At 32.7% G+C, this 72,089-nt stretch overlaps 3 protein-coding genes, 1 long non-coding RNA gene and 1 other non-coding gene across 5 annotated transcripts; 1 reads left to right on the plus strand and 4 right to left on the minus strand.

The window, feature by feature from the left end:
* Positions 1-8,442: 8,442 nt before the first annotated feature.
* On the plus strand, positions 8,443-11,398 carry LOC105780245 (ammonium transporter 2). The gene is made up of 4 exons (XM_012604459.2): positions 8,443-9,251; positions 9,333-9,618; positions 9,781-9,884; positions 10,768-11,398. The coding sequence occupies exons 1-4, from the start codon at positions 8,607-8,609 to the stop codon at positions 11,200-11,202; spliced, it is 1,470 nt and encodes a 489-aa protein (XP_012459913.1). The 5' UTR covers positions 8,443-8,606; the 3' UTR covers positions 11,203-11,398.
* A 185-nt stretch (positions 11,399-11,583) lies between these two features.
* LOC105780246 (BAG family molecular chaperone regulator 4) lies at positions 11,584-13,920 on the minus strand. Its single transcript, XM_012604461.2, has 4 exons — positions 13,516-13,920; positions 12,877-13,013; positions 12,641-12,787; positions 11,584-12,044 (listed from the first exon to the last, which is right to left on the minus strand). Exons 1-4 carry the CDS (start codon positions 13,571-13,573, stop codon positions 11,922-11,924), a joined length of 465 nt encoding a protein of 154 aa, XP_012459915.1. The 5' UTR covers positions 13,574-13,920; the 3' UTR covers positions 11,584-11,921.
* Positions 13,921-19,634: 5,714 nt separating this feature from the next.
* On the minus strand, positions 19,635-22,684 carry LOC128040526 (uncharacterized). The gene is made up of 2 exons (XR_008195079.1): positions 20,669-22,684; positions 19,635-19,807 (listed from the first exon to the last, which is right to left on the minus strand). It is a non-coding gene; the product is annotated as an uncharacterized LOC128040526 (long non-coding RNA).
* Positions 22,685-34,895: 12,211 nt separating this feature from the next.
* On the minus strand, positions 34,896-35,002 carry LOC128040881 (small nucleolar RNA R71). Its single transcript, XR_008195687.1, has one exon. It is a non-coding gene; the product is annotated as a small nucleolar RNA R71 (small nucleolar RNA).
* An 18,783-nt stretch (positions 35,003-53,785) lies between these two features.
* LOC105780825 (uncharacterized) lies at positions 53,786-54,736 on the minus strand. Its single transcript, XM_012605346.2, has 2 exons — positions 54,047-54,736; positions 53,786-53,939 (listed from the first exon to the last, which is right to left on the minus strand). The coding sequence occupies exons 1-2, from the start codon at positions 54,476-54,478 to the stop codon at positions 53,865-53,867; spliced, it is 507 nt and encodes a 168-aa protein (XP_012460800.1). The 5' UTR covers positions 54,479-54,736; the 3' UTR covers positions 53,786-53,864.
* Positions 54,737-72,089: the final 17,353 nt, after the last annotated feature.

Below are 72,089 nucleotides of genomic sequence, written 5' to 3' on the forward strand. Positions count from 1 at the left end.
AAGATGTGATAGTCATGTGATTTTAGCGAATATAGTCTTGATCTTTAACACTAACACATCGAGATATATTTGATGCATACGCATCTGGAACCTTTATATCCTTCAACACCATGCGAACACTTTTTCTCTGTCTTGACATTGAGAAAATAGAAAGCGACAACCAATATTTACCATTCGGAAGTGGATTCGGATGAAGATCGGTCAATTCCCACGAACTAAATCAAGTCGACTCGAAGATTGTCTTTTGATTTTCCGTCTACATTCAAAATTGTACAGACAATGTTCTCGCAGACATTTTTCTCAATATGCATAACATCAAGATTGTGTCGTAAAAGGTGGTGCTCCCAATAAGGCAACTCAAAAAAATACTTCTTTTTTTTCCACAAGTCCACCTTATTAGGATCATCCTCTTCATCGGAGTTATCATCAGCTTCATCATTTGATCTTCTATTTCTTTGCGTGTTTGGCGGTTGATTCATCTTCCCATAACTGAAATTCATATCTTCCAACATTAACAAGATTTCAGATCCACTTGTCTGCGAAGGAGCTTCTCTGAAATCTGCAGTACTGTCAAATGCCGAACTCTGAAATCTAAATCTATGATTTTTCGGTAACCACCGACGATGCCCCATGTAAGAGAACTTCTTCCCATTGTATAACCATTTGTGCAGCACAACAAGGGCACGCATAACGACCCTTGGTACTCCAACCGGATAAATTGGCATAAGCGGGGAAGTCATTAATAGTCCACATCAAAGCTGCATGTAAATTAAAGTTCTCCTTTCTCAGCACATCGTATGTCTCGACACCAGCCCATAATTGTTTTAACTCTTCAATAAGTGGCTATAAATAAATGTCGATATCATTCCCGGGCCCTTTCTCTCCAGGGATAATCATAGATAAGATAAGGGAAGATTGCTTCATGCAAATCCACGGAGGCGATTGTAAGGAACAAGCACTCTTGGCCAAGCGTATGCGATACTCATGATCTTGTAAGGATTAAATCCATCAGATGCTAGGCCAAGCCTCACACTCCTGGGATCGCTTGCAAAGCTTGGAAATTTATTGTCAAATGATTTCCAAGCTAAAGAATCTGCCGGATGCCTTAATAATCCATCATCGGTTCGTCCTTCATGGTGTCACGTCATTGACTCTGCTGTCTTCGACGACATGAAAAGGCTTTGAAGCCTTGGTATTAGCGGAAAATACCGTAAAATCTTGACCGGCTTCTTTCTTGGCTGTGCATCATTTTCATCGTCGTTCCCATCTTCTGTGTTTCTATTTATCCAACGAGATTCGCCGCATACATGACAGCACTATTGGTTTCTCCGATCGCCCCAATACAACATGCAATCATTCGAGCAACTATGGATTTTGTTGTACCCAAGACCTAAGTCTTTTATCATTTTCTTCATATTTTTGCATGACTGAGGGATTTTTACAAACGGAAACATTTCTCTCAAAAACTCTAACAGCATTGTCAATGAGTTCCCGGTCCACCCTTCCAAACATTTTAACTGGAAAAGACGAATGGAGAAAGACATTTTTGAAAATTTCGATCCCTCATATAGTTCTTCGTTCATCTCATTAAGTAGCGTGTAGAACTTTGCCGCTTCTCCATTCGGCTCTTCATGATGTACACTGCTTTCAGGTTCGGTAAAAGCATTTCCACCGAGATTACAATCATCAGATGGCACAAAGTCGGGTGGGAACATTGTAAACCATGATTTGTGAATATTAAATGCTTCCCATAACATCCCTTCCATGTCATCCCTCTAACGATGATGGTAAGCAGTACTATCATAAGATACATCCATCCTTGAAAAGGAAGTACTAGGCGGGCATTCTCCATGAAAAAACCATTGTTTATAACCACGAACAAACCCATCAACAATTAGATGCTCGTATACAACTTCACGATAATGCCAGTTTATGTTGACACACTTCTTACACGGGCAAAGAATCATGTTCTCTTGGCTTGCATATTGAAATGCAAAATTTCGAAAAGTTTGTACTCCATTTCGATAATCGTCGCTTACCTTTGACAAATTCATCCAAGACCGGTCCATTTCTTATTTCTTGAAGCCTAATCTTGACAATAAATTGCAAGGGTTTAGGATTTAGGAATAAGTATAATTAAGCTATGTAAGTTATGTATTATGTAAGTTATTTATTATGAAAATTATGTAAGTTGTGTATTATGAAAATTATGCTATGTAAGCTATGTAAGTCATATAAGTTATGTATTATGTAAGTTATGTAAGTTATTTATTATGAAAATTAAGTAAGTTATGTAATTTATGAATAATTAAAAAATGTAAGTTATGTAAGTTGTAAGTTATGTAAGTTATGTATAATATGAATTAACTAAGTTATGTAATTTATGTATAATATTAATGTAAGTTATGTAATTTATGTATATTAATTAAGTTATGTAATTTATGTATAATATTAATGTAAGTTATGTAAGTTATTTATTATGAAAATTAAGTAAGTTATGTAATTTATGAATAATTAAACAAATGTAAGTTATGTAAGTTATGTATAATATTAATTAATTAAGTTATGTAATTTATGTATTGCATTAATGTAAGTTATGTAATTTATGAATAATTAAAAAAAGTAAGTTATGTAAGTTGTAAGTTATGTAAGTTATGTATAATATTATTTAATTAAGTTATGTAATTTATGTATTGCATTAATGTAAGTTATGTAATTTATGAATAATTAAAAAAGTAAGTTGTGTAAGTTGTAACTTATGTAAGTTATGTATAATATTAATTAATTAAGTTATGTAATTTATGTATTGCATTAATGTAAGTTATGTAACTTAGGTATAATATTAATTAATTAAGTCATGTAATTTATGTATAATATTAATGCAAGTTATGTAATTTATGTATAATATTAATTAATTAAGTTATGTAATTTATGTATAATATTAATGTAAGTTATGTAATTTATGTATAATATTAATTAATTAAGTTATGTAATTTATGTATAATATTAATTAATTAAGTTATGTAATTTATGTATAATATTAATGTAAGTTATGTAATTTATGTTTAATATTAATGTAAGTTATGTAAGTTGTAAGTTATGTAAGTTATATATAATATTAATTCATTAAGTTATGTAAGTTAACTATTTTAATACAAAAGTGGTAAAGCGAGTTTAATTAAGTTCAAACTCAAGTAACTCAATTATATCTTCAAACTTATTTCTACAAGTTTACCACTAAGGTCTTTTCATCATTTTCAAACTTATTTATTATTTCTACATGATTAACTGACGCTGATACATTACAACAGAAGAATGAAAATTTACCTTCCACGCCAAAGAATAGACGACTTATGCAGCGAAAGAGGCAGCAAGCTTGCGGGAAGAAATTGACTGCATATGACCAATGAATTTTGTCATATAAACAAATAAGATGTTTCATCCATGAAATGCACTGGATTAAGCATTTCTATATTATTTGACTACATATGACCAATGAATTTTGTCATCTAACTATATATTCAACGTTGTTTTAGTGAGGGAGAGCTGAAGTAGGAGCAGGACCAGATTTTTTTTTATTTTATTTCATTTAAGCTATATACATATTTTAATTATGCTATATTTTTGGTGATCACAACACGAAACCAAATTTCCAATAATTTCGGTCAAGACTTGACTGAAAACGTGGCTTCTACGTCTCTCAAGTCAAATTTAACAACATCATAAATGATAGGCACTAACATTAATTTCAATTAATTAACTACTTCATACTATAGGAATCAATTTATAGTTAAAAAATTTCGGAGAAGAATCTATCAAATACAGGGGAGGTTAGGTCATTTGGCATGAAAATTTTAAATCTAAAGTTTGATATATTTAATTCAATTTATAAATGCTAAACCGATTAATTGATTCGCCCATAATTTATTCAATTACTCAAATATATAAAGTTATTTAAGAATTATATTCTGAATTTTAATAGTTTAAAACAATTGCGTTTATGAATAGCGATTCTTAAATTTAAACATCAAATAATGTAATAAGCTGCAAAGTCAAGTGCAAATTTAGCTAAAATGGTAAATAAAATTGCCTTCTAAACATGAAAAATAATAATTAAACTATACAACTAAAATATAACCAAAAAAATTAAACTATACAAAAAAAATATAACCAACTTAAAGATCCAGCTAGCAATCTGTTTTGTTCTTTTTTATTTTTGCCTTTCAATCAATTAGCCTTTCTGGGTTGGCTGACCCATCATCATGTTTGTATATTGTACATACAGATGTTGGAACCGATATTTCCCAATGGAGGACTTCTGCATCTTGGTTACTAAGAATATTCCAAATTTACCTCACCTATATTAACCCAAATTTAAAGCTGGGCCAATCTGACTTGATAAGTTAACAACTCAAATACATTTAAGCATAACTTCAATTCATTTCAACTGAAATGGATTAAACCTAATACTTATCGGGAGTAAAAAAAAAGTAATTCCGACATGACTGGAAGTTGAAATTATTCAAACAAATCGGATAAATGACAGGATTATCTAAGTTCAAAAGCTTCAGCTTTAAACTCAAATAGATGAAATCCGTAATGATTTCAACTCAAAAAATATTCAACAAATTTGTAATTAACATGCGCAAAAAATTTCAAATGAATAAATATTAGAACCCATCAATAATTTATTCCTTCTGCTAAAAATAATTTCATTCAAATTGCCCATTCCCAATCGATTCATTCCAAATAAACAAAACCCTGAATCCCAAATAAAAAACCCTAAAATTTTATTTTTATGACAGAATCGATTTAATCGAAACCCTGAATCCCAAATAAACAAAACCCTAAAATTTTAATCGGTCATCGACAGAAATGGCTTACACAGGATACAAATCTCGACTTTGCCCAACAATGGTGTAAAGATCTATTCCAAACTTCATTGATTCACGAGATGTCGGCTCCTTTTTTTTCTTGCTATTTTTTATTTTCTTCCCCGTCGAATCGCTGCTGTTACTCTGCTTAAGTTTCTTCAAATTTTGGTAAAGGAGACGAAGGGGAGGGATTAAGTAAATATGTCCTCTTAGGAAACGGCACCGTTTAAGGTAATTTTAAGTCTCGTTTACGGCGTTTTTAAAACAAACGCCTCTATTGTATTCACATTTGCGGCGTTTTAGACAAAAACGCCACTAATATTTTAAAGCACGTAAAGAAACAGCGCCGTTTTAATAAATTATAGTGCCTGTTGTGGCGTTTTCTGAAAAAACGCCACAAAAATTAATTACCTGAATTAAACCGACGCCGTTTTTACAAACACTTATATATCCTTGCGGCGTTTTCAATAAAACGCCAGTAACAGATTCTATTCTTCCACTGAAACGGCACCGTTTTTCCAAATTTTAAATTTTATCCATAAACTGAAACACGTCGTATCAAAACAGTTTGGAAATTTTTTGTGGCGTTTTTTATAAAAACGCCGGTAATGTCTACCTTTAGCGGCGTTTTTGGCAAAAACGCCACTAAGGAATTTAAATTCTTTTACCAAAACGGTGTCGTTTTTGGAAATTTTGTATATATAAAACGCCGCTAAATTTCACATTATTTATTTATTTATTTATTGTATTTTCATTAAAATTTTTAGTAAATAATTATTAAAGTTTTAAGTAATATTTAAAAGTTTTTGATAAAATTATAAATTTTAGTTTTTTTTCCTTTTTATATTTTTTTTATTTTTTCTTATATTTTGGTCCTGCCCAAATTAAATAGTTAATTATATATATTCATATAAAAAATATCAAATTGTTAAGGTTAAATATTTTTAGACAATTTAGTATTAATTAATTGTATCATTTAACAAGTCTCAAATAAACCTTAATACCCTAATTTAACCATTAATCAATATATATACATGCATAAAGTGATCTATATATATATATATATATATATATATATATATATATTATATCTCTTAAATAATATAAACTATACATCTTTGAAATATCTTAAATGATCACTGAACTTCCACCAATTGTAGGATTCTTGACATGTGCTATCGGTGCCCTAGGAACATTGCCAAAAAACCGAAAGGGGCTTGTAGCTTCCAACAATCCAAATCTCGTCGTTCATCAATAAATATTTTTAGAACGATCCTTTCTACCGTAAAGAAGGCTGAACCAGATTTTGTATGGTAGTGACGAAAAATTGGGGAAACAAAACCGCGCGGCCGGGCGGTCAATACTTACCCGGTTGGTATAGCACATACTCAAGGCGATAAAGGATAATATATACTCATAATTTAAATATATTTATTTTATTATTAAGAAAATATTTAATATATAAATTAATAAAACTAATTAATCTGAGCTTAAACCTTAATCTCTAAACCTTAAATCACTAACTCTTAACCCTAAACTCCAAACCCCTACCCCTAAACCCTAAACATTATTTAATATATAAATTAAAAAACACTAATTAATCTAAATCCTAAACCCTAAGTCGACCCTGAATCACTAACCCCTAACCCCTAAACATTATTTAATATATAAATTAAAAAACACTAATTAATCTAAATCCTAAACCCTAACTCGACCCTAAATCACTAACCCCTAACCCCTAAACATTATTTAATATATAAATTAAAAAACACTAATTAATCTAAATCCTAAACCCTAACCCTAAATCCCTAACCCCTAAACATTATTTAATATTATATAATTTAAAATATATTAATTAGTCTAAACCCTAAACTCTAACCTAACACCGAATCCATAAACCCTAAACTTCTAACCTTTAACCTCTAACCCCTAACCCCTAACCCCTAACCAATAAACCTTAAATCACAACCCTTAAATCAAAATCCCTAATTCCATAATCTATAAACCTTAAAATTGTAACTCTTAAACCGGCCCTAAATCCTAAATTAACCATATATATATATACCCTAAACTATAATGATAATTAAATTAAATATTTTAAAATTAATACTATCGTATCTTTTACAATTATATTTGAAATTATTTAATATATAAATTAAAAATCAATCAATTATGTACCCAAAAATTTTAAAATTATTTTAAATAATAGTATTTTAATTTCTCCATTTTTAACAAATATTTTTCTATGTTTTTTTATTTCAAATTATTTCTACGTGTCATTATTTCAAATTTATCCATTTTAACAAATATTCAATTAAAAATAAATTGGATTTTAATTAATATAAATAAACAAATTACATAGCAAATAGATAGATAAAATGTTTTTGCGGCGCTTCCTCAAAAACGCCGCTAAAGGTACGAGCATTAGCAGCGCTTATTCAAAAACGCCGCTAAAGACCTGAGCATTAGCGGCGCTTTTCAGAAAATGCCGCTAAAGACCCCAAAAACTCAGAAAACGGTGCCGTTTGGCTTAGGCTTTTTGCGGCGCTTTCCAAAAAATGCCGCTAATGCTTATTTTTAGCGGCGATTTTTAAAAATCGCAGCTAGTGATCGACCTTTAGCGGTGTTTTTCCAAAAGCGCCGCTGCTGCTTGATTTTTAGTGGCGTTTTTTGTCCAAACGCCGCTAAAGGCGCCGCTAAAAGCCTGTTTTGGTGTAGTGCTAACCTATTTTCTCTAAGAATACTAAATTGAACTTAAGGAGGTTCCTAAAAAATTTTAAATATAATTTAAGTTGAGTTAAAATAAACACTCAAAACGTTTTTCTAAAAGCGGCATGGAAACTAGTGTAACTAATAGATATGATAAAACGGTGATTTAACAATAATTAACCTTTAATAATTTAATTAACATTTTGTAACCAAAGCTATATTTCTTTCCCTTTTCTTAGAAAACACCCAAAACATACAACGGTGAAGCTTCCATCAATCCACCTTATTTATTTCTTAGTACAATTGCAATCCATCGTTACAACATATATTAATATCACTAAATTTTCAAATTGAATATCTACCAAATCCACCTATCATTATAGTAGTATATTTTAAGGTTTAGAAAGTTTAATTTAGTTGGTATTGATATTATTATCAATATAAAGAACGTATTTTATCATTTTATTTAAAAGTTAGGAGATATTATAAAAAAGAAAAAAAAGAACCTATGAAACTGTCATATTTTCCCGTATTTTATTTATAGTATCACATGGCAAATGCGTTGACTGATCAAGCCTAGCAAGTTCGCTAGGGCCAACACATGTGGGTCTAAAGGCGGAGACCTTTCTCCCAAATCAAGGTTTTCCATTTGCACGGAGTCTAACTTCTTCCAGAATAGATACCAACCAGAGCAAGCTAGAAGTATTGATTGAAAAGGATTATTTTTAACTTATTCATTTTGAAATTTCACAATTTGATGCTTAAGAAAAATGATATAGCACTATAGGATAATGTAGCATAATATCAAATCACCGTTCACACGTCAAAATGAAAAAAGGTTGACTAAAGTTTATTTTATGCTTATTAAAATAAGGAAAAAGAAGGTTCCTTACAACGCATCTCACTTTTTTCTACCCAACCTAACATATAAAGTAGACTTAAGAGCGGTTACAAATAGCAAAGATATTGCCAAGGTGTGTATGCGGCTGAGTCAACCCGGCGCAGCACAAGCTACGTTTAGCCATGGATACCAATCAGATAGCCTACACGGCAAATGAGAGAGCCCCAGCAGTGCCCCAATGGCTAAACAAAGGAGACAATGCATGGCAAATGACAGCTTCCACTCTGGTGGGGATTCAGAGCATGCCTGGACTTGTAATCCTCTATGCTAGCATCGTCAAGAAGAAATGGGCCGTCAACTCCGCCTTCATGGCTCTTTACGCCTTCGCTGCTGTCCTCATTTGCTGGGTCCTTGTATGCTACCGCATGGCCTTCGGTGATGAACTTCTCCCTTTCTGGGGCAAGGGTGCACCCGCTCTAGGCCAAAAGTACCTCGTTATCCGAGCCAGGGTCCCTGAGAGTAGGCACAGGGTCACCACCGACCGCTATGAGACCACGGAGCCCTTTTTTCCCATGGCTTCGCTTGTATATTTCCAATTCACTTTCGCTGCTATTACCCTTATCTTGCTAGCTGGTTCAGTCCTCGGCCGCATGAATATTAAGGCCTGGATGGCTTTTGTGCCTCTATGGCTTATATTTTCATACACTGTTGGAGCTTTTAGTCTCTGGGGTGGAGGCTTTCTTTATCACTGGGGTGTCATCGATTACTCCGGTGGATATGTTATTCACCTCTCTTCTGGGATCGCCGGTCTCACAGCCGCATACTGGGTAACATAAATCAAACTATTCGTTCGTATCATCAAATTTCGTGTATAAAATTCTTACAATTTGGTAACATAAATCAAACAGGTTGGACCAAGGCTAAAGAGCGACAGAGAGAGGTTTCCCCCAAACAATGTTTTACTGATGCTTGCAGGTGCAGGGTTGCTGTGGATGGGATGGTCAGGGTTCAATGGAGGAGCCCCATATGCTGCAAATATTGACTCTTCGATAGCGGTACTCAACACAAACGTTTGTGCAGCAACCAGTCTCCTTGTGTGGACATCTCTCGATGTTGTGTTCTTTGGGAAGCCTTCCGTTATCGGAGCTGTTCAGGGAATGATGACGGGACTTGTTTGCATCACTCCAGGAGCAGGTTCGATCGTAATTCTCTATAGTACCAGGAATTTGAGAAAAAAAAGTTTAATTATGTTTCCAGTCTCTATACTTTTTGAACTTTTGAATTTTTCTCTCTCTACTTTAATTTCAAGAATTTAGTCCTTTGTACACATTCAAAGTGTTTATTAATTTGTTGCAGGCTTGGTGCAACCTTGGGCTGCAATAGTAATGGGAATGCTTTCGGGCAGTATACCATGGGTGTCTATGATGATCCTTCACAAAAAATGCAGTTGGCTACAACAGGTAGGTGACCTAATTAAGTTACAAACTCCCTTTCTAAATTTTTTGTTTCATTTGCTTTTGGTTGTGTGTGTCTCCCATTCTAAGGCTTGACTTCTGTTGCCTTTGTTTGAATATTCTCATCACTTTTCCACATTTAATCAGATATTAATTTGAAACCACCCCTACTAGTTAGAAGGTCTAGAAATTTATGATTCGGTAGGTTCTTTATTTAAAGAGGAGCCATTGAATTTAAGACCCCCTCCCCCACCCCCACGGTTCACAGTTGCGGCCAAGGCCCCTCCAAAATGATTTGACGGCTCTTTTATCGTATGTACGGCTTAAAATTAATTTTTTAAATAAATCAATTTAATTTGTACAGCTAAAAAAATGGTTCCATGAATATTCCCTCTAAGTTGATGTTGTAAGAACATTAAACACTTGTTACTTGTCTTGCATTTTTCCCATTGCTTTAAAGTCGTCGTTTATGAATTAGGGAAAAAGAAAAGGCCATCGTTTATCCGAAAGAAACTGATCAGGTTCGCCCCACTTTTGGAAATTTAACAGCAAAGTCGCTTTCACTGGCGAGTTTATGACTTTTTGAGCACTTTATAGTTATGTCTCTAAGCTACATTCTTTAATAGCCAAAGCTCATCAATGTTGACTATTATATACGGACCATATAATGAAAACCCACTCTTAATTATAAAAATCCCGTTGGGTTTTCTGTGAAGTACTGTGATCTTGACCTTTATATGTCTACTTCTTAATTTCCTTATTTAAAGAACAAGTTGGTTTTATTGCACGTCAGAAACTAGAGGTTGCCAAATGCCGATATGATATTTTCCCATATGTAATGAAGTTTTGAAGGTTTAACTGTAATATTATGTTTTTTATCTAACCACAGGTAGATGATACTCTTGGTGTGTTTCACACACACGCGGTGGCAGGCCTGTTGGGCGGCCTCCTTACCGGGCTGTTGGCAGAGCCAGATCTCTGCAGACTCATACTCCCAAGAGAAACAAGGGGTGCAGTTTATGGTGGGAATGGAGGGGTTCAATTCGTGAAGCAGATAGTAGCAGCCTTGTTTGTTATTGCTTGGAATGTAGCGTCCACAACAATAATACTTTTAGTAATAAGGTTGTTTATACCATTAAGAATGCCTGATAACCAACTCGAAATCGGAGATGACGCCGTTCATGGAGAAGAAGCATATGCCCTTTGGGGTGATGGAGAAAAATATGACCCAACAAAGCACGGTTGGCATACGTCTTCGTACTCAGAGGTGACAGCACCCTCACGTTTCGTTGATGGTGCGAGAGGTGTGACCATTAGTTTGTAGCTGCATGCATGTGAACGTAAACAAATTTGCTGTAAATACGATTTTTCCTGGTGTGAGATTGCGTCCCCTAGCTTCAGCCTGGTTTCTTGAATTTTAAGAGCGTGGACCATTGTCTCTGTGGTCTGTCTGAGTTTTGCGCCAACAATGCTGATGTTTTTATAGTTTATAAAATGAATATTTATGTTTCTATTATTAATTATTTGTGTTTATTTTCTTTTTAAGATTTTTTTTTGAATAGTTTTATTCTGTTAATTCGACCTCCATCCCAATTCTTACACCTTTTATGTTAAGAGATCCATACTTCCTAGAGATACATTGATATCTAAGTTGCCTAAGATTTAACTTGTACGTGCAAGCTGTAAGCAAAAGCAAGAGCCAAAGTCCAAAAACCTGGCAGAGCGACAATGCTTTCTACCATTAAGGTATTGCATTACATCTGAATCCATAAGAATCAAGTTGTCTTTCAAGCAGAAGATAATCCCCCTTGGCTTGAAAATTAAATGTAGCCCCAGAACCATTACAAATGAACCCTGGATGATTTATATATTATGTTCCACAAGAATGAGGCAAAGATTAACTAATCAAAATCTGAGATTGCATATGTAGAGTCACAATCAAGCTTCCGATTCCAGAGCAAATATTCACTAATCAAACCGTTCCCAATCCTGTGTCGTGTTTGTTGAAGATGACATAGGTGGAGGAGCAGTTAAGCTTCCCATCTACGAGTCGAATGTCTCCCAATTCGTTGTCACCGACACAGCTTTGTGTTTGTCGCTAAAAGGATTGGAATTTATTGTCTTTAATTTGTCGAGTGTCTCGTGGTACTTCTGGATGCGACGTACCTGATCAAAGGGAGTAATTAGTTGATAAAACAGCATACAACATCATCTACATTAATTCCTTGGCTAGATACAGAAATTGCAATTTTCAAAAGCTTGAAACATTATCCCACTCCACATTTCCTAATCTACAAACTGTATAAAATCCTTTCCTCTTTCAGCAGAAAGAGTACATTGAGAACACGATTTTAGCACAAACCATCCTTCAAGGAGGGGAATCTGTAATGGACTGCTAGTGCTTGTAAGTATCCTACTTACAAGAGGTGCAAACATCGAGACCACACACAGCATTCCCAAACAAGAAGGCCACAAGGAACCCGGGACAGGATATATTCCATTGACTATGCGATTCAAATGAATATTAAACAGCACTAGTCCTATACTTCTCATGTAGCATAGCTCTTGATTGGTATCAAAATGCAAAACTTAAGGACTAACTAGCGATGTCCCTAAAGGACAATAATATATCAATCTCAAAAACTCAGTTTAAATTCAAACCTTCCTAGCCATTGTTTAAGACATATTTATCACAATTGACGCACCATGCAAAAGTTATCCACAATCAGATTTTAGTAAACACCAAAGCCTACAATACAAACCTCAGCCTTCCGCTGTAACCTCGCTTCTCCTTCAGCCCCGATCCCATCCAATTTCAGCAACTCTCTCATAAGTAACTCCGCCGGTACAACAAATTCCTCGTCGGTAACCTTTGTCCCACTGTTCACAGCCACTTCTAATGCAGCAACCTATACAAATAAAGCAATATAACAGAGACAGATAATTCAATTTCAAGATTCAATACCAGTAAATATAAGAAACAAGCAGAGAAACTCACTCTTTCAGAGAGCTTGTCTACTTCTTTTCGGACTCCGGCAACCGCGGCAAAGGCTTTAGATATTTCTTCACTTTCCTTTACCTCTTCAACCTTATTATCTTTGGTATTGGTCATTTTCTCTTTGCTTGCTGGATTGTCTAACACAGTAGATTACAGTTCACAACAGGGAAAATACAGCTTTAAAAAATTTTGTGACCAAAACATAACAATCTACATGTTAAAAATTTGCAATATACAGATCAATTTTATAAAAAGATCAAACCTGATTAACTAATTTTTTTTTAAGTTCACACAAGATTAAGAACCAATTAGGAACATAATAAACGAAATTTCAGAAAATGATTGAAAAATTAGGAATGTAACAGAATAATTACTAGAAGATGCCTTGGGAGTGGAAGAAGCAAGACCCATATGAAAGGCATAAACAGACGACAAAAATCCTAACTACTCTTCATTCTTTATCCACAACAAAAAGCTAAAATTAGCGCCAGCAAGAACAATTAACACACCAATGCATGATGAAACCAATAATATTTCTACCAAAAGAAAAACCCAATAATATCAATTATCCCAAAAAGAAAATCTTTGTGTTTGTTGTATTTGCAGCTGTAAAGAAATAAGAAGGTACAAGGAAATTACCAAAAGAAGAATGGGAGGAGAGCTGGGCTGTGCAATGGGCAGGGTCGCTGTTGATCATGGGCCCACCAGAAGATGCAGCAGCGGTTTCGTGATTGTGGTTGTGATGAGTATGATTGTCGTCTTCTTCTTCTTCTTCTTCTTCTTTGTGGTGGTCTCATAGCTGGACCAGCATGCCACCTGGCCTCACCTCCCAATCGGATTCCTCGCTTTTGGCGTTGGGATTTTTCATTTTTATATAACTGGAGCGATAATATTTGACAATTGATTTACCCAATAAGACGAGAGGAACCAACTCGATGGTAATACAATTAAAAGTTATAATTGAAGACGACGGCGACGACTACTACTAAGAGAGATAATTCGAAAAATAAGCAATAAGGGCGGGCGTGGAACTGAAGGCCTCACCTCAGAATCTTGTTTGATCTGCCCAATACATCCCACGTATCCTTGGAAAATTCCATCTAATATCTATAAAAATCCATTTGACATTTTTTTTAATATTTTAATTTTTTATTCCATTAAGTGCCTAAAATCTCCAAATATTATGGTTTTTAGTCCAGTTATAAATCGACCTTAAAAACAAAAAATGTTTTGCCTACTTAATTAAAACATTAAAATAGTTGGTTGAAAAGCCAACAAAGTGTCGGAGTTCATCTCAACTACCATATAAATAGAACCCAATCCCCTTTCAATTTTTTTTCTTTATATTATCTTTCATATTTTGTTTTTTCATTCCCTTTTATGCAACTAACTAGAGTTCATCTAAGTGAGGTGCATAATATAAAGTTCACGACACATAATTCTTGTTATTCATCCTATTGTCCTGACTCATTTGAAATAAATAAAAGAAAAAAGTCTCTTCAAAAATTGAGAATCTCAATGATGTATTGTCTTTTATTTCTTTTTATTTATTAGCCTATCCAGAAAAATACAAATAAAACCTCAATTCACTTGTTTGAGCTAGAGAGAATGTACAAATATTCTTTGAAAATTGAAATTATAATTAGTTTGTTATCATTCAATGAACATTTTGTATTTCATAAAAATTAAGGGCACGCTTTTTATTTTACTATACATATTGAAAAAAATTTGAAATTAAAAAAATTTTAAATGCAAATAAACAAATACTTCTTTTATTCTCTCACTCTCTTTTCCACAGCATTTAAGTAAACAACTAGATCAAAGTGCTGCACCGCCGTAATCACTCCTTTGACAAATATTCTTGTCTAAGAGTGAGTTTGGATGGATGGCGGGGTGTGGTGCGATGTATTTAGCTTATTTTTTATCTCACGTTACAGTATCTGATCTCACCGCCACCTCTATTTTTACACTAATAGCAGGTAAACACACCGCCTATTCAAACTCACCCTAACTCTTCCTTTTTCTTTTCTCTCGCCTACTAAAATCTCCTTTTTATTTTCTCAAGTTGGACGAAACTGAAAAGCTTTTATTTTTGGTAAAATATCCTTCACGTGATTGTTACATAAAAAAAGAAAAAGGGGCAAACTCTCATTTACATGAATGACCCAGTCAAGGGAAAGTCGGTCCTAATTAATATATGTTTTTCATTTGAACAGATATTGGTGGAGCTGGTTTTTGACTTGCTCTTGGGTGCTCTGCGTTAGAGCCACTTGTTTGCAAAGTATTACAACACCATGAACACCAGATGAAAAATGAACCCTCTTCTTTTTAATTGAAAACATTTTATTAGTTAATGAAATTATTGGGTTTCTATATTTCCATCTTATAGGGGCTGAGGAGGTATTCGATTTCCATTTCACACCACTTCACAACACTACTTTTCCTTTATTATCAACTAATAACTAAAATTTTTCTTTTTAAAATTTAAACAGAAAAAAGAAAAAGACTTTGATGATGAAAATGAAGAGATGAATTTGATGAAGAACAATTACCAAATGAATTTTGATGATGAGAAATGAAAGGATGAATCTTGATTTTTCATATTTTTTTGTTAAAAATATTTAATTATAAATTTTTTTTATATTTTTTATTGTAACACCCCAAAACCCGACCTAAACTCAAAACCTGGCCTAGAAATTTCGGCCGAATCTCGGAGGTCACATTATTGAATTCCAAAATCCTCTTCAATAGTCAATCCCTTTGTATGCTTAACTAAATTTAATAAAACTAAACCTATGCTTTGCAAATAGTGTTTAACTGACGTCAACCAAAATCCATAACCAGTGATGCAGCAGAAAACATGTTGTTTACTTTTTGACAGAAAACCTTATGTCATTTCTTGACAATCGTGTGAGCTTTAGAATAGTTGCAAAAAGACTAATTAAAAACCATGCATGAAGTTTTCAGAAAAATCTGTTCAAAACCCAAAACACAAAATCCAACGAGAAATTTAAAGAACAAAACCTCTGCCACAGTTTATATAATCTTACTTACAAATCAATTGAAAATAATAAGCTGAATTTTAAGAAACTTCATTAAAAACAAACCAAACTCTTTAAATTTCGAGACCATTGGTTTACCAAATCCAAGCTCCAAGCTCCAAGTTAACCTGAAAAAAGAGGAAACTAAGAGGGATGAGCTACACGAGCTTAGTGTGAGACCAAAATAGAAATGAAGGCAAACGACGGAGTACCAAAATAGATACTTAAAAAGGGATCTTGGAGTTAAAGTATGAAAATCTCAATTCGGTAATCAGGCATACAAACAGTGTCATTGCCAAACATGACATGATGATATTATTCTTAAAACACCAATTACCTAATCACGTCGGACTACTCAAATTACTATGTAGTTATGCTACCATCCTTGCAGACAGACTTATACTCAGATATGAAAATGAATGCAGCAAATTAGAAACCCCTAACCATCAGAACACCACTTCGTCCACCCTGCACACCACATTCAGGCTATAGAAAGCCCATCCACCCTACACACCACAAATGTGGAACTAATCCTCTCGAATTAAAATGTGCAGCTAAGTTGACATTTGCATAATTTTACGCGGTAAACTGCTGTACAGAAATATTGTAGTTGAACTACCAAATCAGGCTTCCTTCTCTTCACAACCGAAATCTCAGATTTTTATGCAAATGTAGGAATGCACCCAAATCACTAACAAACTCACAGAAGCAGTGGTTCATATTTAGTCGAACAAATTTAGAATCAATAATACTAGTATACATTTATTAAGTAGCGATGACAAGAAAATAACTCAAGCTCATTCATCATATCACATCACATCACATCAATACTTTCCTTTCGACCAACTAAACCTAACACCCATGAGAACACATACATACATGAATCCAAGCTGTAACGGCGTCCTAAATACAATTACAGAAGCTTTAATGAGGGTCGGATTACACAGAAACTAAAACGAGTCAATTTTTCAACAAAGAACAAAATTTGCAAAACAGAGCCACACGGATGTGTGGAAGTGTCCAAACTGTATGAGGGTCTACAAGGTCGTGCGGAGAGTGACACACCCGTGTTGCAAAGGCACATGGCCGTGTGGCTGAGACACACGCCCGTGTGACAGTGTTACATGGTCGTGTGGCCAGCCCGTGTAACTCATTGTACACTTGTGCAAAATTTAAGAAGCAGAGTAAACACAACAATGTGGCTAACTCACACGCCCATGCGGTTGAGGAACACGACCGCGTGTCTAAGGCACATGCCCTTGTGGAAAGCGATAAAATCCCAAACAGTGGTCATATGGCCGTGTGGCACACCTTAAACCGTGTGACTCACAAATACCTTAATTTCCACAGCGACACATGGTCGTATGGACTGCCCGTGTACGACACACGCCCGTGTAGCTATCCATGTGGTCATGAAAACCACACGAAATCAGACTGAAAATCGTGAATTGCGACAGCCAATCGATCCCTAACCACTAATAGTTCAGAAACACACCTGATAATCGAGATCTCAAGCACCAAGAATTGACCGATTTGCCTCCACAAAATTGTTCTGAAAACTCAACTCCACATACAAACTAAACTAAACTATAAGAATTTCAATTAAAACAATGTACAAGAAACAGAAACAAATCTTTCCTTAATCCTAATAAACAAAACCTACCCGATTTAAGCATCCAATTAGACAGAAAACACGAGGACAATCGACCATTGACCAACGAACAATAACAAAAATGTAGGAACAAAAGAAGTAAGAAGAAAACAAGAAAAGAACGTGAAGAATAATGGAAAAAAAACGTGAAAGAAATGTTTTTGGGAAAACTTCCTATCTTCAAATAAATATAATTAATTAATTAAAACTTTAAAACAAAACAAAACTAGAATAAAATCAATTCCTTTTAACACATAGGAGGACTCAAACTCAAGATCCAAAGTAAACTAACACACCCCTTACCACTAAATCGATAGACTTATTTTGCTCTCAAAATGCAAAAAAAAAATGTAAAAATCTACATGAAACTATTGCCTTATTTACAAGCCTAAATCCTTCTAACCCCTAATTTCGAGATGTTACATTTATAAAAAAAGAAAATCAATTTTTTTAACATAAGTACCTTTTTATCCATGTAAATAAAGGAAACAACCCATCAAAGCTCTAATTCCATGACCGGTCAATGTCGTTTTAAGGGGGAGAAGCACTGCAACACTATTTTGCACCCTTTTTTTTATGGGTTGTCTCGTTTAGTTACATGGATTTGGACATTCTTATGTCTTGATTTATCTACATTTGAACAATTTCATGTGTGCCTTTTATTAATTTTTATAGTTCTTTTATAAATTTTTTTTTTATTTTTTACACTTGTTTTGTACCTATGTATTTTTATTAATTTTATAATCACTTCTAAATTTTTTTATTTTATTGTTAATTTGACATATATACCATTATTTACCAAAGCACCATCAAGAGTCAAATCGTTTAATAGATGATTTTCGTTAATAGGTACTAGTTAATTTTTGGCTTAATTCATGATTTGACTCTTGAAATATACTTAATTTTTCACTTTGGTATTTCAATTTTTTTTATTCTAATTTGGTACCTAAAATATCAATTTCTTATACTTTTGGTCCATTTTGTAACAGTCGTTAAAAAAATTTTGTTAGGCCACTTTGGCCAATTGAAAAATGCCACGTGACTTGTTTTAACCAATGAAAAAATGGTACGCGGCAATTAGATTTATTTAAAATAAAAATATTAAATTTAAATTAAAAATATAAAATTATAATATTAAATATTTAGATATTGAAAAATATTGTTGATTTTGACCAATCATTGACCAGAGTTGATCAACTGTTGACTGGTGTTGGGCAATCGTTGACCAATTGTTGACCGGCCATGTGGCACTATTAAATTACGTCATGTGTCCTTTTTATATTTTTTAAATATTATATTTTATATTGATTAAAAATGTAGAAAAATTATATAATAGATAAAAATAGTTGAATTTTTAAAAAATTTAAAATATATAATATAATTTTAAAAGTCAAAATAATATATAAAATTGAAAATTGTTATAAAATTTACAAAGTATTTAAATTTCAAGTAATTACAAAATAAACATTGAAATTTAAATACTTTTTAGTATTTCATAAAAAAATTTTAAATTTTTAAGATAATTTTTACATTTTTATAGTAATATTATTAATTCCAACTAATTTCTTTTCAATCATCGTATTTTTAAAATTTATTTTTAATTTTCTTTAGAATTTATAATTTTTCTAAATTATATATTTCTAAATTTTTATATATTTATTTCCATTTTCATATTTTTTACGTGTATATACATTTAATAAAAGAAAATCTTTGTTTTTTACTTAAAGTTGTCATGTGGTGCTTTGTGATTGGCTATCAATTTTTTAATGTCTATAAAAATTGACTCAAGAATGTACCAAATTGGGAAGTGATTGATATTTTAGATACGAATTGGGACAAAAAAAATAGATACCAAAGTGGAAAAAGAGTATACTTTTAAGGGCCAAACTGTGAATTAAACCTTAATTCTTTTTAGATAAATAGCAAAACTACCCAAAGAACTTTAATTTTGTATTCATGGAATTTTAGTTTGATTTTGATTTAATTTTTACAACCTGCTAAGAATATTATCAACATAGCACCATTTAAATGCAAACAATTAGAAAAATAAATATATTAATTCAATATAAAAATAAATAGATATATTTATTTCTTTAAATCAAAATCAAAGTCCACAACTAAAATTTTATATACATAATTACACCAAATCAAAATTTATATAATTCATATGATTTTTTAAGCACTGAAACTTTGTAACACCCCTTGTCCGATCTGATCGTCGGGTCCGAGTTATGAAATGCTACAGTCATTACCAGAACAGTTGCAACATTTAATAATCAAATTATACCATAAAACAAGCATTCTTAATCATAACATATCATAAATACGTCATACGATGTTTTCCGGGACTTGATCGAGCTTACAAAAGCTCATTTGCTAAACAAAACATGAAAAAGGACCAAAATGTAAAAATTTTAAAGTTTTCATAAGAAGTACTGATTCCATTTTTAACTTTGATATTTTAGAAAAATATATAAAAACTCAATAGTATCGATACCTAAAATATGGTACCGATACTTCCTTTATAAAGTACCGATACTTATTCTAGCATCGATACAAATTTGCGAATCTGTTTCTTTTTGTAAAAATAAGGCAAAATCCAGTGTATCGATACCCTTGTAAAGTGTCAGTACTTTGATATAGAGTACCGATATCGTTTTTGTATTCGAAGTTTTAGAAATTAAGAAAAATTGTTAAAGTATCGATACCCTTCCTAAGGTATCAACACCCAAAGGCAAAAATGGAAAAAAAATCTCCAATTTTGGTATCCTATTCATGCCTAAACCAAATTGTACTCACTTAGTACATATAAACACAGACAAAACCTGTATAAAACCAATTCAAAACACACACCTAACATTCATTCATACATTCCTAATATCAACTAAACCAATATGCCACAATTTGACACCATTTCACAACAAAGCATACCAAACTTACTAACAAGGTTATAAATCATCTAATACCATCATTAAGCTCACTAAAATTTACCAAGACATGTACTATTGCATATATGCATAATAACTTACAAGATCAAGTATTAAATTAGAATTAAACCAATCATCATTCACAAGTAATACTTAGATAAACACCTACGTACATGCCATATAAACAAGGACTATCAAGTCAAAAGTAGGATAGCGTGATTCTCAAGTTGATTTGACCAACACGTTCAGCAAGTATCAATCTACAGGGAGAAAAGAAATCAACGGTTAAGCATAAAAAATGCTTAGTAAGTCCATATGAAAATCAACTTTAACTTACCTTGACACTACAATTAGTTTAAGTAATTGAAACGCATTTGAGCATAGCATGACATATATAATTTCAAAAGATGACTAAGAGATTAGTTCATTAATACTACAAGATTATAATTCTCAATTCATATGCAAGCACTACCATATCGTTATTATCATGCAATTCAACTTTGCTCATTTTGTAAACTTAACCATTAATTTCATATTCAATATTTTCAACCATTTCATTTTCGTTTAGCTATTGTTTTCATATTTCAGCTGCTCACACAAGTTTCAGATCAGGGTTACTATACAAGCTTTACTCAATGCTACTCATTAGGGGTGAGTGTTCGCTGGAATCGAATCGAATGAAAAAATTCTGAGTTAATCAAGTTGACGAAATCTATTTTATCATCCTAACTCGATTTAAAATTTTCTCAAACCGAGTCGAGTGAAATAAAATTCGAATCGAATCGAATATATTTGTTTGAATAAAAGCTTAATCATGTCTGTCGACCTTAAAAACCTTAATTCAAGCTTTCACTATGACTAAGGGTAGAGTAATATGCATCAATTTGTCACTTCAAACTACAAATTCAACTTCATTTTGGGAGGAACCAATACACTGCTACCACTCCAAGAAATTAAAAATATGCAACAGTCCAAATAATTGTTGAAAACCAAATTCCTTTATCCCAAAACTGATTCGTAGTAATGGTAACATCTCTCTAAATCCAACTTGTCGATAAAAATAAAATTCTTAAATAATAATTAAAAGAAAATGCACCATTAAAGATAGAATTGAAGCTTTAACTGACACCCATCACAAACATCAAATGTTTATGTTTGCTAGATTGTTTTAACATGCACCATTAAAGATAGAATTGATACTTTAACTCTTGCTTTCAGGTTAAACCTGACTCCACTTGAAACAAAAAAAAATCTAAAAATATCGAAGTCATGCTCAATTGATGGAATTTTATATTGCAAAAAAAATAAGAAAATAAATAAAAATGCTCAATATGAGTTTTTCTTATTTAGTTCATAATTTAATCTGCAAAAGATTGGAGATACCACCATTAATAGAGCTCATCAATGAAATTAAACTTTACAACCCATTGTTTCTCTCTTTCATATTTTCTTTCTCTCGTTTCTTTTTTTTTTTTTACTTTGGCTTAAACTACCAAAACACAAATTACATAATTTAACTCATTCTCCCCCAAAGTTACCGATCATTGGCCACCTTTTTGAACTTGTGAAACTCCCCCATCGATCCTTTCAGAACCTTTCACTCAAATATAGGTCATTAACGTTTCTGAAATTAGGTCAAAATCCAACCTTAGTTGTATCATCAACTAACTCCTTAAAAGAAATGATGAAAAACTATGATACTGTTCTCATGAACAAACCAAACACCACAATTGCAAATATCTTGTTTTATGGGTGCAAAGATTTGGGTTTTTCCCTTAATATTTCAAATCCACCACGCATGTATATTCTTCAGACTCAATACCATTTTACACTATATCCAAAATATTTTCACTAAAAAATTTTAAATGAAAAAGGTTTTGGATTAAAATATCATTAAGAACAAAATTACCGGAAAAGAAAACAGAAAAACCTGAACTTGAGTTGTTTCGATGCGACGCCGAGCAAGCAAAAACTAATGAACAAACAATTTTCAGGAAAGTTCCATAAAATGACGAAGAAAGATGGTTTAACCGGAGATGGGTGAGAGACGGCTGAACGGGAGAGGGATTTCAATTTTCAGAAACTGATGAGTGATGAAGAGGAAGATGGTTTACTTTAGGGATTTTCTAGATTTTGGGGTAAAGGGTGAGGGTAGGGCAAACATTTGGGGGGGGGGGGGGTAATCGGAAAGTAAATGGGTTTTTTTTAGAGGAAGTAGAAGGGGTAAAAAATGTAAAAGACCTAAATTAAATAATAATATAAATTTAAAATTTAAAATAATATAGTTTGATATTCAGTTTATTTAGATTATTTGAGTTATTTAAATTTGAAAACTTAACTCGACTTGAAGTCAAAATTCGAGAAAAATTCGAGTTGATTCGATTAAATTGATTCGAATAATTCAAAAATCTAACTATATTTCGATTTTTTCGAGTCAAATCTAATTTTGCTCACCCCTACTGCTCACACAAACTTCAGAAAACTTGTAACACTTGCCGAATCTTAAGCCATCAGTAAAAGAAAATTTGATGTTGCTCACACAAGCTTTAGAGAACTCACAACACGTTTTGGATCTCAAGCCATTGATAATCAATGAGTCGATGCTGCTCACACAAGTTTCAGAGAATCTGCAACATATGTTGGATCTCAAGCCATTGATCATGGAATTCCTGATCAAACACCTGATTCTTTTTGGACCCTAAAACATTTACTAATTCACATGATTACAGTTACCATTCCAAACTTTAAAACACCATCATATACATATCATTCAATTAAGCAACAGTTCACATCCATTCGTTTTCGCATACGTATTCCTATTTGTCATACATTTCATATTTTACGATTTAGCCCATTAAATGCAAAAATTATCAAAATTACAATTATCTGAACTAATAGACATTAAATATAACTCAATCATAGTATAAAATAACTTAATAAGTTCCATATGAACTTACTCGACAAAAATAACAACAAATAAATCATTAGGGTCAAACACCGTAATTTTTATTTTTTCGCGATTATCCTCCGGTTGATTTAAATTATGATCTATACGATAATTCAACTCAAATATCAATCTAAAATACCTTATAATATCTAATTGTATGCATATGACATTTTAAGGTTCATTTTACAAAAGTTCTCAAAAATTTCACATTTTATTCAATTTTAGTCACTATAACCGAAATTGTCATAACTTTCACATTTGAGCTTCGATTTTGAAACCAATCTCAAATATATCCTTCCATGAATCTCTAATATCTATCATCATAGAAATTTCACACTCCTATTTACAAATTTTACACTTTAGTCCTTTTACCAAAATTAACAATTTTACTTTACAAAATAACTCTTTTAACTTTTAAACTTAAAACCTAGCAATCTGATATCAAAAGCTTCAAGAAATTATAAATGGAAACTTTTGAAATTTTAACAGTTTTACAAATTTGTACCCAGGTTAGCTAAATCAAGCTTCTAGGATCTCAAAAATATAAAAATTACAAGAAACAGGCTTGAAATCACTTTCCAATTGAATGAAATAGAATTTGAAAACTTGAAACCCTTTGTTTTTCTTTCATTTCGTGAATGGGAGAATATGGGCACAAAAAATGTTTTCATTTTCATTTATCTTTTATACTTTATTTAACTATTAATTAGGGACTGCCATTTGGCATGGTTTTCGTCTGCCTTTTGGCACGTCAATTTTCTTTTGGTTTTGAGGGGTTTTTTTTCAGTGTTTTCTTTCTGTGGGACTGTTAGTGGTTCTGTTTTGCTTTATTTTTGGGTTTATAGAGGACGATTTGGCGAATCTAGCGCTGGCAGATGAGGAAGAAGAGGCTTTTCAGGAGCATGCGGTGATTTTTTATCAGAATCTGCATATCTGTTTGGTAGGATGCTGTTTGACAGATAGTATTGTTCATTTTCCTTCGCTTCGTAATACTATGGCTGATTTATGGCACCCGATTGGAGGCATCTATATTTCAGATCTGGGAGAAAGACGTTTTCTTTTTCAATTTTTTCATGAGGTGGATATTCGAAGAGTTCTTGCAGAAACGCCATGGTTTTTTAACAATCACTTGCTCTTACTTCACAGGATCCAGCCCGACGAAAATCCTTCACTTGTTCCTTTAATTTTTACCGAGTTTTGGGTACAAGTCCATGATCTCCCTCCAGGGTTGGTGTGGCAGCAAATGGCTAAACAGTTTGGAGAGTTTTTAGGCCAGTTTCTAGAATATGATACATCTGCTCGGTCAGTAAATTCTCATTCTTTTATGCGCATTCGAGTCCAATTAAATATGACTATCCCTTTAAAACGTAAGAAGAAAGTAATGGTTGGTTCTGACAGGATTTTTTATGCTCGGTTTCAGTATGAAAAGTTAAGTCTTTTTTGTTTTATGTGTGGGAAACTTGGGCATGGGGAGAGTTTTTGCCGGATTCGAACTAGGATTGATCCCTGAGAATATAGTTTTTGGCTGGGATTTATCCATTCGTGCGGTGGCGAGGTGGCACTCTGTCTCTACTAGTCAATGGCTTTGGGAGGTTGGTGGGGTCGATAGTAAATGGATAAGAAAAGAGGGGGAAGTTCAAGGTGATTTTTCTGGAAGTTTGGAAGTTTCAAGGACTTTCTGTAGGAATGATTGAGACCATTTTCATAAACATCCTAATTTTACTCCAGGGGGAGTTGATTGTGCTGCGGGAAAAACTGGTTTGAATATTCGATCAGATGAGGCAAATCGGTCAATTAATGAGATGATGGTGGGCCAAGGGCCCATGGATTTGAATTTAAATTATGAAAATGATCCGCTTCATGCTTTTGAGGGGAAAAACGACTGTGTAGGATTACTAATAATATAGTAAATGATTTATCAGTTGGCTCTGTTGGGCAGAGCAGCCGGGTGCCATGAAGTTGCTAAGTTGGAACGTCCGTGGTTTGGGAAGACCTCGGATGGTGAATAGGCTCCGTAATAAATTACGAGTCTTGAATCCCCGTATTTTGTTTCTTATTGAAACAAAACTTAGTTCGAAAAGAATGGAGATGGTGCATTTGAAGTGTGGTTATTATAATGGGATTGATATTGGGGCAGTGGGTTCGAGGGGAGGCTTGTCGTTGGGTTGGAATGGTAATGACCTTGTTTCAATCAGAAGTTATTTATCCTCTCATGTGGATGCAATAATTCTTGACCTTGATAATGGAGTTGAATGGAGGCTTACGGGCTTTTATGGCAGCCCTGACGAACGTTATAGATGGGTTTCTTGGGATCTTCTATGTAGTTTGGGGCATGATCAGTCTATGCCTTGGTTGGTGATTGGCGACTTCAACGAAATCTTAAGCTCATTTGAGAAAAAAGGTAGATGCCTTAAGTCGGCACGTCAAATGGTTGAGTTTCGATCTACTTTGGAGGATTGTTTACTTTATGATGTCGGTTATACTAGTAGATGGTTTACTTGGGAACGGGGGTGGTTTTTATCTTCAAATTTGCGATAACGATTGGATAGAGGTGTTGCTACTCCTAATTGGCTGCATCATTTTTTGGATTTTTCTTTGGAACATTTGAGCCACTCATTTTTTGATCATTGCCCGCTATTGCTGAATACTATGGGTAAGATGCGTCATAAGGAGAATCGTTTGGCTCTTCTCTTTCGTTTTGAAGCTAAATGGTGTTTGGATGATTCTTTTGAGGAAGTAGTTCAGCGGAAGTGGACTGGTCATCATGGTAGCCTACCGTCTAAGCTAATGCATTTGGGACATTTTTTCCAAAATTAGAGCCGTATCCGTTTTCATGAATAGAAGGGTCATAAGTTGGAATTGGAAAAAAGGCTTTCTGTACTGTTGGAACAAGATCCAACAGATGAAATTTTGGGAGAAATTTTGGAGCTGCAATTTGGGTTGAATTTTGAAGCAGATAAATAGGAGGTTTTTTGGGCTCAGCATGCTCGACTCAACTGGTTTCAGTATGGCGATAGGAATTCTTCCTTTTTTCATAGAGTGTTTGTGGCCCGTCACAATCGCAATCGAATTCTTGGGTTAGAGGATGATTCTGACCAGTGGGTTACGGGTACAGAGGATATGATGAGAGTTGCTGTGAAGTATTTTGAAAACCTCTTTACAGCCTCTGCCTCGGGAGGTGATGATAGAGTACTTGGCCTTGTTGAAAAACGGATTACTAGGAATATGAATGAAAAGCTCCTCCAACCGTTCACAAAAGATGATATTTGGCTAGCAGTTAAGTCTATGGCGCCACTGAAAGCCCCAGGATCTGATGGTTTTCTAGCACTGTTTTTCCAGCGGTATTGGCATATTGTTGGTGATGAGGTTTCTAATTTCTGTTTGGATGTTTTGAACGGTAAAAGGGAGATCGGCAAGATTAATAAAACTCATATTGTTCTTATCCCTAAAATTGATAAGCCTAAGGATCTTTCTTAATTTCACCCTATTAGCTTATGTAATGTTCTCTATAAGATCATTGCTATAGTTATCGTTGCTCGTATGAGCCCTTTTCTAGGCTCTTGTGTTGACGAAGCTCAAGGTGCTTTTATTCCTGGAAGACAAATTTTAGATAATACCCTTATTGCCTATGAGGTTATTCACTCTCTAAAAATGAAGAAGAAGGGTAAACAGGGGAATTTTGCACTTAAGCTTGATCTTAGAAAAGCTTATGATCGGGTGGAATTGGATTTTTTGGCCGGAATGTTGTCCAGATTGGGTTTTCATCAGGATTGGTTGGTCCTTATCATGCGTTGTGTCTGCTCGGTCACTTATACGGTGGGCATTAATGGCGATGTTAGTAAGAGTTTTATTTCGTTTAGAAGCTTACGGAAAGGGATACTTTTAGTCCTTATCTCTTCCTCTTTTGTGCTGAAGGGCTTTCTTATTTGTTGAGGGAGGCTAAGATTAAAAATGAGCCAAAGGGAGCTTCGATTGGTAGAAGGAAGTTTACGATAACTCATTTGTTGTTTGCTGATGACTGCATCATCTTTGGTGACGCTTCGGTTGAAGGTGCTTGCTCGGTTTGCAACATCTTAAAGGAGTATGAGTTGGTCTCGGGGCAAAAAATTAACCTGGGAAAGTCATTAATCTACTTTTAGCCAAGCAAGTATGGTGAATCTTTACTCAACCTGATTGTCTCATTTCGAAAGTTTTTAAAGCTCGTTACTTTCCATCATCTGATATTTTTTCAGCTAAAGTAGGGTCTTACCCTTCCTTTACCTGGATGAGCATTTGTAGTGCCAGGGATGTGTTTGATGATGGTCTGCTGTGGCGGATAGGCAGTGGGGCGAATGAGCAAATCGATTGAAAGACTAATATGTTAGCTATTAAGTCTAATTGGGGAAATGCCTTGTCTTAGGCATCGAAACAAATGACTTAGAAGATAAAGGCATAGATCTTGAATCTGTTTATGGATTTATTCACTTGTGATGTTCATAATGTGACATATCTAATCCTAAGTGGATGGTGGACTATGTATGCGTGACTCGTACACTTTGATGTAAGTAAAAGCCTGAGTTCAAATATATGAGGAACCGAACGTGGGTGCATTAGGTGTATAACTTTTGCAGTATGTAGCGTCATTCACAGTAGTGAAATTCATAGCTCGAGACATAGGTAAATGATTTTCTCTCATAGACATTACATGGTTGGTGAAAACTAAACATGGCCACAGGTCATTCGTCTTTGTGATGGATGACTTGATCACTATCACTATTTGATAATGATTGACTTTTCATGAATGAAGATGTAATGGTTACCATGAGATAAAATAAGATCATATTGGGAGAACAAATATTATCCCAAAGATATCAATGATATCGTATGAGGGTAACACACTTATGACAAGGTCATTGGATGAGCATTGAGTAGTTGCTTTCGTAATGGTATGTCGTTGGGGAGAGCTTAGTCACAATACTATAATAAAATGACTTCTTGACTAAATAAGTTTATAACTAATAGATGAAAAGGCAGAACTTAATTATAAATCATTTGAGCCTTAACTAAATATATCCAATTGGTCCCTCCACTAGCTCATTGAAACTAGAAATGAATTGCATGTTTGAATAGAAATGAACTAAATGAATAGGAAAAGAGAAGTGGGAAACACTCAAGAATAGTTATGGTTTTATCTGAAATAGAGAAATAGAATCATTTGGAAATGAATATAAGTTTCCAAAACTAGATATGGAAATGAAAATGGAAATGGAAATGGAAATGGAAATGATTCATTTGCAATCCTAAATGGATTACTTAAAAAATGATAGGAAGAATAAGTTTATGTTTTTGGACTGTTTTGAAGCTTGAAAATGAAAATAAACCATTCGGTCATAGTGAACATATTGAGTTGTGAAATATTGAACATATTTTCTCGAAATTTTACTAGGGGCAAAATCATCAAAATTTTACTAAGGGTAAAATCATCAAAATTTTACCAAGGGTAAAATCGTCAAAATTTCGCTAAAGGTAAAATAAGGATGATAAAATTGTTTTATATATAAATATTAATGTTTATTCTGGGAAATAGAAAAACTGAATTAGGTTGGATCACATTACAGAGTACTAGATCAAAAAAGCCCAAGAAGTACTCGTAATTGAACCCGATGTGAGAGAGGCCTAAAAACCCCTCATGGACATAAAGGGGGCGACAACCTTAGTAGGAATACTAAGGTGCGTCGTCTAACCTGGTCCTATTCTAAGTAGAATGTTTTTCTATTTGAAATAACCCACTACAACTCAACAATGGTTCTACCCTCTCTTCCTATAAATAGATGGAACCTGTAGAGCTATTACATATATTTTTCTAAAATAACAAATTTTTCGGGTTCTATTAAGAAAAGATAATTTTCGTTTTCACCCCAAAAGGCGAGAAAACTTTTTCTAGTTATGTTTTTCAACTCAATTGGTTCAAACCCACACTCGAAGCAATTCGTGGTATGAGAATAGTGAAGAAGATCGTTTGGTTGAAAGTTGGGAACAACAAATGTTTGCTAAGCCGAAAACACAAGTACAAATTCGATTAAGGTTTATATCTATAAATATCACAAATCAGGTCAATTTTTAAAATTTTAATTTTTCGTTGTGCAAGAAAGCCATTTTCAAATCGAGTTTTTTCTAAAACCCAGAGGTTATGCCTCGGAGTTTTAGTTTAGCCACAATTTTTCTTGAGTGTTATAGTCAAATTTGTAAACGAAGTTTTTAAGCAGAAATTTTAAGAGGTGTATGTGTTAGTATAGATTATTGTGTTTAGTTAAATGGTTAGAAACAAATTTTAAATAATGTTAGTCATTTATTCATAATTTGTATCATCCTGGACCCGGACTCGAAGAACGGGTTTTGGTTGTTACAATGGTTTTTTATTCCATCATTTCTCCATCAGTGTTAGATTTGAACTGACTTTAACAAGTCAAAAATATCAAGGCAAAGTCGGCTAAACATGGAGATGATGAGTTGGCAAGATTAATCTATAAGGTTCTTGAAGATTCAAGAAACTAGCATGCAAATAGAAACATAACAATTATCTTTAAGATTGAAATGATGATAATAAATAATGACTTGAAGATTAAGCAAATAGAGAAGCATGAAAAATACATGCATGACTGAAACTTTAGGAAGATTAAAAGATAAGATTGTATTTATGCGATAAGAAGTACTAGAGGTTTCTTAGGCGGTTAACTATGCTTATATATATTTGTTTCATATATTAGTGTAGGCATGTGTGTGAGTGTCGAGAGAAAAAAATAGTAGGCATGTGTGTGATAGAAAACTAGCAACAACTACTATTGAGAGAGAAAATTTATTTGCATTTGTATTGTGTAATATTTGTATGTAATGAAATTATTTTGGTTTATAACTCACTATGCTTCCAACACATGGTATTAGATCTTGGTTTGTGTCAACATCACAATAGTAAACATGATTCAGCCGCATATCTCAAAATTAACAAAGACAAATTATGGTAATTGGAGCATCCAAATTAAGGCTTTCTTCGACTCTCAAGATTGTTGGGATATTGTCAAAGAAGGATAAGTTGAGCCTGAAAATGTAGTTGTCGAAGTGGTTTTGACAAACGAAGAGAAACAAGCATTGAATGAAGCTCCTAAAAAGGATAAGATGGCGTTGTTCTTTATTTTTCAATGAGGTGACGAATTAACCTTTGAAAAAAAATTCAGATGCAAAAACATCAAAGGAAGCTTGAGGAATTTTGAAAAAATCCCTTCAAGGAGCCAAAAAGGCTAAAATGGCACATTTACAAACACTCATAGTCAAATTTAAGATGTTAAAAATGAAAATTCTAGAAAGAATTGATGATTATGTCACCCGACTAAAAGCAGTGGTAAATGAAATGAAATGGTGAAACTTTCGATGGCATTAGAGTAATGGAAAGATTTTAAGGTCATTGGCACAAAAATTTGATTACGTGGTTATTGCCATTGAAGAGTAAAAAGATTTTTCACAAATATTTATCGACAAACTTGTGGTGTAACAACCCATTTTTTTGCAATGTTGGAAAAAGTGGTTTCGGGACCACAATTCCAACGAATGAGTCCATAAATAGTATTTATTAATATTCACGAGTTAATCATAGTGTTTTATTAAAATTATCAAGTGGTAAGTTTTGTTAATTGGACAGTTAGCTAAAGTCAAGTGGTTTGACCCTAAGGTCAAGAGGTTTTGGAAAATAATGAGTCGGGACGTCATTTCTGTAAACTGAGCCCGTAAATATTATTAAATATTTACGGAGTTTTTATATAGGTAATTGAAATTTGGTCTGGAAATTTTGGTGATTTGATAGTTAATTAACGAGAAATGACTAAATTATAAAAGTTATAAAAGTTAATCGGTATTGATTTTTATTAATTAAATGACTTAAATAATAAAAGTGGGAGATTTTATGTTCTAATTAGACCATAATTAAATATGGGATGGTTAGTGGACATTTTGGTTGTATTTTATATATTATTAAATTTAAAATAATAATAATAAAAGTAAAAATATGAAATAAACTTATTATCTTTTTCATTTGGTGTTTCATCACCAAAACCAACCTTCAAAATCACCATTGTTAAGCTTCCTTAAGTTTGGCCAACAAAACTCTTTGCATGTAAGTTGATTTCAATCCTGTTTTTAGAAATTTTTATGTTTTTGAAATCGTTATAGCTTAATCTAGTTAACCTAGGCACTAATTCGTAAAATTGTTAAAGGTTTTGATATTTTTTATTGATGTTTTTTCAGTTTTTATGAAGTTGAATGAAATATTTATAAGTTTGGTTGTTAAATTCCTCTATTTTGTAAAGTAATTTTGTTAGTTTTAAGTCTAGAGACTAAATTGATAAAATAATAAATTTAACATGAAATTCTTGTGAAACTTATATAATTATTGGCTGTAGATGAATAACTTAAAATTCGGTAGCATGATTTTTGGCTTAATTGTGATAATTGTGTAAGTTTCGAGTTTAAGGACTAAATTGAATAAAAGGTAAAAGTTTAGGAGAAAAGTGTAAAATGTTGATAAAGGGTCAAATACATGAATTTAAGTATTTTAAGGTATTTGAATTGGTTAATTGAGCTAAATTATTATATATAGATCAAGAAACGGTTTAATCGGTTAATAATCGCGGGAAAGGAAAAGTTTTCGGGTAGTCTTCGTCGAGATGTTGGTAGCTACTACATTTAGGTAAGTTTGTATTGGATTTGTTATACTTATTGATGTTTTTAATTCTAATCATATAGGTGTTTATGTAAGTGTAAATAATGACCATAGTTAATTGAGGTAGCTTGAATATGGAAACAAAGGCCTGGGTAGTAAAGCTTGGTGATAGTACTTATTTCACATGAAACATGTTATTCTATGGAATGTTTGTAATCAAGTTGAACATGGTATATGGTTATAATGATGAAAAGATAAAGGTATACAAGTTAAGGTCGGTGTGAACTCAATGAATAGCTAGGATACAAATAACATGTTATTAGGGTGTTCCAGGCACTAGGTGCTGGTGATTTTAGTTTCCAGGTACTATATACCGGTGATTACAGTTTCCAAGTACTATGTACTAGTGTTATAGTTTCCAAGCACTTTGTGTCGATGATATATTTCTAGGTACTATGTACCGGTGGTGGATATCATATCGATGGCTGGAATCTAACATTTTTTGTGGATTCTCGTCAGCTTGTGTGAGAAGCATCGTGTAATGGGCAATATCCCAACAATTATCTTGTCTGAGCATTATTTCCCGTGTATCTGGTCTGCCGTAATTTGGTATAGCAGATGAAACTAATTTTCGCACTTTAAGAGCTTGAAAGAAAGTATTTTCATTAGGTTTTAATTATGTTTTTGTAAGTTTTCCTAAAGTTAATAAAATGTGCAAATTTAGTCTTTTACTGACCTTAGGGGCTGAATGAGGCCTAAGGGTGAGCTAATGACCTTTGTAAGTGTGCAGCAGACCATTAGAAGGCGTGTTAAATAGATTCTGGTCACTATGTCACAACACGGAATACTCCATGATGCAACATATGGAGCAAAGTGGAGAAATCACGAGACTGCCTTTGATGTCGTGACACAGCCTAAGGGTGTCGCTACATGCCCCTGAGATATCCCAAGAGGAGTACTCTAACTTTTATGTCACGACATAGGTTCTGGTGTGTCACGACATTGACTTTGGACAAAAATTAAACACGAGCCAGTGGACATTTTTGTCTGCACAATTAAACTTAAAGATCGAGAACGTCAGCTAATGTAGGGTTAGGACGACAGCCACCTGAAATCTATAAATAGGCTCTTTTGTCACATGTAAAAGACACCAATTACTTAGCTTAGTTTTCTTCTTTTAAATTCAAGTTTAGTTTTTCTCTTTTTAGGTTTTAGATTTACTTTCAAATTGTTCATGTTTATTTTGAGAGATTTGATTTGTGAAGACAATCAAACTTGTGGATTCACTTCATTCTTAATACAAATCAGATGTTTTCTTAAACTCTATAATTCAATTCATTTATCATGTTCTTTCTTTACATCAATTCCACATTGTTTATGAAAACCATAAGGAACTAATCCTTCTACGGGGGAATAGTGAGTGAAGGTATGATCTGTTAACTATTTTATAGGGTTACTCGATTGATCAGTTGTTTGGGAAAGCAAGAACCTAAATCCTAGGCCTGACAACCCTAGGAAGTCATCAAGGTGGAAATTAACCCAAAATTGGTATGACCTATCCGTAAACACCTTCACCCCAAGCTGGTGTAGGTTGTGAGGTCAGAAGATAAGTAGTCCTTGCTGACTCGTTATTTGAGTGGCAGACCGGAAGATCCTACTGGGATAGTGACTACTTGATTGAAGAGGAACTCGAAGTGACAGTTGATAGGGATTACCGAAGCGAGCTAATCACTAATACTCAGATTTGATTTATTCTATTCTCTGATCTCTTAAATCTTAGTTCTTTACGTTATTTTATTTTATTATTATAAAAACCTTAAAAACTTCTTTTATTTTACTGTCATACTATAACTAAAGTACTAATTAGATCTTTCAGTGTTTAAGTTAGAATTGATCTAGCACTCACCTCTATTGGGTACGATCCTTGGAGTACTCACCTACTCCGTTGTAACTATATTACATTCAGACTAGTATACTTGCGGATACAGCCTCATATAGCTATATCTTTTATTGTAGTATTCACATTCTAAACCTTAGTATGTTCGGAGGCGGTCAAGTTGTTGGCGCCGTTGCCGGGGAGGAAACGTCACTACTTTGATTTTAATTTTTTCACTCCAAAAAGAATAATTAGGAAATTTTTAGGTGATAGATACGATTTTATTTTCTTTATTGTTACTAATTTTCTCTTTCTGGGTTTAGTATGACTCGTAGTAAGGGAACACCCATAGTAGCACTCAAAGATCCAAAAAGAATAATTCGAAAAAATCACCGATAGCAATAGTAGCAGTAGTAACAAATACAAGATCCACCACCATCTGCTGCAAGTAATGTACCACGCGAGAATCCGCTGTTTGGTAGCACTAATGATAACGTTTTAGGAGATCCACTAGCACTACCACAACTACTCGCGAATGTGCACATGGTTCGTAACAGAGCATAACAAGGCCTGCTATCACAACTAATAAATTTAAAATCAAGCCAACAATGACTCAGATGATCTCGAATAATCTACAATTTAGGGGCACAATGACATAAGACCCGAATCAACACTTAAAACGGTTTCTCCAACTTTGTGATACTTTTAAGTATAACAGGGTCACTTACAATGCAATTCGTCTTCGGTTGTTCCTCTTTTCTTTGATTAATAATGTCTTTTCTTGGTTAGACTTGCAGGAGAAAGTAGCCTCTCTTCTTAGTTGAACTACTTTACTAACAGGGAAGAAATTTTGTAAGAACTTTCTTCTTCCCTGTTAGTAAAGTAGTTCAACTAAGAAGAGAGGCTACTATCTTTAGACAGATGGAAGGAGAAAGTTTCTATGAGGCATGAGAGCGTTTCAAAATATTGATTCAAAAATGCCTGCACCACGGATTCCTTGAGTGGATGTGATTGTAGGTATTTTACAATGGGTTGGATGCGAATGCAAAATCAGGACTAGACGGAGTAGTAGAAGGAGCAGTCATGAACAGGATGTACAAGGATGCATACGAAATAATTGAAAATATGACATTAAACTCCTGTCAATGGCCTATTGAATGATTCACATATGGCCAGAAACCCGCTACGGTAAAAATAATCTAGGAGGATGACAAGTATCAACAATTAGTGGATAAACTTAACCGTATTGAATATGCTAATAAATCGTCTATGTGTGGAGAAGCAAACCACTCTTCCACTACATCAACAATCCTACCGAGGATGTGAACTATATAAGAAATAGGGTTGGAAATCCTTATTCAAATACCTACAACCCCTGCTGAAGAGATCACTCGAATCTGAAAAGGGGAGGAAACCAAGGAGCAGGTAATAGTTTGAATCAAGCCAAAAATACTAATTCTCAACCTCGTTATTTGTGGAAACCCCAGGATAGGGTCAACTCAAGTGACCATACTGCATGTGGTCAACGTTTGGATAGAATCGAGGTAGAAATGTAGTCAATGAGATTGGACGTAACATATGTGCAATCTAAGTGCACCAAATCAACCATGTAACAGCCGGATTTCGACTCTAATCGGACATAGTGGTTTCGGGACCACAAGTCCGAGTCAAAAAAATATTTTAATATTATTCTGTGTGTTTATTATGTGTGAATTTAATTGTGTGAAATTTTTGTGTTTTAATTTTGTTTGTTTGAGTGATCGATTAAAGAAAAATGACTTAATCGCGTAAAATGAAAAATTGGCTAGTTATTGTGAAAAGTGTTAATTTTCTAATGTCTTGTTAATATGGAGTTCTTAATAGGTAAAAAGCCCATTATTATGTGAGTGGGTGATAATGGTAAAAAATGACTTTATATTATAAGGTTTATATATTTTGTAATAAAGGTTAATATAGTAAACTAATAATTAAATTAACATATGATATAATAAATCAAATTGAAGCCATTATTTTCATTCTTCATTGCCGAAAATTAGAAAAGCAAACAGGGTTTAAAAGCTTTGAGATATTCAGTCATTATCAAGCTTAATTCAAGGTATGTTTTACTTCGGTTTTTAATAATTTTTACGTTTTTGAGATCGTTGTTTCGAATACTATCCGACCCATGTTTGAATTTTTAATTTTGATGAATATTTTGAGTTGTTCCATTGATGAACATTTGTGTTATGTGATGTTTGATGATGAATAATGAAAGATATATTTTAGATTAATATGTTTTGTATTGGAAATTTTGGTGAAATTGAGTAATTAGAGTTAAATTGTGAAATTAAATTTTTGAGGGACTAAAATGTGAAATAAATGAAATGTGAGAACTTGTATGAACAATAGGTACATTCGGCCCTTGTATGTTGTGAACAAATTTTGTGTATTTTGTGTTTTATCTAATAGGACTAAATTGTAAAAAGTGTAAATGTTAGGGGCAAAATGGTAATTTACCCAATTATGTGTTTTTTTGGATTAAATTGTATGTAATTATATTTAAACTAATTATATTTAAACTAGCTTATTTTGAATATAATTAGATCGAGAACCGAAGAAATCAGAGTTGGATCGGGGAAAAACTAAAGTTGTCGATTAATCGTCTGGTTTCGACTTTTCAACTTCTGAGGTAAGTCTATTAGCAACTAAAATTTATTAAGTTAATATTTATACATGCATACTAATTGTATTTTATGTTGAGCTATAACTTAAAGTATATTAGTTGAATAAATTTTGAAGTGTGGATAATATATATAACATGTTCGAATATACAAGTATGATCTTGTATAAATTCATGGTTTGAAATGAAGATATGAAATGTAATCAAGAATAGGTGATGTTCGAGTAAGCATGAATATATATATATGTAAATTTCTTTTCTTGAAATTAGGTAAGAAAGTTATCTATATATATACATACGATAGATCAAATATATATATGTGAATACATGAACAAGTCTTGAATTTAGACAAAGATATGTATATATATATGTACGTATAATATTGAATATATATATGTATATATATAAGTTTTGAGTTTAGTTAAAGTACAAATGTTGTATATGTATAAATTCCTAGTATAAATCAAAGGTATGTATAACATTTATAAATTAGGTTCGAATATATGTATATATATATACATAAGTATATACAAGTATAAACTCTTGCATTGAATTAAAAATATGTAACTTATAATTGTGTATATATAGTTTGAATAGGTATATATATATATGTGAGTTATAATTTATATGTATATGTTGTATTCGAATGAGCATGCTTACATATATGTATATGTTCTTTTATTGAATTTAGGTAGGACATTTATATAAGTTTATATGAGGTTTGATTATGCAAGATTATGTGTATATGTTCTTGTAATGAATTTAAGTATGAAATTTATATATGTATGTGAAAGTTTCGATTATGTATGTATATTCATGTAAAAGTTCTTGAATGGAAGTGAAGATATGAAATTATTAGTTTGGATCATTATAAAGTGATCGAATGTAATACAAACTTTACGTCTAGCAGGCTTGATGCCGGTGAAATAATTCAGACTTTACGTCTAGCAGGCTTAATGTCGGTGATACATTTCAGATAGGTCTAGCAGGCTAAAAGCCGGTGTACCGAATCAGGTTTTAAAACTTAGCAGGCTAAGTGCCGGTGAATCTGTTTAAATTATGTGAGAATATGCAATTGATATATCTATGATTTTGATTATATGAAATCGATGAATACATAAACATTCGGTTTTTACATGCTTGGTGAGTATACACCTACATCCGGGTTTTGCATTGGTTAAACATTGTATGCATTCGGTATATACAATTAATAAAGGCATATGTACATTAGGTATATGCGATTGTTGAATTTATAAATTCATATGGTGATATGCGGTTGTTAAATATATATATGTTGAGCCTATGTGTTTGATAATTATTTATGTATGCATTCGAGATATATATATAAATGTACTCATTTATATGTATATGAAGAATATGTATATATATTCGAATGTATGTATTAGCTATGTATTCGGTATAAATTCATAATGAGTATATATATATACAAACGAATATAAAATGTGATTGGTATATATGTGTATGATCAATTATATGCACATGATAAGTACATATGTGCATTCGGATGTATGCAGTAATAAAGATGTATACACATTCGGTTATAAAATTTGTTAAACATATGTCTATATATGCAATCAACTATTTACGTTAAAGTGTATATACATTCGGTTTTAATTGTTGATAATTATGTATGCATTTATCTATAAGTATTTGATAATATATACGGTGTTTGCGAATTCATTAAGTGTACCAGAAATATTATGATTTTTATAAATATATTTGTTGTTATGCTATAGACTTACTAAGCTATAAAAGCTTACTTTGTTTACTTATGTCTTTCTATTTTATAGACTTAAAGATCAAGCTTCAAGCTTGGGGATTGTCGACAAGTTCATCACCTTATCTATTAACTCGGTATTTAAAATATTTAAATTCTAACTATGGCATGTATAGACTAGATAAATGTTTTGAAGATCGTACTTTGTTGTATTGTATATGATTATAATAGCCATACTAAAATGGTTTATTTCCTTATGGATTTGCTAGTTCGTAATATCTTTATTAGTTAGATTTTAGTGTCTTTGTTTATTAAAAATGGTTAGAAGAGAAGTTTAATATTTTGCATTTTGTTTTATATTAGACTAAGTTTATTTTATTTAAATAATATATATAATATATATGTATTGATTTTGAGATGGTTGTGTTTTGTTCGGTAATACCTCGTAACCTTAATTCGGCGATGGATACGGGTTAGGAGTGTTACAAACTAGAACATTGACTAAACTTGAGGATCAAATGAGCCAATTGATTAGCATGATGGGTGACATCAAAAGTCAAATTGACACAGGAATTCCGAGCAATATTTAGCTAATTGTTTAGTATAAATTTTAATTTTCACTAACCTTGCATTTTATAGAAACTGTAGCACTCTAGAAAATGGAATTTTAAGTAAAAATAGAGCCAATGTCACAACACAGGACCCCTGTGTCGCAACACTAAGGGCAGTTTTAAAAAAATCGAGAAATTTCATTCTATGTCACAACATGGACTTTAAGTTTCGTGAGACCAAAGTCAATATGCTTAGAAAGCCAAAAATCGAAAGTGTGTCACGACATCAAACCCCAACTTCGCAACAATAGTAAACTACCAGGGATGTAGCAACACGGAACCTCTGTGTCGTGACATCACTGTAATTTTTTGTAGGTAACCCGACCTTACAGCACAACTCGGCGGCATTAAAACCCATTTCAGCATACTTTTTAACACCTAAACCTCTAATTTTTAACCTAAAAATATATTCTCTCTCTTTAAACACATCTTAACCCCTTAACATCTCCTTTCAAATCTTTAACAAACTTCTTAAACCCTAAACCCCCAATCACCTCTTCTTTAAAACCTTTATACCTCAATCATACTCGGTGCCATAAGGAACGAGAACACTCATGGAGCAATAAATGCCGTACAAAACGAGGAATTCAAACTACTTTTACTAGATTAAGGGTTCCTAATTTAATACTTTTAACTGTTCCATTGAATTTCTTGATATTCCTAATCTTGTGGTAATGCCTCCTATAAAAGTTAGATGAACTATGGAAATGGAGCCATCGATGGTTCAAAATCCCTCTAGTTGTTTGAATTCGAATGTTGAAAAATATTTTAATGAACTTCAAGGAAAAACATTCATTCAAGAGAGGGGATTTGATCTATCCATGATTCTTTGTAAGGAGATATGACCTTTGGTTAGATATCATAAGCGGGAGCATTTTTGGATGATCTTGAAAGATAATGTTATGGTCTCTATCATTCAAGAGTTTTATGCATCCTTACAGGACCAAGAGTCTAGAATCACTGAAGGCCATATGTGAGAAATAGTACCTGTGAAAAGGAAGAAAATGTGAGTAACCTCTCAAATTATTTGTGACTTTTATAATGCTCCATACTATGAAAAAGATTTTATTGATGAAACTGATTTAGAGTATTTTCAAGACATAGATATGGATAACATTCTAAAATTTTAACTGAAGGTAGGGATGAATAGAAATATCGCCCTGGTACTAATATCCCAACATCTATTATATTTCCAAAGGCTAAAATGTGGATCCAATTTGTATGTACACGACTCGTCCCTGCTTTAAAAATCTCTAACATTAATACTTTTCGAGTTGTTTTACTCTATGTTATTTTATAGAAAAAGCAGGTATGTATTGGCAGATGGATTCACGAAAACATGAAAAGATGTATTAGTGGCCAAAAAGTAAGAGTTTTCTTTCCCCACTTAGTAACGACTTTATGAAAGAAGGGAAGTGTACCTACGACATCCACTTAGTAGTCGCTGAAACCTGCCCAAAAGTTATCGGTGACACGTTATTCCAATAGTACATAGAGCTGCGAACCAAACAAATAAAAGATTGGAACAACCAACAACAAGAAGCGACAACTCCACCTACTTCATCACAGAGGTTAACACAAGTTCAACAAGATGTTGATGAGTGCAATCATTCAAAGCTAGATTGGATGATACAGTGGATGCAAGAGTCGGGGGCCAATTTTCCAAGAATTTGCTTGGCAAAACAACATCCGGGTCCCCAATTATACACCTGACATGTTTGGGCCAACCCATTTGGAGCAGGAGGAAAAAACGTATAAAAGCGAAGAGGATGGGGAGGAAGAAGGAGATGAAGAGATAGATTTTGAGGAGGACGATTGAACATTTTTACAATTTTGTTTTTAAAAGACTTGTATTAATTTTTGGATGATTGTAATTTAAATTTGTAGGAGTAGGATTAATAGTAGATTCCTAGTTATGTTACATTTTCTTTAAGTTTTCTATATAGGAACCCAACACAAAGGAGACACAAACAATTCGAGCGTTACACGAACAAAGGAAGGAGCACCCACCATTAGCAGTTGGAACGACCACGATTAATCGGGTAACTTCTTTCCTTATCTTTTTATGGGCTACACATTGAGGGCAATGTATCAACTAAAGTGTGAGGGGTAACATAGAAAAATTTGTTTTAAATGTTTACGTTTTCCCTTTCTTTTTCCTGTCTTTTGTGTGCTTAAGCTTGTAGAAATACAAGTGATTGGTTAGGAACATGTAAATAGGTTGCTTGTAGTTACAAATAAATTTGGCATAATGATAGGTGATTTTAAATTTTTGATTATTAGACTACTAAGTCTAATATGTTACACTGTAAATAGGTATTAGGCAATCAAGTGTACCAAATGATAAAGAAAATACAAGGAAACGAGCATGCTAGTATGAATGATGAATGGTTGAATTTAAGTTTGTTTGGTTGATTAAACTCATGCATATTGAGATAGTTATGGGATGACCTAAAGCATTGTTTGAAACATACCTAGAGCCAAAAAGCTGACCTATATTTATTCATCTTTAGTACCAATTTTTGAGCCTGTTAACGCTTCTTGATGAACCTTATTACAAAACCCGAACCTGAAAATGTTAATTAGTATTTACCCTTTTACTTTGGCCCTGCACTGCACGTCTATAGATGTCTGGCCAGACATATTGAGGGTTAAATAGATACATCATGATGGATTTTGTAAAAATAAGAGTGAAATAGGAAAGATTGGTGTGATATAGAAACTATAGGTTATCCTAAAAGTGCAATTCAAAAGAAAAATTCAAAAAGAAAAGTAATACGAGTAGAAAATGTTCTTGAAAAGCAAAAAAAAAAAAAATTCATGAGTGAGATAAATTGAAAAAGTGAAAAGTGAAAAAGTGACAATATTAAGAAACACTCGTTCATTAGTGCAGAAAAACTTGTAGGCTAATTGTAGTTACTATGTTATGCTATGATTTCCTATATGGAGAAACAAGGAATGTAAGAGAAGGAGAAATAAGGCGATGAGTGGGTAAGGGTCACTAAGGGAGAATAATAGGGATCAATAGTATGTGCCAAGATATTTTTGTGCTTGTAACCCTTTTGATGCTTATTGTTTTTTTTTTAACTTCATACCTGTCCTAAGCCTCAGAACGTTGCTATCCAGAAGTCCTATGTGACCTAAATATCCTTATGCATGAATGGACATTATACTAAACAATCGCATAAATGACCATTTGTATTCTACTCGGATAGTCAAATTAGTTGTACGATTTATTGATAGATCCCTACAGGTGAGACCCTTAGTGTTTGTATACTTTGTAACTTACGAAACTTAGATGTTTGTGGTCAAAAGTGGTAAGTCAATTATTCATCATGCTAAAGTTTTTCTTGAATATGAAATACCTAGTCATATGCTCCAAAGTCAATACTTGTGAGATATCTGCTCAAGGGACGTATTTTATTTCTTGCCTTTGATCATGTTTCTTGAGGACAAAAAAACACTTAAGAGTGGGGGAGTTTGATTTGCCATAATTCAGTACAGCAGATTAAACTAATTTTTGCACGTTAGGAGCTTGAAAGCAAACATTTTTATTAGGTTTTAATTATGTTTTTGCAAGTTTTCCTAAAGTAAATAAAATGTGCAAATTGATTCTTTTATTGACCTTAAGGGTCGAATGAGGCATAAGGGTGAACTAATGAACTTTGTAAGTGTGCAGGAGACCATTAGAAATTGTACTAAACCGATAGTGGTTACTATGTTGCAACACAGAATGCTTAGTGTCGTAACATAGAGAGAAAAATGGAAAAATCCTGAGATTGCCTTTGATATCGCGACACAACCTAAGGGTGTCGTGATATACCCTTGAAGATATCCCAAGATTAGTATTTTGACTTCTATCTCGCAACACATGCCCTGGTGTGTTACGACATCAAATCTTGTCAAGAATTAAACATGAGTCAGGGGCATTTTAGTCTGCACAATCAAACTTAAAGCTTAGAAATGTCAGCTAACTTAGGGTTAAGGACGACGACCCCTTGAAATCTATAAATAGGCTCATTCATCACATGTAAAAGACACTAATTACTTAGCTTAGTTTTTCTTGTTTTGAATTCAAGTTTAGTTTCTCTCTTTTTAGGTTTTAGATTTACTTTCAAACTGTTCTTGTTTATTTTGAGAGATTTGATTTGTAAAGATAATCAAACTTGTGGATTCACTTCATTCTTAATACAAATCAGACGTTTTCTTAAACTCTACAATTCAATTCACTTGTCATGTTCTTTCTTTACATCAATTCCATATTGTTTATGAAAACCATGATGAACTAATCCTTCTACGGGGGATTAGCAAGTGGAGGTATGATCTGTTAACTGTTTTATAGAGTTACTCAATGGATTAGCTGTTTGGGAAAGTAAGAACCTAAATCCTAGGTTTGACAACCCTAGGAAGTCATCAATGTGGGAATTAACCCAAATTTGGTATGACCTATCCGTGAACACTTTCACCCAAAGTCAGTCTAGACTGTGCAGTCGGAAGATAAGTAGTCCTTGTTGACTCGTTATTTGAGTGGAAGATCGGAAAATCCTGCTGGGATAGCAACTACTTGATTGAAAAGGAACCTGAAGCGATAGTTGATAGAGATTACCGAAGCGAACTAATCACTCATACTCATATTTTATTTATTCTATTCTCTAATCTTTTGAATCTTATTTCTTTAAGTTATTTTATTTTTTTGTCGTACTATAACTAAATTAAAATGATAATTAGATCTTTTGGTGTTTAAGTTAAAATTAATCTAACACTCGCCTCCCTTGGGTACGATCTTCAGAGTACTCACCTACTCTGTTGTAACTATATTACAATTGGACCCGTATACTTGAGGATACTTCCTCATATAGCTATATCTTTTATTGCAGTATTCACATTTTGGATGTTTGAACGTCCAGACGCGGTTAGTATCCAAAGTTAATTTACTATAGTTCTTCGGGAAAAACAATTAATGAAATGTTCAGAAATGGATCTTATGGCATGAATGGTTGTACACTTCTATGGCAGTGAACTAGCATGTGAAACAAGTAACTTGGGATCTTGCTATGTTATATGTACATGTTTAACCATGTGGTTTGATAGGGAATGTGAAACAAGGGATTGGATTCTAGTTATGTTAAGTTCGAATTGTATGATTAAAATAACAGGTATGTGATGTTTTAACTATACGAACTTACTAAGCTTTATTGAAGCTTACTTTTTTCATTTTCTTTCTTGTAGATTGTCGGATTCGTGCTGCCGATTGGAACATCATTGAAGATTGCACTATCCGTCAACTCTTTTGGTATCTATTTGTTTATTTTGGCTCAATTTTAAGTGACACGTAAATTGGGTTTTGGTATATTTATGTTTGTGATCAATTGGTTATGTTTCGTGTCTCAACTCTTTTGGTATCTATTTGTTTATTTTGGCTCAATTTTAAGTGGCACGTAAATAGGGTTTTGGTAAATGTATGTTTGTGACCAATTGGTTATGTTTCGTTTCATTTGATATGTGAATTAATGTATAAGTTTGTAACGTATAATGGTTGTTTTGATGGCTTATGATGGTGTAAACCTATTTGGTATTATTCATGTTATCTTGGCTATGAAATGTTTCTTATGTTTTGGTTAGTTGATGAACTTTGGTTAATGCAGATAATCATGAGAAAATGAAGTATATTTGATGGTTGAATGAACATGAAATGTTAAGTAGTTTCCGCTTGAATGATTTATGTTTGAATTTTTGAATTGTGGTGCCAATGAGGGCATATTGGTTAGGCACTTGGTTGAATGTTATTTGGTATTTTTTGGCAAGTTTGTGTGTATTATAGTTAGGTATTATGGATGGTAATTGCATGGCTTGTGATCTAAGAAATTATAGGTAAAATAACTTGGATTTGACACACAGTTGTGTGCCACACACAGTTGCATGACACGACCATGTGGCCTAAAGTACATGGCTTAAATTTGTTACACGGTTAGGCAACATAGCCATGTCACACGGCCCGACGGCATGGCCATGTGACTCCTGTTTTCACTTTTTACCTAAATTTTTGTAAAGTTTCAGATTAGTCCAAACTTGTTTCGGGGTTGATTTAATAGCTTCGTATACTCGATTAAGAATATTATGGTTGATTATCATTGAATGATTGTAATTATATTATATTATGAATTGTTTGAGAATTTATGTCAATATAGTGGATAATGTTGATGTATTACAATTGTAATACCTTATAGCATGGATCAGGTGATCAGATCAGGTATAGAGTGTTACATTTGGATTTGTCGCAAGTGAAATGATATGCGATTTGTGCAAGTATACACTTTGAATCAAGTAATAAAGTGATGAGTGAGTATCATTCCCACGAGGATCGGATTGAGGCACAAAAGTGGTCAAGTTATTATAATAAAATGCAATTAATGCTATGGTAAAGTTATGGTAAGTATGTAATGGCAATTAGTGGAGTAATGATGTAAGCAATACGTGGAATTAATGAATAACTGGAAATGCCATGGGAAAACGAGAGTAGAGATGTAATGGCAATATGAGAGTTACTCTGGGAATATTACGAAATCAATCAAGTAAATAATTAAGAATGATATGGTAAAGATACGACGACAAAGAATAAAGGATATATGATGTTGATTTGGAAGGTCGGGATTACTAAGAATCTACCCTTATTGTCAATAATGTCTCAACAAAATCATACTCGGTTTATTGTTCAGAAGAGTTTTAAAATTGTCTACTTCTTTCGAGAGAAAAAACCTCAAGTTACATTGCCCGTGTCTGTGGACTTTTAATATGATACCCTACACTATTTTCGTTTTGTATGAACGTTGCTCTATGTCTAGAGTCTATTACAAGTACCGGTCGAGTACTTACTCATATCATTCAATATCGATCCGAATAATCCAACCTTTTCAGAATTAGACTTAGTTTATGGGCATGCTGCACAGTTGTTTATGTCTAGGGATTGCACACATACAATTTAAAATAAAACAATTGAATGAAACAATAAATTGATTCAGATATATGCTTCAACCATTAAACAAAATAAAGGTTTCATCAAGTAATCCCAACCACATGAGATTTAGTTCATGGGTTGGCAAATAAAATTTAAAACCAAAATATAATTCAACATCATTTCAAAAAAATTAATTCACGGAAGAACAAAGTAAGAAATACAAAAACTTCGGAAAGACAGCTTTCGCGAGTCCATTTCACACTCTAGCGGCACAGTGTCCTGCGATGGCTGAGAGGGACTACTTTCATTATAACACTCTTTACCCGTATTCGATGCCGGAATATGGTACGAGGTATTACCAGAACACATACACTTTTAACCATATTAAACCGAGTTGTAAAATTTCATCTAAACTAAAACTTTCAAATTGTGATTCTTGAGTCACTAATTAGGGTTTACGTGGCCCAATATACTCATAATCTTTCACTTCCTCGTCGTATGAATTTATAAATTTCCACTTGTTGAATTCATCACGAGTACCCGAATTGATCCGTATCATTACATATTCTCATGTCGTCATATTTTCCTATTTAACTATTGTAATATATCAATTACTCAATATCTCATAAGCTAAGTGTCACATATACATTATCCATTCATCTCCCATACAACTATCAATATTAACCACAAAGATAGTACAAATTTTCTCTATTCGATGTTAAACCAAAACCTGTTATTTCATTACCAACTAACCTTGCTAAATATACACCTTATACTAGCCCAAGTGTTTAACCATTCACCCAAGACATAAATATATTTTATCTATTATTGCATAATATAGATGTGCTACCCAAATCATAATTCACTTCACATAGTAATCGGGTTAATTTTTATCATTTGTCAAATAAATTACAAAACAAATTATATAACAAAATATAAATACATTTTAAACCTCACCAATAAAAAAATTCTCATGGCATTACATAATCATCATGCATCAAAGACAAACGTACTTGACATTTCCATCACTTAAACCGAATTAATCAATGCAACCTCAATGATGTAATCATCCTTTTAACTTACTTAACCAAGCCAAATTATACCATCATCTCACACATAGAATGACCCACCTATCATACTTCTCAATTATGTCACTTAATAGACCAAATATACCTAACATTTATCATCATGATCAAACCACAACCAAAATACATCCATAGATCAAAATTACCACACACATATATATATACCATTACTAAATTGCTTCCCATCTGAGTCAGAGCCACTAAATCATTTTATTTTGGAGCTACGGAGCTCCAAATTAAAATCCGTTAATTTTAACTGAAACTAGATTCATATATATTCTTATCATAAAAATTCAGAATTTTTTACTTAGCCAATAAGTACAGTTTCTTCTTTAAAGTTTCCCCTGTTGCACTGCTCGACAGTTCTGCCCTCTCTTCACTAAAAATTGATTATCTTATTGTACAGAATTTAGATGGTATTCCCGTTTATTTCTCATGAAAATAGACTCGTTCATGATTCTAAAAATATCAAGTTTAACCCATATTAATTTTGTACAATTTTTAATGATTTTCCAAATTCAAAACAGGGGATTCCGAAATTATTCTCACTCTGTCTCACAAAATTTATTATATCTCATGATTTACAATTCCATTGCTTACACTGTTTCTTCTATGAGAAACTAGACTCAATAATATTTAATTTCATATTTTACTCATCTTCTAATTTGCTTCCCACGATTTTTGGTGATTTTTCAAACTTGGCACACTACAGCTGCCCAAAACTGTTTTAGTGCAATCTATTGATTACCATTTTTACTCTAAACTTTTAATACATGACGATTACATCCCTAGGCACGGAAAATGAAATTCTTTAAATTTAACCCTTGATCCAAGCCTAATCATTCTCATACATATCAATAAAATCCCGTGGATTTCTTAAAATTTCAAAAATTTTCCACAAATTTAATACTTTTCAATTTAATCCCTAAAATAGATTTTCATCCAAAATTCTTTAATAAAACACCTTTAAACATCCATTAACATCTCAATTTAATCAAAAAATAACAAAAATCATATGAAATTATCAATGGTATCTTCCAAAACTTTCAAAAAAATTAAAACTAATAGAATACTAAGTTGGACCTAATTGTAAAAGTCCCAAAATATAAAAATTTCAAGGGAAAAACAAGAATTGAACTTACTTGAAGCTAAAATATAAAATACCAGCTCTCAAACCTCTTCCATGGCTGCTTTCCACCGAAATTTTTTGAAGAAATGGTCTTGAAATCCTTAAAATAAATTTTGGCCACATAAACTTTATTGTAATTCCAATTTTGTCCTTAAATACATAAAAATCTTTAATTTTTTAACAGTATGCCACCTCAGCCACTTAAATTGGTCCATTTTATCTTTTAGTCCTTTCTTATTTAATTTTTAGGCTATTTAATCACTTTAGCAAGTTTTGCATCTTTTCAATTTAGTCCTTTTTAATTAATTGAAAGCCAAAACGTTAAAATTTTCTGATGAAACTTTAATACTAACTCAATGGCACTCCATAAATATTTATAAAAATATTTATGGGTGGGCTTATGGATTTGAGGTCTCCATACCTTATTTTGAGACTCGATTTACCTATTAAATTCTTTTTAAATCACAAAATTCACTAATTCAAAAATTCTTCTAAATTCACATTTGACCCATAATTATTAATTTATTAAATTTTAAAACTTACTTGTCGGATTTAGTGATCCAAAATCATTGTTTCTGATACCACTAAAAATTGAGCTGTTACATTCATCTTCCTCTTTTCGTATCGACTCAACCACTACCCTCTATTTTTGCCTAAGGCTCTCCACTCTTGTTCGTCTTTTTGGGTTTCCTCCTTTGGTTTTTTATAGGCTTTTCCCCAGGGTAAATTCAATAACCCAAGTTTATCTTCTCCTATTTTAAATTCTTTTTTCAACAACCCGAGATTATCTTCTCCTATTTTTTAAGCAAAATTTTTAGGTACAAGTATAGTTGGGCTTTCAGAAAATCATTTTAAGGATTTTGCATTTTTTTGGAAAATTGAGTTTTAAGCTAGGATTACTAAGCTTAACCCATGAATTGGTTGTCTTGCTTAGCTGCTAGGAGAATGGAAGCTTCGACGTCCAAAAAAGCGAAGTGGACAAGGCAAAGAAGCAACAAGTGAGTTTATGTACTAAAACCTTGAACTGTGAAAGCATGTTGCATGATTGTACAAGTTATCTTGTACTCGCCATTCTAGTTGTGTGTGCTTGATATGGATAGAATTGTAAAAGGGTTTTGAAGAATTTAGGAATTGGAAAAAGGAATGATTATGTTAGATACCACCATACGATATTGCTGAGGGCAAATCGTGATTAGCGAAGCTCCGGGTCTTGCGAAGGGGCACTGTAGTGTTCGAGCATCAAGGTATAGGATGGTGAAACAGAGGAATGGATAAAATGAGAAGAGAAAAGATCATGGTTAGGCCATGGGTCCGATCAAAGGCTATATGCCTGAAAATGAGTAAGACTATGGCTGAAGATGCTATGGCATCATGATAAGGATGAGTAAGACCATAGCTGAAAAATGCTATGATGTCATCATATAAATAAGTAAGACAATGGTTGAAAGACACCATGGAATCATGGTAAATATGATTAAGACCATAGTTGAAAGGCGTTATGACATCTTACGATAGTCCGCTGGGACGGTAAACACGGTGTAAAACCATAACTAAAAGATGTTATGGCATCATAGATAGTCTGACGGGACATTAAACACGAGATATTCTAACGAGACGTTAAACACGGGATAGTTTGACGGGACGTTAAATACGAGATACTCTTATGGGATGTTTAACACAGAGATCCTAACGTGAAGGACCATAGTTAGATTATGAAACCATGGAGTCCACCAGGACAATAAACATGGGGTGTACTATGTAAGCCCATAGGTTGGTTACTGTAGCATAGAGGGAGTGTGAGAGAGTCAATCAAGACAGTAAACACAGGTGGAAAATCAGAACAAAAATCATGGCAACCTCTAAATAAGGAAAAAGAGGATTGAAAGTTTAAAAAAAAAAGTATGGACATGTAACAGTCAAGCAACAAGTAGAAGGAGTTCGCCAATGAATGGGAACATAAGTTCTATTTTATTAAATTTATTATATAACTTATGAAATGAAGTAATATCCATTAAACTATTAAAACCTTTACTAATTGATGAGATATTTTTTCGTTTTTAAAGTCAATATGCATAGTATGATTGCAACTTTTATCCTTATATAAAAAATCAAGTTCTTCCATGAAATTTATCTTAGATACCTAAAACCGTTTGTTATCTATTAAATTTCTCTTACTTTAAAAGCCAATTGTCTCAACCAGGACAAAAATAGGCTACAGTAAGACAAAATAGCATATATATGGGTTTTAAGATAAATAACCATGGAATAAACAATAATAAAAATAAAGGATAAAACTTACAATAAATACTACGATATTATTTCTCCAGAAATCGCTACACTATAACTCTGATACCAATTACAAGAGGAGGGCTCAATTGAAAGGTTACAGAAGGAAACTAATAGTAAAGGAAAGATTTACAAAAGAGAGAGAAAGAACTTAAAGTTTATGAAAACCTTGAGAAGTAACTTGAATGCCCTCTTGAGGTTCCTACCCCTCATTTTTATAAGAGAGATTCATAGCTCAATTTGATTTTTATTACAATTCCGTATAGTTTCTTGATAAGGATGACATTTTTTCTTTAGACAACGATGACATCTTTTGTCCAGTTTTGATTGCTTCTCCCTTTTTGTTGTTCCCTTTTTTTTTCATTTCCTGGTAGTAGTTTTTTCCACGTAGCTTCCTCTATCTTTTATTTCAGCTTTCTTGGATATTGTCCAAATTCATTTATTCAATTTCATCCGGATTTAATGAATCAATTGATAATTTTGGTGAGTTCTATCTTTCCCATGTATTTTTGATGTCTTCAATTATATGGGATGGAAAATCATCAATCTTCATTTCAACAATCTTTTTTAGTAGTTGAATGGATTCTTTTTTCATATCATCATGGTTATTTCCAGTATCATATGTCATTATTCTTCAACTATCAACCGAAAATCTAAAAGTTTTTTGTTGAAGTAAATTCTGGGCTTTGGTGATTAGATCTATTCCTGCTTGGATTTGATAATGAACAAAATTATTATAATACTTATCAACATATTTTGTCAAGTGTTCTTTCTCTTCTAAAGCTGCAGATAGGTTTCTTTTTGTAATCATTTTTGAGATAGTCCAAATTTGATATGGTTGAGAAAATTATTCGCGTTCAACTATACCAATAAGACTACAGATTTCAAGATGAAAATAGTAAAAGAACTCATCTTTATATACCATATGTAATAACATAGATTTAATAAATGCTAAAAATCTTTTAATAAATGAAAAGAAAAATATTTTAATAACAACAAAAAAAGAAGCAACCACAACTGGACAAAATATGTCATCCTTATCCAAAGAAAAGATGTTATCTTTATCGGTGAACCTGAATTATAAAATTATTTTGTTTCTTGTATTTGTTGTGGTTTTAACAAATTTTTTGTCACACAAAATTTTTCTGCTTCTCGAATAATTTCAGCATAACTAGCTTGGTATGCCAAATTTGGATCTCAAGACCATGGTAGTTGACTTGCCAGTTGTGGTGTAATTTTTCTTGGTTGTGGATAAAATTTTTCTTTTCATTTATTAAAATATTTTCCAGCATTTATTAAATCTGTGTTATTACATATGGTATATGAAGATGACGTCTTTTACTATTTTCATCTTGAAATTTTTAGTCTTATTGGTATAGCTGAACGCGAAAAATTTTATCAACATATCAAATTTGGACTATCTCAAAAATGATTATAAGAAGAAATCTATCTGCAGCTTTAGAAGAGAAAGAGCACTTGACAAAATATGTTGACAAGTGTTACAATAATCCTATTTATTATTAAATCCAAGCAGGAATAAATCTAATCGCCAAAGCCAAGAATCTACTTCAACAAAAAAACTGGTAGATTTTGGACTAATGGCTGAAGAATAATGGCATATGATACTGGAAATAACCGAGATAATATGAACGATGAAACCATTCAACTACTAAAAGAGATAGCTGAAATAAAGATTGATATTTTCCATCCCATATTATTGAAGACGCCAAAAATACATGGGAAAGTTGAAACTCACCAGATTGCCAATTGATTCATTAAATCTAGATGAAATTGAATAAATGAATTTGGACAATATCCAAGAAAGCTGACATAAAAGACAGAGGAAGTTACGTAGAAAAAACCACTACCAAGAAACGACAAAAAAGGAAGTAACATGGAAGCAACCACAACCAAGAAACAACAAAAAAGGAAGCAACCACAACTAGACAAAAGATGTCATCCTTATCCAAAGAAAAGATTTTATCTTTATAGATAAACCTGGATTATAAAAATCTTTTATTTCTTGTGTTTGTTGTGATTTCAACAAATGTTATGTTGCACAATTTTTTTGTGCTCCTCGAATAATTTCAGCATAACAAGTTCGGTATGCCAAATTTGGATCTTAAGACTATGGTAGTTGACTTACCGACCGTGGTGTAATTGAGAATTAAGTTGAAATTCCAATTGATTGTCTTACTATTGGATATGGAACATAATATCCTTGATTAGGATAAAATGATAGTTGAGAAGGTATGGACACAAATCCTTAATTAAGGTATTTTGATTTGAAGGTGTTCCCTTTGTTAGGTTTTTTATTAGTGTTAGTCTATTCACCAACTTTTTCTAAAGATTGTTTACCTCTATCCATAAGGCTAAGATAATTAGCAATAATATTGTCAGTGCCCTTTACATATAAAACCTCAAAATTAAAAGTGTATAATTCATTATACTATCTAATTCTTTTTATAGATTTTCAAACTTTTATTAGTTAGGAAATGTTTAACTACCTCATTGTCAATTTTATGATAAAATTTTCAAGTGCTAAATATATAAGAAAATATTCTATTCTTTTCTTTACAGTTAATAAGTCTTTTTTCAATTAACATAATTAATTTTATTTAGTTTATTTTTCTTAAACTATTTTCATTATTGTTCTAGCTTTTAAAATACATCCCTAATAATTTAGTAAAGCATTTATTTCTAAAATTAATTTATCCTTAAATTTTAAATTTTTTATAATTTCTGAATCTTAGTATTTTTTAGTTTTTCAAAGGAAATTATTTTATTTGATCTTGTTAAGATCAGCAGATAATTTTATGAATTTTTTATAAATAATATCAATATTGTTCTATGTTTTATGAATTTTTAATAAATAATATTTAAATATTTTATATGTAATTTTAGAGTATCCGAAAATATTAAGATATTTAGTTTATACAAAATTTCTTGAATTTACTATATCAATTAGTAGGCAAATAGCAATGAAAATACATGCATAATTGAAATTTCATGAAGATTAAAAGATAAGATTAATCTAAGATTGGATTAAGACGATATAGAATACTAGGAAGTTTCTTAGGCGGTTAGCTATGCTTTTATACAGCTACGTTTCATAGCTTAGTGTAGGCATCTAGCAGCATTTGCATTTGGAATTGTGTGTAATAAAATTATTTTGGTTTAGTACCCACTACGCTTACGCTTTCAACACTCGGCACAATCCAATTTAAGCCAGTAGATTCAAGACGGAACATATTTTCATTCCAAGGCTTGCAAGGAAAATTACTTATGCTTTCAACTTGGAGCAAAATAAGAAAATTGAAAAAACCGAAGTTCCCTAAATTTTCATTAATTGATGTTCAACAAAGTACTAAAATACTAATACAACAACTTTCTCTTAAAACTTAGTCATCAATTCTGCTTCCCCGACCACATGTCCTTCCATAGCTTCAAGCACCTTCTCCTTCGTCACCTACCAAAAAAACGAAAAAAAAATACATGAACAACCTTGTCCATCATTTAATTAAATATATACATATATATAAATTAATCCATTTCCACAATTAATAAGCCACATACTTTGTTGCCAACATTCAACTCATCATCCAAAGCAAATAGCCTGAACAGGAAACGGTGGCCGTGAGAGGGTAACTTGGGACCTCGCCATCCAGGGACCTTGTGATCGTTGTTGCCTTCTTTGATGCTAGCATAATCTCCACCAACTTCCTCTTCTTTCCCAGAAAATCCCTCTGGGAGACCCTTCAACGTTGGTGGTATGTTAATGGCTACCCAACAGGTCCATGGCACGATGGGGCCGCTGGGGTCTGGCGCATCTACGTCTTCCACCACCAGGGCCAACGAACGAGTCCCTTCTGGCACGTTGTACCATTCTAATGGTGGTGACAACTTCCTCTTTGCACCTTGACCTTCATCCGTGTACTTTCTTGGCAACTTCCCTTCTTGGTTTATGGCGGGGGATACCAGCCTGAACTGATCTTGGTCGCTAGCCATTAACAACGACTCCGTTCAAAAAGGATTCTATGTCGAGTTCTGCTTATTGATAACAAATCTGCCCGTCAGGATCTGTTTATATATATGAAGGTGGAGACTGCAAGGAAATGACAGGTGGTGAAAGGAGCATCTAAAATGAAACACGTAGAAAGCCACATGTAAACATGGGGATCCTGGATTGTTCTAGCAGAAGCAGAAACATTGTTTTTAATTGAATTGATGTTTGATTCAGCAGTTAATAGAAATGATCTTAAGAAAATGATCGTTCCTTATGAATTGAGCTAGGTAAGTAAATCTCTTCAAAAGGCAAAGCAGTTGTACTGGGCTTTCTATGAGGAATGGGCTAATTAATGTAATGAAAAAAGGGTTCGCACTGCACGGTCTTTTTCCAAGTTTCTTTTTAAAATATGATTTATACTTTCATTTACTTTTATTTTTAAAAGTTTAATAGTTATATTTTTCAGATTTTTAAATTTAAGTTCAACTATTAATATTATTAAAATTATTTTAATAAATTCAAGTTCATTATAACCTCATTTCTTTAATTACATGTTCACTAAGTGAGTATTTTTCTTTTATTTCAAAATGCTACATCAAATAATTTAACAAAAAAATTAGGAACGTTTATAATTGGACTAAATTTTGAAATATAAATGGTTAAAAGATTAAATTCCTAGAAATAAAAGTACAATAACTAAATTACAAATTTGTGAACAGTACGAAACTTATGACATATTCTAATACCACCGATCTCCAAAATATGGCCTATTAATCTAGTTATAATTGAATTTGAGTAGTCAACTTAAGTATTAAATATTTGTTTGGATATGATGTTGATCATATTTTAAATATATTGATCAATTATAAACATATGTGTATTTACTACATTGACAATTTGAATCTAATATATTAAAAAATCAAACCGTATCAATAAAATCTTAAAGGACCATTTTCTTTTTTCTTTTTTCTTTTTAAATTTATAAGATCTAACTGATCGCCTTCAGACGTACTAACGTCTAGATTGTAATTCCTGCAACCAAATATAAATGTTAGGTGATTTCCGCAAGTATACAAGTCAGGATGTAATATAGTTTATATAATGAAGTATAAAAGTACTCCGAGGATCGTATCCAAGGGAGACAAATACTAAATTAATTCTAACTTCGACATTAATAGATCTAATTAGTACTTTAACTAAATTATATTACGATAAACCATAAAGTGAAGAAAATCTATATTATATGAAAAATAAATAAATTGCATTAAAATAAAAACGGAAAACTAATTTGTTGACTTAATCAATTCTAAGAATGGAATACTAACTCGCTTCGATGCTTGTAACTAACTCCTATTTCGGGTTCTACTCAATCAACTAGTCGTTAACTTACTAAGATCTCTTGATCTTCCACTAAACTAAAGAGTTGGCAATAACTACTTATCTCTTGACCTCACAGTCCAAACCGGATTAAGGTAAGGTGTTCATAGATAGGCAATACTAATTTTGGGTTCATTCCCACCTAGATGACTTTTTAGGGTTGTTAGGCCTAGGGTTTCGAGTTCTGCATATCCCAATCAGTTGATCCGCTAAGAAACCCTACATAGAAATTAATTACTCCCACATCTACTCGCTAATCTCCCATAAGGGGATTAGTTCCTCATGGATCTCATAAACAACATAAACTTGATTAAAAAAATAAACATGAATAATGAATCAATAATTAAGTTTAAGAAGAATCTTGATTTTGTATTGATAATTATAAGCATATAAATCCACAAAATTTGATGAATTCACAAATCAAATTCTTTGAAGAACAACAACAAACTAAAACTAAATTACAAATAAAAATAACCTAAGTATAAAAGAAACTAAAGAAACTGAAAACTAAATGAAAGTTGTAACCTAAACTAGAATAAAATATGAATATTAAGTGTTCAAATAAGTCTATTTATAGATTTAGGGTTGGCCATTGTCCATTGACCTAATTCGGCTAATGCTTTTATGTTAAAGCTTGTTGTGTGGACCAAAATGCCCTTGGATTATTAATTCTCCATGTCAAAACAGTGTTGCGACATCCTCTGGCCTATGTCACGACACTGGTGGTAGTTTAAGATTTGAAGCTTGATTTCAGGGTTATGTTGTGAGACCCTTTGGCTATGATGTGACACTGAAGGTAGCTTTGCTCTTTGGGTATTTTGCTCACTATGTTGTGACATCAACCCTCCGTGTTGCAACATTGTGGCTAGTATTATGTTCTCATGCCTCTGAATGATGTCCTACACACTCACCGAATACGTTAGCCTTCCTTTAGGCCTATTTTGACCCTTAAGGTCATAATAGCTCAAATCACACTTTTTATTAATTAAAAACCAAAAGTAAAAACTAAGTAAAATATAATGAAATTGCTGCAAGCTTCTTAAGTACGAAAAATGGTTTAATCTACTACAACAAATTGCGGCAGATCAAACTCCCCTACATTTAATTCATTTACTTGTCTTCAAGCAAGAAAACATAAAAAACAAAAAATAAAATAAGACTCTTGAGCAAGTATAATACAAAGACAAGTTTTGGAACACGTAACTAGGAATAATCATACATACACATAATTCTGGCATGATATGTAAATATCTTACTATTCTGAATCTCAAACATCTAAGTTCAGTATATTACAAAGTATATAAATAATAAGGTTCTCAACTATATTAGTCCATCAATAAATCATACAGGTAATTTGATTATCCTAGCAAAATACAAAGTCATTATTGCAATTACTCAATACAATGTCCATTCACGAATAGATTTACCCAGGTCACATAGGACTTTTCAGCTTGAAACGTTCTGAGGCTTAAGGTTGGTATGGAATTCAAGCACGAAAGTAGTTTGGCATATCACATGTTCCCTATTCTCTTCCTGAATGACCTTTTCTCACTCACTGCCTTATTTCTTTTTCTCTCACCTTCCTTATATCTCAATGTAAGAAATCACAACATAATAAAGTAACAGTGGTCAGCTCACAAGTTTTTGTGCACTAATGATTGAGGTTTCTAATTTTGTGACTTTTGTTTTTGAGTCACTTTTAACTTTTTCAACATATCTCACTCACAATGTTTTTTTTTCATTATCCAAGTACTTTTTCTACTCATTTTGACTTTTTCTATATTTTTCTTTTTTTTTTTTGCACATTTTAGCTAGACCCATAATCACTATATCACACTGCTCCTTCCTATTTCACTCTAATTTTTCAAAACCACCGATATGTCTTTACCTATCCCTCAATACGTATGGCCAAACGTCTAAATTCGTGCATTTCAGGGACAAAAGAAAAAAAAAGAAAGTACAATTTGCATTTTGGCTCGGGTTTTGCATGAAGGTTCATCAAGAAGAGTTTTCTAGCTCAAAAAATAGGTACTAAGGATTGATGAATAAAGTTGGCTTTTTGGCTCTGGGTTATACGAAACAATGCATTAGGCCATCCCTAAGTATCTTAATATTCACAAACTTGATCAATCAAGCAATCACAATTCTAATCATTTATCATTCATATTAGCATGCTCGTTTTCCTATATTCTCTCTGTCATTTGGTATGTTCAATAACTTAACGCATATTTATAGTGTAATATATAGAACTTAGTAGTCTAATAATTGAAAATTTAAAATCACTCACTATCATGCCAAATTTATAGTAAATACAATCAACCTATATACATGATCCTAACCAATCAATTGTATTTCTACAAGCTCAAGCACACTTTTGACAGGAAAAATAAAAGAATAATTATAAAACTAAACATGAAATTTCTTATGTTATCCCCCCTCACACTTTAGATAGCACATTGTCCTTAATATACAACCCATAAGTAGATAAGGAACGAAGTTACCTATTGATCGTGACATTAACGTAGTCTTATAGTGTGTGCTTCCTTCCTTGTTTGTTTAAAGCTCGTAAATATAACAATTTCTTCATGTGAGGTTCCTGCATAGAAAATTTAAAAACAAAATATGTATATATAAAAACTACTATTACTCTTACTCCTAATAAAAAAGAAAACCATCTTAATTAATTATTTTACAATCCAAAAAATTAAAAATAGTTTTTCAATCATTAAAATGAGACGATTGCCCCCCATTAGCGTTTTCCTTCAACTCGAAACATTGTCTTGAGAGGAGCCTCCGCCAACTAATGTGCATGCCGAGTTGAGTTGCGGATGATGGGCCCCCTCTGTGTAGATTGTTGCGGCTAAAGTGCTGCCTCATACTCACTATCCTCCTCCTCTTAAGAGTCTCATTCTGTAGCATCCTCCTTTTCTTCTTCGTTTCCTTCTTCCTCGGACCTATGACGGGATTACATCAGCCATATTTGTTTGGCTGTAAATTTGGTATTCTCATACATTTTTCCATGTAAACTCCTGTCTAATCTGGCATATCTCCTACATCTACCATATCATCCACTCTGTGCCTGATATTTCACCTCCTATAGTACCTCTCCAAGATTTTGATACCTCTTTCCTTTTCAGAGATGTCGAGAAATCTATCTTTTTCTTTCTTCGTTGGTTTCAATCCTTGATTTGTTTTTGATTGAGCTCGACATACTAGGTATGCATAAAGTCACCTATTAAGCTTTTCGTCAGCCTCATGAATTACTCATTTACTTCCACTGTAACCCCAACATTTTTACATAATGTCGTCACTAGGTGAGGAAAGAAAACTCGACCTTCTAGTCGTTGATACAATGTTTTATGCTATGATAGAGCCATTGCCCTATGCATACTTGTTTTTTCTACAAAATATCATATAAAAAATAGCTAGAAAAGTATTTACACTAGAAACGTTCATATCAGGTGTAATTCTAGTGCACAGAAATTGCATCCACGTATAGGAAACATTATTGCTTATTGAAAATTAGTCGGTAGTCTGGTATCCGGTCAGTGGTTCGACTCACCCCTCCCTTCGGTTGGGTAATTTACAATGTTATCCATATCAATGTCATTAAAATTTGTTAAATCAGTGTGTTCAAGAAAATATATTTTATAATATGGAGCATTTTAAAATTCACAAATTTCACGATAGGTGACAAGAACCTTCTTGCCCCTTACTGTTATATTCTCCTAAATTTCATCATCAAACAATTTTCTAGATTTTTTATCCCTAAAGGATCATAGAACTCTTCAACTATGGGGATAACAACAAGTGCTTTAAAGGTCGCCTAAAAACACTCTCATCAATGGTATCGAACTAGCACCCAAATATCTTCACAAAGGATCATCGATGGTTTGAAGCCCCTTTCCTAAATGAATGCCTTTCCTTCTGTTCTAGAAGATATTTTTCGACATTCGGGTTTGGAAATTTCAGAGGTTTTGTGACCACTGGTGCCTCTGATTCGTTTGATCTTCTAGACTTCCTAATAGGCATTTTCAGTAATAATTTTTACTAGAATAAATAAATCAAGCAATGTATTTCAAGGAAACAAAATAAAATTGCAATGAAATAGTAAAAATTAAATAGGAACCCTTAACCTAGGTTGAATGCTTGGGATTTCTTGTGGGAATTTGTTGCAAGTCCCTTGTCAATGTAGAGTTTTTATCCTACACAAAATAAAAAGCAAAAAAATGAAAGAAAAGAAAAAAATTATAGCAAGTTAGAAAGAAAAAGAAGAGAGGTTTTTGAAGTTGAGGAGTTTGGGAGGTTTTAGAGCTAGAGAGAGTTTAGAAATAGGTTTAAAGTGTTTTAGTTTTAAAAGGGTTAGTGTTTTTAGGTTAAAAATCAGGTAAAATTAGAGGTTAAGCCGACGAGTTACGCGAATGGTCGGGTCAACCCTGTAGAAAATTATAGTGATGTCGCGACCTAGGGGTTCCATGTCACAACACACCTTGAAATTTTTAGTTTTTAGGAGATATTGATTCTTTCTGTTGTGACACAGATGTTCCATGTCGGGACATCGAGTTGGATTGCTTGAATCCTCAAACCTATGGTCGGGGTTGCAAAATAGAGGTTTCATGTTACGAGATCGACCCTATTTTGAACCCTCATCTTAATTTTCAATGTGTTTGGTACATATATAACCTATTTCTAATCAATTCAAATCAATTAAATTCCTACAATACCCATAAGTCTATTGAAATACAATAATTTACAAAAATTTAAAACAGTTTAAAAAGTTTCAGTTATTGCTACTGAATTCTTCCGTTAGCTCCGTCAGTTTATACATGGATGTATCTTTGGTCAATTTTCTATCCATATTGTCCAGCATCCATCGTGCGACTTCACCTTGTTTTGCTTGTCCCATTTTTTGAATTTTTTCTTTTGTCAAGCAATTATCACAGAAAATACCTTTTCCAACTTAAGGTAGTTAGGGGTTTTTACAATTTTTTTCATAACATGTTTTCCCTTACTTTTCCCTACCTCCCTCATTTGGTTGGTGACCGTATTTGAATACTTCAGTCTCACTATTAATTTTCATGATTAATTCATTACTTTCTAAATCAATGGTGGACCTATCTGTTGCTAGAAACGGTCTACCTAACATAATAGGTATCCCATGTTCTTCCTCAAAATCCAAAATTAAGAAATAGACCAAGATGATAAAACTATGCACCTTAACTAACACATCTTCAAGTACCCCTTTCAGTTGTACCGAAGATCTGTCAGCTAATTGTAGTGTGATATGTGTATTTTAAAGCTCCCCTAATCTGAGTTTCTTATATATTGATCAGGGCATTAAATTTATATTGGCTCCTAGATCACATAGGGTCTTACTAAATTGAATGTCCCCTATCTCTATTAGAATTGTAAAACTCCCTCGGTCTTTCAATTTTGGGGGTATCAGTTTAGAAATTATCGCAGTACAAGATGTGTATATATTAATTTGCTATCTTGTTTTAATTCACCTACGCCTAGCCATGATTTCTTTTAAGTACTTAACATATTTCAAAACTTTTAAATTAATTCAATAGAGGCAAGTTAACATTAAACGATTTAAATAAGTTTAAAAAAACTTACAAATTCCTCTTCATCTTGTTTTCATTTATCTTCTAATCATGAGGGGAATGGTACCTTGGTAAGTTCATGTTCTTTATTCAGCTTAACTACTAGCTCAGCTACCTTTTCTAGTTCAGCATCATCGTTTTGAGGATCCTCATTGCGAAGATCATCGACATCCTCATTGTCCTCCTCTTAAGTTGGTTATTTGGGCTACTCAGTACTTTACCCGAATAGAGCGCAATTGATTTCATGTGTTGCTTGGGATCCTTGTTCTAAATTTTCTTTTGATATCTCCCATCATGCTCATAAATTGGCTCATTTGATCTTCGAGTTTTGTAAATGTCTTTTTTGCCTGGGTGCACTCAGACTGCACCTGTTTCACTTTAGTTCACATTGACTGCATCTCTCTTTCGATTCGATCCAATTTTGCCCGCTTAAAGTATGGTCATTTAGGTTGGCCCTTTCCTGAAGTTTCTACAAATATTGAGGTTGGTAAGTAATATTTTGTTTGTTAGGGTTAGAACTATTACCTCCTCCCTGATTGTTGCCCCATCTCAAATTTGAGTGATCTCTCCAGTCGAGATTATAAGTATTTGAATAGGGATTTCCACTCTTATTCCCAATGTAGTTCACATTTTCGGCAAATTTTCCAATATATTGACTGATAGGTCTATCCCTGTCGTATATTGAAGATCTACTAGATGTTGACTCTATCCGGTTGAGTCTGTCCAAGATCTGTTGGTATTTGTCGTCCTTTTGAACAACTTTCACCATGGATAATCTCTAGCCATATGTAAATTGTTCATTTGGATACTGGAAGGAATTCATCGCCATATTTTTTATAAAATCATACACATTTTTGTATGTTTGGTTCATCAGGTCTCCTCTTGTGGCTCCATCTAGGCATGATCTTGAATTTGCATCTAACCTATTGTAGAACATCTGCAAATGTAACCAATCAGGCATATCGTGGTGTGGACATCTTTAGACCAATGTCTTAAATTGTTCCCAAGCTTTGTGAAAACTTTCTCCTTCTAGTTAGACCGTCTTGCTAATAGGAAAAAAACATGTGTAGAAATTTATCTACAAGTTCATTCCATGCCGTGATAGATGCTAGTGTCTGTGAATCTAACCAAGAGAAAACTCTATGTATTAAGGAAAAGGGGAACAACCGAAGATGAATAGCATCATCGTTGACCCTGTTAAATTTAAAAGTGTCACAAAGTTAGAGAAATTGATTTAGATGTTGATTTGGGTCCTCCGTCATTGTCTCTTTGAACTGCAGATTATTCTGTATCATCTAGACCATAGCTGATTTGATCTTAAATTTATTCACCATGATGGCTAGCCTTGTAATGCTACCTTGCACCATATCCAGATTTGGTAGCGCATAGTCTCTTAAGGTTCGTTCTTCTTGTACCAGCCTAATTTTTAGTGGTGACGGAACAGTGGTTTGGGACCACAAATTTCCATCGTGTTGACTTGTAAATATTATTTTTAGAACATTTATAGAGTCATTAAAGTCCTATTAAAATTTGGTTCGAAAATTTTAACGCTTAGATAGTTAATTTAGGAAAAAGGGCTAAAGTGAAAAAGGTGCAAAAGTTAGTAACTAGTTTAATAAAATGACTAAATAGCTTATTAATTACATGAGGAAGGACCAATATAATAATTAGTTCCTAATGGTTAGTGTTGGACAACATATTAATGGAAAATAATAAAATAATGTGATATGGATGGCAAATTTGTAAATTAATGAAAGTTTAATTATAGTTAAACAAAATTAATGAATGAAAAAGAAAAAAATCAATTTCATTTTCTTATTCAAATGGCCGAAAGCCATATCTAGGGAAGGAGAGCTTCGGTTTTCTTATTTCATTGCATGTAAGTCCAATTTGATTCTGTTTCTTGCAATTTTTATGTTTTTAAGATTGTTGCAACTAAGTCCAGCTAGCCCATACCTTTATTTTTTATTCTGTTAAATATTTTGGAAGTTTTCATTGATTAATATTGAATGAATACCATGTATTTGGAGCTTTGATTATGTTATTTTATGAATTTGTAAAGTGATTTTTGTTAGATTTTGATTTTAGGATTAAATTGTGAAAATGCCAAAATTTTAGGGTTTGATAGTGAATTTAAGGTTCATTGGAGGCTCTTTAAGGGCCTAGTATAGTTGGATAAAGTATTTACATGAGAAAAGTGGTTAATTTGATGAATTTTAGGTTAATAGACTAAATTATAAAAATTGTAAAAGTTTGAGGTAATTGTGTAAATTTAAAAAATAAAAGGGTATTATTTGTAAAATGGATTAAAAAAGAAATATATGCTAATAAATGAGGAATTTTACATTTTAGATCAAGATCTCGTAGATCCTCGTGGAAAAAGAAAAGTAGCGAATTAGTTCTTGAACTTCTACAACTACTACAATTCAGTCCAGGTAAGTTCGTACGGTTAAAATTTAACATTCATATAAATTGATGACTGGTATTACATGATATAATATATACTCCATTGTTGAAAATGAATCATTATCTGAGATATAATATTGAATTTGATGCTCGATTTGGATTGAACACAGGATAGAGTACCATCGAGATTTGGTGTGTTACTGGGGTTTGGAGTGGATATGGTATTGGAGGGAGATATCTATATATTACCCAAGTAAAACCAAGGTTTAGCATTTGTTGCGAACTCTCGTGTTATACTTTCTGTTAGGCGTGTTACGGTTGGATCAACTCTTATGAGCTTCTGTTTGGCATGTTTCAGTTGGATCAGCTCTTCTGAGCTACTGTTTGGCGTGTTTCTATTGAATCAGCTCTTATGATCTTCTGTTTGGCATGTTACGGTTGGATCAACTCTTATGAGCTTCTGTCTGGTGTGCTTCGGGTGGATCAGCTCTTATGAGCTTCTATCTAGTGTGTTCCGTGGATCTGATGATGTACTCTTATCCATAAGTCGTTCTTCGAATGGAAAATCTCGGTAAGGTAATTTGTTTAATGAATTTGAAAGATTTGTTAATTACTGGTTATTGATCTGAACATAGATGAATTCATTGGTTCAGATTGTGATGACAGGGAATTCTCATGGTTGATTATTATTGTTTGAACTGTTGTATTTTACTTCGGTAAGATTTATTTGTTTAATGCGTCGAACTTACTAAGCTTCATTAAGCTTACTTGTGTTGTTTAATTTCATTGTAGATACTTGGAAGGTTGGACGACCGGACCGACACGCAAGTCACACTATCCAACTCATTTCGGTAGTTTTTGGAACGTTTATTTCAGATTATATGGCATGTATAGGCTCTTGTATGGCTATAGTAAATGTTTTTGTTTATGTAAACATTATGGATGATCTTTTGTGTAAATAGTCAACTTATATAGTACATGAGAATGAGGTATAATTTCTATGCTAGTATGAATGATATGTGTTAATGAATTGTTGTGTTTGGGATACCTTTGATAGGTATATTGGTTAGGTATTGCTTGAATGAAATGATGAGTTGAATTGATTTTTATTTTGATGTATAATTATATATACTTGTGGTACCAATGAGGGTACATTGGTTAGGCACTTAATAGGTTGGTTTTGGTGTGTTTTTTGCTAGATTAATGTCATTTTGATTTGGTATTTTGGTTGGTAATTGAGTTTTTTAAGGTTCAAGCAAACTTGAAATGGTAAACTTGTGTTTTAATGCACATTTTGGGTCCACACGGCCTGGCACACGGGCGTGTGAGGCCATTTCAAGAGTTACATGGCCAAGTGACCCCTGCAGTCCAAAATTTTTAACTTTTTCCTAAAATTTTCAAATGTTTCCTATTTAGTCCTAGACTATTTTATAGTATTTTTAGGGCCTCGAGGGCTCGATTTAGGGACATTATGAAAGTAATTGAATGAAATCAGATTCTGATTGCATTAATGGTATGAATTGAATGATTTACTGTTCTGTTTGTTTGGTAATACTCTGTAACCCTATTTCGGCGACGGATACGAGTTAGGGGTGTTACACTTCTCAAGCCATTGGTGGGTTTAATGGTAGTTGTGATGGTGGTGGTGGTGGTAAGTCATGTAGGTCAGGTTCGTCAAACAACGAGTTTTCTCGTTGTGGATTAATCGTAGCAGGTGGATTGTTTTGCTTATGTTGTTATTGTTGATGTCTACAATTTCTGCAAATTATTCTTTCTGGATTAGTGGCTGGCTCTATAGGTGTGCCCCTACTTCGAATCATACACTAAAACCACAAAGAAAAATAAAAATGTTAGTAAAGAGAAAAAAAATTGAAATCAATTAAAAATTAAAATCGTAGCTATAATTTAAAGATTTCCTAATTATTCTATTAAGCGTAAAAATTAAAATTGATTCAATAATGTTGTCTCCCTAGCAACAGTGCCAACAACTTGACCGCCTCCGGACGTACTAGCGTCCAGAGTGTAATTTTTGCAACCAAATACAAGTGTTAGGCGATTTCCGCAAGTATACGGGTTAGGTTGTAATATAGTTTATACAACGAAGTATGGAAGTACTCCAAGGATTGTACCCAAGGAAGGAAAATACTAAATTGATTTTATCTTCCATATTAATAGATCTAATTAATACTTTAACTAAATTATATTAAGATAAATCATAAAGTGAAGAAAAATTATATTTATATGAAAAATAAATAAATTGCATTAAAATAAAAACGGAAAACTAATTTGTTGACTTAATCAATTCTAAGAATGGAAGACTAACTCGCTTCAGTGGTCGTAACTAATTCCTATTTCAGGTTCTACTCAATCAAATAGTCATTAACCTAGCATGATCTCTCGATCTTCCACTAAACTAAAAAGTCGGTAAGACCTACTTATCTCTCGACCTCACAGTCCAAATCGGATTGTGGTAAGGTGTTCACAGATAGGCAATACTAGTTTTGGGTTCATTCCTGCCTAGATGACTTCCTAGGGTTGTCAGGCCTACGGTTTCGAGTTTTTCCTATCCCAACCAGTTGATCCATTAAGAAACCCTACATATAAATTAATTACTCTCATGTCCACTCGCTAATCTCCCATAAGGGGATTAGTTCCTCATGATCTCGTAACTAACATAAACTTGATTAAAAAGATAAATATGAATAATGAATCAAGAATAAAGTTTAAAAAGAATCCTAATTTTGTATTGATAATTGTAAGCATAGAAATCCACAAGAGTTGATGAATCCACAAGAGTTGATGAATCCACAAATCAGATTCTTCAAAGAACATGAACAAACTAAAACTAAATTACAAATAAAAATAACCTAAGTACAAAAGAAACTAAAGAAATTGAAAACTAAAAACTAAATGAAAGTTGTAACCTAAACTAGAATAAAAGATGAATATTAAGTGTTTAGAGAAGTCTATTTATAGATTTAGGGTTGGCCATTGTCCATTAACCTAATTCAGCTGATGCTTTTACGTTAAAGTTTGTTGTGCAGACCAAAATACCCTTGGATTATTAATTGTCCACGTCAAGGCGGTGTCGTGACATCCTCTGGCCTATGTCGCGACACTGGTGGCAGTTTAAGAGTTAAGGCTCAATTTCAAGGCTATGTTGTGAGATCCATTGGCTATGATGTAACACTAAAGATACTTTTGCTCTTTTGGGTATTCTGCTCACTATGTTGCGACACTGACCCTCTGTGTTGCAACATTGCGGTTAGTCTCGTGTTCTCATGCCTCCAAATGATGTCCTGCACACTCACTGAATGCGTTAGCCTTCCTTTAAGCCTATTTTAGCCCCTAAGATCATATAAAAGCTCAAATCACACTTTTTATTAATTACAAATTAAAAGTAAAAATTAAGTAAAATATAATGAAATTGCTTTTATACAAGCTACTTAAGTATGAAAAATAACTTACACTATGTTTGGTTGGGTGTATTGGCTATGCCAATACACCCCTAATCGGTGGCCCCACCCAATCCCCCCTCATTCCTATGTTTGGTTCATGGTATTGCTAATACCATTGTAATCTGTTACTGATTTAATCGGTGGATTTCACCGATTTGTAATCCGTCCATTTTTCCCAGATTAGGCGCCGCATAGGTTTACCATCCCTGTTATACCCTCCCATCTGCTTCCCCTTTGTTTCTCTTCTGTTCCTTCTAGCCTCTGCCGATTTCCTTGTTGGTAAGTTAATCCCCTCCAGATTTCCTTGTTGTTGAAGTCTTAGCTGCAGCTTCTTCAAGCTTTCGAACTGTACTTTCTGATTTCCTTGTTGGTAAGTTAATGGGTTCTTCAAGTTTTTTTCTTTTATGATATTATTGGCATAACTGAGTAGTTTTTCCTTGTTGGTAAGTTAATCCTTGATTTGTTTCACTCACTGATTTCGCATATAATCGATTTCCCTTTTCGATTCTGACTTCTTCTTCATCGACCTTGTGCGGATTTGGTCATTTACAGGTTAGTTTTCCATAGATATTTTATTTTTGGGTGAGGAATTGTTTCTTTTAATTCTTTTTCGAGTTGAGAAAATTGATAGTCTCCTTCCTGCATCTATATATCTCTTTGATCGTTTAGTTCTTATCTGGTTGGTAATTGTATCCCGTATTTTATTTTATTACATTACTTGTAAGCCCATTCCTATCTCCCTTATAAAATCACATTCTCAAGGTGTCATCCTAAAATGCACTGCACATAGCTTCCTTGAGCGAATTCCTTGTGTAATAACTTGATTTCCATTAGAACTTCAGAAATTAGAATTTAGATTCATATTGAATGAAAATGGGATCCGTTACATGATTTCAGAATCTTGGTCTTATTAGGAACCCGAAAACTTTAATTAATTGTTGAAAATGTAGCTTGCGCTAATTGTTGAATCCGGTTAGTAAGGAGTGAGCTTGAAGTTCTTTAAGAAGAGTTAGACTACGGGTTAGCTTTTGTTGGGATTGTTTGATATTCTAATCCGTATTTGATAGGTTGATCATTGATGTCATAAGCCTATAAATTTGTTCATATTCAAGTAGATGAAATTTTTATCCACCAAGTAATTAGAGTTCTTTTGATATCTATGGCAATGTTTGTTTCAAAGATGTGACCTAATTTATACTTGGATTTCCTTTACTTGACATTATTTTGATTGTTAGTTATGTCTTCAAGTTCAATTTTTGGCCGAATTTCGGCATTTAGAGGTTGGATTGTCTTAGTGATGTTATTTTTCATTGAATCATTGCATCCTATTCGTAGTTGCTAGTTTAGAACAAGATAGATCGATCCGAACATTTAAGTGAAGTTTTATATGGTATTAGATTCTTATTTGTACTTTTACCTCTCAATTTCCTTATTAGTGCAGAGATTACCGCTTTCAAAGGATCGTAATGAAGAATTTGTGAAGTTAAACATGGAAATATTATTGTTCCTATTGACAATGTGGTAAGTTCCTTGTCACTGAAAAGCGTTGCATCAATGAGTTATTAGTGATCCACAATCAATTAAAGATTTGTTTACTTTATCAACTTGAAAGTTGCATGATCTCTAGTAAACACTGCATTCTAGTAAGGGCTACGTTGGTGCTCAGCATTTTAGTTTTTCTCTTAAAGTCTTTGTAATTGTGTTTATAATAGCTTAGATTATAGTTATTTTGTAGCAGCATCCGCATTTGTAATTTTCTAATGATGTTTGTGCATTATAGTTTAGCATGTGTTATTGCATCTGAGTTATATAAAACTTAACCTCAGGTTATTCTTTATGCAGTTCTCTCTCCTTGCTTGGGTTCAAACAGATAGAAATTCGGGTGGCTTTCGTGATTTGAAGTGTCCACTTATATCTGATGTCACTCATCTCTCTCTCTTACGCGATGCAAGACACACTCCATTTCCTCCCCAAAAACAACCCTTTTCCTCCCTTACTTTCCCCCCACCACCATGATTTCCCCCTACTTTCTCACTTTCTCACTTTATCAGTTATATCTGAAAATTTATTTCTTTTTCACTTTTTCTTTTTGGCGCAGAAAATCAAAACGTTCATATTCTAGAGAATTTCTCTTTTCCTTTGCTAAACTTGATACATGTAAAAAGTTACCTACTGGATTTGACAGTTCAACACTAAGGTAATATATCATATTTTATCTTTTCCATTTTGTTGCATCAATGTTCTTAAGATAATTTTTGTGTTTTTGTGTTTTTTAACAGAGAACTTAATGATCAATCAACTAGTGTGTTGCACTCGTATCATGATTCAGGTTAGAAGTTTCTCCTTGTTTTCCCCACTGCACTTCAATTTAAATATGATTAGCAATTCCTAGTCCTATGGTAAAATGGTATTGATTGATTGTTTTCCCCACTTGTACTTCAATTTAAAGATGATTCCTAGCCTTCTTTACCATTATTATAATTTTAGTCTTTATATTAGCATCATTTTTGACACTTGGAAATCATTGCATGCCTTACTTTGTTATATTAGGTGCAATGTCGGGGATGTTTTCAACACACTACCATCGTTTAGTGTGGACTATAGGAACAATTCCAAGGTGTGTCGATTTCATTGGATAATATATTTTTAAATGAAGTTTATAGCATTTATAATTGGCAAATTATATTAGGTGCGAGAGAGTGAATGAGATATTTTGAGTTGTACAAGATCGTTTGAAGTCTTATCACCAATTTGTTTAGTGAAAATTTGTAAAATGCGGGCTCATTGCTATTTTAGTGTTGATTTTTCCTTGAATTTAGTTCATATTCTCGATTATTGAAATGTGCATTAATCAATACCTTCATTATTAAGAACCTTTAGGACAAAAAGATGTAGATGTATTTTGTTGTATTTATCTACATCTTTGTTTATAGAGAATCGATTGAATTGCAAAATTTTAGCATCCGGTATGATGAATGTCACCGATTGGTAATCATTTCGAGGCTTCGACTCAAGATTACTGAACAATTTGCCAAGAAGTCTAGAGAATTTGAGGTCAGATACGGAAACACAAGCAAGGGATCTAAAGACAAGTTGCCAATGCAAAGTAGTCTTGTAGTTTTTATTCGGGAACTAATCACCTTACACGCTTAAAGAAATGCGAGGAGGGCACTTGTATTAGGTCATTGGCTCAACTTCAACAGAGGGCAAGGATGCTTCTACATCAACATTGATTGAATGAAATCCATGTAATATTTGTAATTTTTCCTGTGGTCATTCATTTTCGGATGTAGTTAGTGATGTGAATATGATTGTGACTAATATGCTATCTAGCATTTTGTAAAGTTTGGGTGGGCTAGAAAATTGGAAAACATATTAGTTGGTAGTGGAAGGTTAAATGATCGTAGGCATTTTGTACAATGCGTTTGAATTAAGTAATTAGCAGATTTGTGAAAATTTGGGTGATCAAGTTCAACATTTCTTAAAGGTCATAATGCTTGGCATTTGGTTAAATGTATAAATTATATATCATTATTAAATTATATTTAATATTAATTATTTTAAATTATATAAATTCATATAAGAAAATTTATTATCAAGAATTTTATGAAATTATATATCATTATTAAATTATATTTAATATTAATTATTTTAAATTATATAAATTCATATAAGAAAATTTATTATCAAGAATTTTATGAAATTATATATTATTATTAAATTATATTTAATAATAATTATTTTAAATTATACAAATTCATATAAGAAAATTTATTAGGTATAATTATTTTAAATTTTATTAAATCATATATTTTAATTAAAATATATTTAATATTAATTATTTCAAATTATATTTAATAGTATCATATATTATGATTTTAGTAAATTCATATAAGAATATTGATTATTAAGAATTTTATTAAATTATATATTTTAATTATAATATATTTAATAATAATTATGTTAAATTATCTATATTATGATTTGAGTAAATTCATATAAGAATATTAATTATTAAGAATTTTATTAAATTATATATTTTAATTATAATATATTTAATATATTTAATAATTATTATTTTTAAATATGATTAAATTATTTATTATTGATAATAATAATCTTATTAAAATTTAAATAACAATAACAATAATCATTTACCAAAATAATCTTATTAAATTATTTATTCTAGTCATTTTAGTTTTTTCCATTATGCTATTACACCTCTATTCCATTCAACCAAACACAAGATTACTATTACGCTTCTATTCCATTACATTCAACCAAACAGTTGATTTGCTATTACACCTCTATTCCGTTACACCTCTAATCCAATACACCTCTAATCCAATACAGCGAACCAAACGTGCCCTTAATATGCTACAACGAATTTGCAACAGATCACTAACCGTGCATCTTAAATTTGAGCTTACATTTAATACTCAAACTAATTATTAGAGTGGTAATATTGATGCTTTGAAGTTGAGGAACCAAATTAAAATTAACATTATAGTTTGATGATGCCAGGTGAAATTAATCCATTAACAATTTTAATATCAGCCTGAAGAGGTCGTCGAAGAAGAAGACGACGATGCAAATAAACCAACAGTTAATGTCCAATTCCCTGCCGGAACACTCAAATCAATTAGTCTTTTAGCGGTATGGGTGCTTGGAACTCAGTGTACCGCACCCACTCAATCATCTCAAACGGGAAAAGATCCTTCAACTTTGGGAGGAAAAAAAAAACTGGTAGTCTCTCCAAACATGAA

This window comes from Gossypium raimondii, chromosome 4 (assembly GCF_025698545.1).
Source record: "Gossypium raimondii isolate GPD5lz chromosome 4, ASM2569854v1, whole genome shotgun sequence".
In the NCBI taxonomy this organism is placed as follows: domain Eukaryota; kingdom Viridiplantae; phylum Streptophyta; class Magnoliopsida; order Malvales; family Malvaceae; genus Gossypium; species Gossypium raimondii.

What these genes read in the sequence shown, in the direction of transcription:
- LOC105780245 (XM_012604459.2), top strand. Translation starts at nt 8,607, where the DNA reads ATGGATACCAATCAGATAGCCTACACGGCAAATGAGAGAGCCCCAGCA. An exon ending in GTCTCACAGCCGCATACTGG is followed by an intron (nt 9,252 to 9,332) that starts GTAACATAAATC and finishes TAAATCAAACAG; the next exon opens with GTTGGACCAAGGCTAAAGAG. An exon ending in AATGCAGTTGGCTACAACAG is followed by an intron (nt 9,885 to 10,767) that starts GTAGGTGACCTA and finishes ATCTAACCACAG; the next exon opens with GTAGATGATACTCTTGGTGT.
- LOC105780825 (XM_012605346.2), bottom strand. Translation starts at nt 54,478, where the DNA reads ATGGCTAGCGACCAAGATCAGTTCAGGCTGGTATCCCCCGCCATAAAC. An exon ending in AGTTGAATGTTGGCAACAAA is followed by an intron (nt 53,940 to 54,046) that starts GTATGTGGCTTA and finishes TTTTTTTGGTAG; the next exon opens with GTGACGAAGGAGAAGGTGCT.
- LOC105780246 (XM_012604461.2), bottom strand. Translation starts at nt 13,573, where the DNA reads ATGATCAACAGCGACCCTGCCCATTGCACAGCCCAGCTCTCCTCCCAT. An exon ending in TAGACAAGCTCTCTGAAAGA is followed by an intron (nt 12,788 to 12,876) that starts GTGAGTTTCTCT and finishes TTATTTGTATAG; the next exon opens with GTTGCTGCATTAGAAGTGGC. An exon ending in GGTTACAGCGGAAGGCTGAG is followed by an intron (nt 12,045 to 12,640) that starts GTTTGTATTGTA and finishes CCCTTTGATCAG; the next exon opens with GTACGTCGCATCCAGAAGTA.